Source organism: Mesoplodon densirostris, chromosome X (assembly GCF_025265405.1).
Source record: "Mesoplodon densirostris isolate mMesDen1 chromosome X, mMesDen1 primary haplotype, whole genome shotgun sequence".
NCBI lineage: Eukaryota > Metazoa > Chordata > Mammalia > Artiodactyla > Ziphiidae > Mesoplodon > Mesoplodon densirostris.
In genome coordinates this window covers 24,522,939-24,595,027 of record NC_082681.1, presented here as the reverse complement: position 1 = coordinate 24,595,027, position 72,089 = coordinate 24,522,939, and the positions used below count along the sequence as shown (strand labels likewise).

The 72,089-nt window shown below is 41.0% G+C and overlaps 1 protein-coding gene across 1 annotated transcript; it reads left to right on the top strand.

Moving 5' to 3' along the window:
* The first annotated feature begins 15,584 nt into the window (after positions 1-15,584).
* Positions 15,585-71,410, top strand: OCRL (OCRL inositol polyphosphate-5-phosphatase). The gene is made up of 23 exons (XM_060086373.1): positions 15,585-15,669; positions 20,857-20,936; positions 23,601-23,639; positions 37,124-37,234; positions 37,644-37,733; positions 38,428-38,548; positions 38,644-38,805; positions 40,008-40,109; positions 40,635-40,749; positions 41,860-41,976; positions 42,081-42,268; positions 44,986-45,097; positions 46,722-46,831; positions 48,354-48,489; positions 52,956-53,066; positions 53,689-53,854; positions 54,124-54,359; positions 62,910-62,933; positions 66,057-66,173; positions 67,102-67,186; positions 67,777-67,904; positions 68,665-68,776; positions 68,991-71,410. Exons 1-23 carry the CDS (start codon positions 15,602-15,604, stop codon positions 69,113-69,115), a joined length of 2,655 nt encoding a protein of 884 aa, XP_059942356.1. The 5' UTR covers positions 15,585-15,601; the 3' UTR covers positions 69,116-71,410.
* Positions 71,411-72,089: the final 679 nt, after the last annotated feature.

The window sequence follows — 72,089 nt, the reverse complement described above, 5'->3', positions numbered from 1 at the left end:
AGCCCAAAACACAATTTTTTAAAATTAAAATGTGTAGATGTATTAAGGAATGAACTGCAGAGTTTGAAGTATCTCCAAATAAAAGCTTGAGACTTCCAGTTGGATATCCTACCCCTTCCCCACTAACTGTTCAGTCTCTGCAGTCATTCAGAGTTGTCTGGTGGGAAAGTTCAAGAAGCGCTGAAAGAGAAGGATGCTGCAATGCATGCATCCACCTGACTTGAGAAGGACCCTTCCAGATGAGGGCAATGGAAGAGTTCTTTATTACCAAACTGCAGCTGTGGGAGGATAGAAGTCCCCTTTCATTGCCTGAGGCTTCAAAGGAGAAAGACTCAAGAAATATTCGTTGTGTATTGATGTGTTCCTGCTTGCAAGGGTACTTTGTCCTATTGTATTTCTCATTGCCAATGTATGGTATTTCAGATACATCGTGGGCTAAATGCACTTTTGTGAGGAAATCTGGAAAACTCACATCCTTTCATAACACCTTTTCTGTGGGAACATTTGTTCCAAGTTCCAAAAAAAGAATTTAGAAATTAATTTGGGGGATACATTGGCAATTTTTCTTGTATGTATAATGCATCTTCCTTTTCAAGATGATGTGGCTGAAAGTGCTACCAAGTATAAGTTTGGCTGGAAAGGTCAATGCTTGGTCCATAGACCTTGCCACTGGATTCATGTAAATATTGCCCTTTGGCTTGTGGCAACAACTGCTATTTACAGAGCATGTGCTATCCTTATTTGCAAATCTGCCTAAAATTCATGATCTGTAGACTTTGTTCTGCAAGAGTCACCTCATTTCTGATCCTACTCAACACCTTGCCCTGTCTGCTACTACTTTCCCGAATTATGTCTTTTCATTTGAAATGGTCTTGAATTGCTCTGCAACGTTGAGGTTGGAGAACAAAGCAAAATTTTTTTATAGAGAGCCATGGGGTCATATTTGGGAACCTCAAAACAAATCCTAGTCTATAGGACAGGACAATACGTCCATTTGGCAGATTGTGAATATTGTAGAAGTTATCCAGTAGTCATTTTCACATAGCCAAACTTGTTTAGTAGCTACCAGAATGCGTGTCCAGTGGTGGTATTAAATACTTTTATAAAGTTCATAAAGGCAAGGTCAAGGGCATTCATAAAAGCAAGGTCAAGGGCGTTCCTTCTCTATCCAGTATCTGAAATTTATCACTGAAACCACAGTACGACAAAAAACCACATTGTGATCCCACTGATCAATGTTCTTCAGAAGCTGGTACAAAGGATTCTGGTGACAGTATCTTGCTTACCACTCTAGTGACCATCTGTTCATATCAGTGAGCTTCTCCACCATTCTTGTCAAAGACATTTATGATAGTGGCATTTTTTTAAACAAATTTTGTGATGCATGCACACTTTGGTTTTAGAATTTTTTTAATAAATTTATTTTATTTATTTATTTTTGGCTGCACTGGGTCTCTGTTGCTGCACACGGGCTTTCTCTAGTTGTGGCGAGCGGAGGCTACTCTTTGTTGTGGTGCGCGTACTTCTCATTGTGGTGGCTTCTCTTGTTGCGGAGCACCGGCTCTAGGCGCATGGGCTTCAGTAGTTGTGGCTCACGGACTTAGTTGCTCTGTGACATGTGGGATCTTCCTGGACCAGGGCTCGAATCCATGTCCCCTGCATTGGCAGGTGGATTCTTAACTACTGCACCACCAGGGAAGTCCCGATAGTGATATTTTTGCAAATGTGTTGTTTCCTCGATGCTCCGTATGTTAAGGAAAAGGTGATGGTAATAGCTAGTATACGTCTACCGTTTCTTGAGTACCCACTATTGTATCAGGCACTGTGCTAGGTTCTTTACATATGATATTGCTAATCCTCCTGGTAATTTTATGAAATGAATATTATTATCCCTATTTTATAGATCAGAAAACAGAGGCTTAGAGAGTCTAAACAACTCATCTAAGGTCCCACAGCTGGTGAATGACAGAAGCCAGATTCAAATCCCAGACTGTCTGGCTCCAAACCTCACCTTTATTAAGTATTCTGTTCTTCACAAGGCTTCCTCCTTGACCGTAGAAGTTATGTTGAGAAAATGACTGAAAAATATTTCTACCGATTGTCTCCATGGCGTTCACTCTGGGTTTATTAGAAGAAACTGTCACTCTTAAGGCTCTGGTTTTATATACAGCCAGATAATTTCTTTATCTCCATGTAAAAGTTGTTGTAAAGTGGAAGTTGGAGAATAACTTGGGATTCTTGCATGTACCCAAAGTAAATTCTTGGAACAGGAATGGACTCAGGACAGTTAGAGGTCAGGGAGTGGGGAAAACCTAACAACTTAGATGTCCAAGAAGAAGTGTTTGGCAGAATATTGTATAGTACATTCATAAATGGAATACTAAGTGGTCATTATGAACAATTATGTAATATATATTTGATGACATGGAAATATGCTTCTAATATATTACTCAGTGAAAAAAAAAGGCAAGCAAGGAAACAGAGTGATCCCGTTTTTGCAAAAAGAAAGAAATTATTTACATAAGTAGATTTCCACAAAGGAAAAGTCTGGAAGGTTCCACTCTAAATGTTAACAGTAGTTACAGCAAGGTGGTGGGATTATGTGTGGCTTTTTTCTTATTTTTGCTTTTCTAATCCTAATTTTCCTCCATGAAGGTATTCATGCTTATATAATGAATAACACACACACACACACACACACATATATATATATATATATATATATATATATATATATATATATATATATAACTGAATCACTTTGCTGTACACCTGAAACTAACACAATATTGTAAATCAATTATACTTCAATTAAAAATACAGAGAAAAATAACATTTTCACAAGTGAATCAAAAAATATTGCTCAAAACTGGACAGGTTGAAATAATCCCTAACAGAAGGAGTAGGAGCTAGTGGACAGGGTAAGTCAAAAAGGGACTACTTCATACTGAAGAGGCAATGCAGTTATTTCATGTGTAATGTAACAGAAGAAATATAAATTACTGTGCTGTTTACAGTAATGTTACCTGGTTAAGGAACTGTTTTTTGGTGGGTTTTTTTTGACTTTATCATTTTAAGTTGCGTGTAAAAGAATTTTTTTTTACTTCTAAAAGTTATCACACAAAACCTAGCTCAGGAAAAAGTTATAGCCGGATTTTTAAAATACTTCCCACCCTGAAATTCTACACACACCATGCAAGCCCTAAAACATGAAACACATGCTAAGTAATCTGAGTTGGATTTGCTAAAACCAAATGGTGAATATTATTAGAGGCAGAATAGCCAATTATTACCAGCTTGGGCTCTAGAGTTGGAAAGACTTGGAGTTCGAATTCTACCAAATTATTTAACCTCTCTAAGCCTCAGATTTGCAGCTGTAAAATGGATATAATACCTAACCCAAAGTGGCTTTATGAGGGCTTAATGTAAAAGTATACGTAAAACATTTAGCATGGTCTTGGCACGTAATATGCATTCAATGGATGGTAGTTAACAAAAAGAAAAGCAGGGTGATGCTTTGAGCTTCAGACTGAGCCAAGGAAAAAGCCAGGATATGAGAAAGTCCAGAACTAAAGTCCTAAACTAAATTGGGGATAAGGCAGAATTGTTGTTTGTCAAGTGATTTTCTCTGTTCGTTATCATTTATTAGGGTCAGCAAATTGGTGCAATTATACTTCCTCAAAGGTAAGTTATGAAAAAGGCAGTAAGTGAGGGAGAAGAGGGTCAGGACACCTCCCTGCTTAGAATATGACCTCCTTGAGGACAGGGACCGTTTCTGATTCACCTTTGCTTAAAGGCCACATGAAATGAGGTGGAGGGAAGGGGGTCCAGGGGCTGGCTCCCCAGTGGCATTGTGTCTTCCACCCTCCACACATACCATTCAGGTGTTATGCTGCCCTCTGTGGTTTCTCCCACTTTTCCTCTTTTAATTTTGCCCTAGGTGTCCATTTTGGACAGATTTCATATTCATAATAATATATTTATAGAACACTTTTCAAGGCTCTTTTACAACTTACCCACTCTGTGTTAAACAGTATATCAAGGACTATGATGACTTGCAGAGAAAATGGATTAGGCTCATCTAGAGCCTAGACCAGTGGTCTCAAACATTAACACAACAGCATCACCTGGAGGGCTTGTTAAACACAGATGGCTGGACACACTCCCAGACTTTCAGAATCGATGGGTTTGGGGTGTGGCTAGGAATTTGCCTTTCTAACAAGTTCCCAGGTGATGCTGATGCTGCTGGTCCAGGGACCACACTTTAGAACCAGTGACTTAGAACAGAGCTCAGCAAACTTTTCTGTAAAGGACCAGATAGTGAATATTTCAGGCTTTGTGGGCCAAAAGGTCTTTGTTATAACCATTAAAGTCTGCTGCTATAGCATGAAAGCAGCCATAGACAATAAGTAAATCATGAGCATGGCCGGGGTCCAATAAAACTTTATTTATGGACACTGAAATTTGAATTTCATGTGATGACATATTATTCCTGTTTTGACTTTTTCAACAATTAAAAAATATAAAAACAATTCTTAGGTCGAGGTCATACAAAAATGGGCATCAAGCTGTGTTTGCTGAACCTACCTGAAAGAGAACTCATTATCTAAGGAAGATAAAGCAAACACAAGTGGAAAAAAGAGGCATAACAAAGCAATGAACATGTGAGTAGGTGTTTAACCTTGATAGTAATCAGGGAAATGCAAATTAAAACCACAATAAGATACCGCTACACATCCACTACAATGGCTAAAAGTTTTTTAAAGATTAACAATACCAAGAGTTGGGGTGAGAAGCAATGGGGACTCTCATGTAGTACGGGTGAGAGTGTAAATTGTATAACCATTTTGGAAACCAGTTTGGCATTATTTACCAGTGCTGAACACACATGTACCCTATCATGGTAGAGAAATGGAGATGTGCCACCCAGATTCTCCTTCAAGAAAGGACATTCTGTGCAGATATGGGGAATGCCATCAACAGATAGCTTCCAGCTGCCAGCTCCTTGAAGGTCTGCCTTAGCTGCAGAGAGTTGCTTTGCCCAGGGTCAGGCTCTTCCTAAGATGAATGAGCAAGGCAGGAGTGTCAACGAGCCAGGCCTGACACAGAGCACACTGATGGGTACTACTTGTTCTGAAGCTCCACACCAAGTTGGCTCAAGCTTTGTCAGACCTGTGTCACAGTTCACCTTCTCCCTCAGCCCAATCCTCCTTCTTCTGCCTTTCTTTCATGGGTGTTGGTCCTAATAAACAACTTGTACTCAATACCCCATCTCAGGTTTTGCTTCTGGAGAGCCCAACCTATGACACCTTTGACCCAGTAATTCCACTAGGATAATATACCCTAGAGAAAATCATTCTTATGTACACCAAAATCTATGTACAAGAATATTCATAGCAACTTTCGTTTATAATAGCCAAATGCTGGAAACCACCCAAATGTCCATCAGCAGGAGAATGAATGTGATGTATTCACATGATGAAATATTATACATCAATGAAAATGGCAGCATATATATCTACATGCATGACACAATATTGAGAGAAATAAGCAAGATATAAAAGAGTGCCTACTATATGATGCCATCCATTAAAAGTTCAAAAATAGGCGAAAGTATTTATGGCTGCACTCATAATTGACAAAACTATAAAGAAAATCAAATAAATGATTACCACAGAAGTCAAGATAGTAATGTCCAGGTATGATCTTCAAAAATTTTAACTGGTATGACTCAAATCCAATCGGATAGAAGCTTTTATACCTCATGAGAGTATGCTGGCTCAATACCAACACTGGTTTAATTCTGGGTGGTGGAAGAAGGGGTGGTCAGAGACAGAGGCACCTGGTTTGGAGGTGTCTTCCAAAATGCCAACAATGTTTGGGTTCTTGACCTGGCTAGAGGTTACATGGGCATTCACTTGGTAGTAATTTGTTAAACTGTACATATGTATTTTATGCACATTAAAAGCAGGAAAAAATAGACATACTATAGGAAAATATAAATGCTTTATAAACATTTACATTAAAAAGTATAACTGTTGGGCTTCCCTGGTGGCGCAGTGGTTGAGAGTCCGCCTGCCGATGCAGGGGACACGGGTTCGTGCCCCGCTCCAGGAAGATCCCACATGCCACGGAGTGGCTGGGCCCGTGAGCCATGGCCGCTGGGCCTGCGCATCTGGAGCCTGTGCTCCACAACGGGAGAGGCCACAACAGTGAGAGGCCCGCGTACCGCAAAAAAAAAAAAAAAGTATAACTGTAATGCACTGAGGAGATGGTGGGGGAGTGAAGGTAAGAATGATCAGAGCTCATCGTGTGCTAGCTCACTGTGTGCTTATTTGTTCTGTAACAATATGATATAAAACAGACCTTGAGAAATTCCAAGGCATTCTATAAAGAGGTACAGAGAGAGAACCACTGTTGTTCAGAAGGAGCATTCTTTTCCAGCTGAGAGGTAACGGGAGGAAAGCTTCAAAGAAGAAGGACTATTTGAGATGAGCATTGAAGAATCGTGACGATTCCAGCAGGTACAGCTGCAAAGGAGGTTTGGGGGAAAGACAGCTTTAATGAGATGTAAGGAAGAATGAATCGCTTGTGATCAAGAAATTAGACAAATTGATGAGAGCAGCATTTCCCAACTTGTTTTGCTGCTTAACATCCTTCGATGTTAGAAAATTTAGGAAATTCTGAATCATACATTATTTTCTGCAAGAGATACCTATATTGAATGACTACTGTGCTAGGTGCTAGGTATACAGCCATAGCAAGACAGACACCATCATGGAGTTTACACCGACTATATTGGGACTTAATTTCTTTCTACAGGCACCATTCTTCATGAGAGCAGAAAACAATCTAGACTAATCCATGTAAACTCAGTCAATTCGATGTTGTTTGTGTGTGTGTGTCATTTCACATTTAAACTCGGTCAGATTTAGGAGTACCCTCCCTCCATCCTTCATGACCCTCACGTTGATTTTGAACTCCAGAGTTTATGTAAGACTGAAATAGCAGTGGTAGGGAGGAGGTGTCCACTTCTTAGGCTCTTGATATATTCTGCACTGGCCTTCCCTGAGATGTACAGTCACTCTGTCATCCATTCCTGCTGCCATCTGTGAAGGTGGCCAACTCTGCTTCAGGGCTCTAATCACCCTGGTTCCTACTGCCACCCAGCGCTGCTTCCCCTTGTCATAACCACAAGACTCCAGCTTCTAAGTTTTCTTTTCCTATTTGCCTCCTTCTTCTCTGTTCTGAGGCTCTTAGGATGGAGTGATAGAGTGAGTAACATAACACGTCTTGCCCAGCGAGTATTCTTCCCAAATCTTTCTCTCTTACGCCCTGGACCGAGACATGAAACAATAACCTAAAAACCAAGAGTATGTTCTGCCCTTCTTTTGTGACATCTGCATTGGAATTGAGACCAGCCTCCTGTGTCACATCCTGCCTCAAAAGGTCACAGGGTTGAGGTTAGAAGAGAGCTTGGGTAATCTTTATAGATCACCCCTTGGATCCATCAGTGTATAGATTAAATGCCACAAATAGATAAAAACTGCATTCAAGACTTGGCTGGAATCCTTGAATTTTGTGCTTTAAAAAATATCAGCTTGCTTATTACTTTAATAATTTTTGTGTTTAACCTCCAAATGATGATATTAGAGAGATGGTTTTACTTTGCAGATGTGGTTAATTTTTATTCCTGATAAACGAAAAACTGAGTTGAATTCAGCCATAACTCTATTTTCTCTTTTAGGGTTTTCAAATTACTAGAGAAATCTTTATGTACTATGTAAGAATTTTGATCAGATAAATGCAGCTTATGGGCCTGATGAGTATCACCTTGAGAATTTGTAGAATTTTAATCATTTTTACGGTCTGTATTTCAACATCAGCATCCCTTTGATTCTTTGCGGATATATGTCAAACAGCTTATGACCAGTAAAAAATAATTTAACACTCTATAAAGGTCAAGACTGAGATGGCAAGTTAGAAGTATTCAGCTGGATGATCAAAAGAGTACCTGAGTCATGAGCACACCCATCTGACAGCCACTAGCCACTGCACTTGTTCAATTCCTAAGGGAAATGCTGGGTAGAGCATAACGTTGTGAAGAGTAGACTTGGGAGGTAAATCTGGGAAGATTTGTTCAGGACAGAACCCTTTTTAATAATTTTTTTCAACTCCAATTTCTGAGGGAAAGTAGGCCTGGGTGCTGCCAGACCTGGCTATGGGATTTGTGAAGCAGAAAGGAGATCCTGGTCAAGCAGAATGAACTAGGGGAGGGGGGTGAAGGGAATTAAGAAAGTAACCAGGGCATGGGAGTTCCCTGGTGGCCTAGTGGTTAGTATTCTGCACTTTCACTGCCGTGGCCCGGGTTCAGTCCCTGGTCAGGGAACTGAGATGCATGGCCAAAAGAAAAAAGAAAAAAATAGAAACTAACCAGGGCAGGAATAAGGTAGCTAAGGGAAGGTGAGATGTAGAGGGGAGGAGGAGGGTCTTCAGGGCCTCCTCTGTCTGCTGTGCCTGTCCCCTTCACATAAGTCTTTCTCACCCCAAATTCCATAAGGAATGAAAAGTATAAGTGGAAATATATAAATAAAAATGAGCTCTTTGTTATGCTGCTCTGCATGGAAAGCAATATCTACGTTGGATTTGTGTATATGAAAAGCAAGGCTTTTCAACTACTGGGGATTTAAAAATCAATGAATCATTTATGCTTCGGCTCGGCCTGCCTTCCAGCCTCTGGCTGCTGACTCACCTACTCGAATCTTCCTCCCCAGCCTCATCTGTGTTAGGCAGGCCAGTTTTTACCTTTGCAGGCCCTATGCTCTCTTGCTGGTGAAGGCTTCAGCCAACATCATATTAAAATGCATCCCCGTCCTGCATTAAAAATTGATATTTTTGCTATAAATTTTTGAAAGGGCTTTTGTAATTTTGCTCTTGAAATTATTTGTCCGTGCATAACTAATTTAATTTATAATGGCTGTGATTTCTCCATAATCATTATGCATACTTGGAAATTGGAAGTGAGAAGATCCAACCTAAAAATTATTTTCAAAGGCTATAGATTTTTAAAATAAATTTACAATTAATAAACTTGATAGAATGTTATATTTTGTGTCCATTTAATTGACTTATTATTTTTGTGTTTTTCATTTTTTTAGTATTTTATAGTCTGTTTTTAAGATCTCACTTTTGAATTTTGTCTCCAGAAAGCCTGTAAGTCCTAAACACTTAGTTATAGTTGTTTAACGGATAAAAGACAGGCACCGAACACCCATTTACTCGTTGGTGTGTTTTGAGGGGGTGGTTGTGGTGATGGTGAGTGGTGAGACTTGGGCTTTCTCGAAGGTAGAGTTTCATTTATTTGAATTTTGTTCAATGACCATTTAACTCTTTGCATTGGATGCCTCTTATATGTCAATACAAGTATAGGACATAAGATCTTTATTCAGTTAGGCAAAATGCCATCTGATGATGATAAGTGAGAATGATCAGAGCTATACCTTAAGGAATTTACTATAGAATTGACAAAACTTGAGTTATTGGATATTAGAGATGAAGGAGAAGCAGGGTTCTCAGATAAACCTGAAGTTTATACAACAATTTGCTGCAGGAGCAGGCCTAGGGAAATGATTAAATTAGTCAAGCTTGCCTTCATCACCCTCTGCTGGCCCTAGGCTGAGTAGATACAAATCTTGACTCAACTTTGACTCCAGGGTCAGCTATTTCAATATATCCTAAACACCACTTCAGACTCCCTCACCCCATGACCTTCTGCTCTGCCTGCTATACTAATTCCCAAACTTAATGTATCATCTTGGGATATTTTCCCTACTCCTGCTTTCCATCTGCCAAGCATTGCCAGAGACAGTTACAGACTCATGCTGATTTGGACCACTATGGAAATCCACACCATCTGTCTCCAACTGGGCTCTTTCTGTCGCTCTAAAACCTTTATTAACTTTTCTGGATTCGCTATCACTCCCCACCAGTAACTATTCCCTCCTCCTCTGCCTTGTTAAAGTTCCTAAACCCTCTACTCTCAACTTCAATTTCATTGGAAATTTCATCAGATTAAATGTGGTCATTCAGGTAGAGCAGTTACCATAGTGCCTGGCACATACAGGGTTCTAAATAAAACAACGTACTGTTATGATTGTTAATATTGAATGAATGCCATAATGTGTTGGATTAAAAGCTCGGGCTTTGGAGTCAGACAAACCTAAGTTTGAATCCTGATACTGCCATCTATTAGCTAATGAGCAAGTTGCTAAACCTCTCTGAGTCTCGGTTTTCTTATCTTGAAAATGGAAACAATAATATTACTACTTTAAAGGGATTTAGTGATAATTAAGTAAAAGTACTTATGTGAAACCATGAGAAGAATAGCTGTCACATGAGTACAGTGTTAAGCCACCAGGATTATTATTGCTGTTATTACTGTTAATACATCCACTTATTACTCTTTTTTTTCTTTTTTTTTTTTGAGAAAATCATCATCTCCCTTGTGAGAGACCACAGTTTTTAATGTCCACACCTCCTCGGTATATTTCCATTTCTTCACAACTTCTTATTCTTTTTTTTTTTTTAAGATTTTATTTATTTATTTATTTATTGGCTGCATTGGGTCTTCGTTGCTGCACATGGGCTTTCTCTAGTTGCGGCGAGCGGGGGCTACTCTTCATTGCATGTGCGGTCTTCTCATTGTAGTGGCTTCTCTTGTTGCAGAGCACCGGCTCTAGGCGTGCGGGCTCAGTAGTTGTGGCTCGCAGGCTCTAGAGCGCAAGCTCAGTAGTTGTGGCGCACGGGCTTAGTTGCTCCATGGCATGTGGGATCTTCCTGGCCCAGGGCTTGAACCCGTGTCACCTGCACTGGCAGGTGGATTCTTAACCACTGTGCCACCAGGGAAGTCTTATTTTTTTAATTTTTTTATTTTTTGCCGAGAGGCTTGTGGGATCCTATTTCCCCAACCAGGGATTGAACCCATGCCCTCGGCAGTGAAAGTGGGGAGTCCCAACCACGGACCACCAGGGAATTCCTGAAAACCTCTTATTCTTTACAATAAATATTTGAGTACACCACTGTCTGCTGGGCACTGTTTTAGGTGCTGGGATACTGGAGCCTTGGAGGAAGAAATCTCTCTTCTCTAAGGTCAATTCCTCTACCTGCACCTTGGATCCTTGTCCTTCCCAATCACCAAGGGATTTTTCTTGCAACCTTTCTGCCTCCCTCTTCTAGTATCTTAAATGTCCCCCTCTTCGTTGGCTCCTTCTCCTTTGCTTTAAAGAGGCTTCATGTTTTGTCAAGAATTTCTGTTCAACCCTTCTAACTAATTTAATTAAAATTATATATTTTTTCTTTTTATTTCCAAACTTCTTCAATACGTGGTCTCTCGTCTCCATTTCCTCAGAATATCATCTCTCCACAATTCCCTGTAACCTTGTTGCTACCCTCTTACTGACCACTTATCAAAACCACTTATTTTGTGGTCTCCAGTGAATTCCTTGACACATCCAAAGAAAGTCTCTCAATCTTCATTTTCCGTGTCCTGTTTTCAGCATTTGACACTGCTAACTCTCACCTCTATATTAATTCTTTATTTTTCATTTTCATTGATTGCGAACATTTTCAAATGTAGGAAAGTACATGGAATACATAACCAGTATATGTACACTCCACCCAGTTCTATCAGATCTGGCCAGATCCACTTTCAGATTGTGTTTAAAGAAATAAATATTTCAGGGCTTCCCTGGTGGCACAGTAGTTGAGAGTCCATCTGCCGATGCAGGGGACATGGGTTCGCACCCCGGTCTGGGAAGATCCCACGTGCCACAGAGCTGCTAGGCCCGTGAGCCATGGCCGCTGAGCCTGCGTCTCTGGAGCCTGTGCTCCGCAACGGGAGAGGCCACAACAGTGAGAGGCCTGCATACCACAAAAAAAAAAAAAGAAAGAAATATTTCAGATATAGTTGATGTTTCTTGTATGCCCCTCCCCAGTCTCAATCCTTTCCCTCTCTTGAATTTGGTGATGATCCTGCCCTTTCATGTTTTATATATTATTACTATTGTATGTATGTAGCCATAAGCAACAGGTAATATTTTCAGACTTTATATACTGTACATGTTTTATAATTTTCTCTTTATGCTCAACATTATATTTTTGAGATTTTACTCTGTTCATACATGTAGCTTGAGCTATTCATTTTAATTTCAAAATAGTATTCAACTTCATGAATACCATGATTTATTTATTCATTCACCTACTGATGGACATTTAATTTGCTTCCATTTTTTTTTGAGATTAACAATCATGCTGCAATGAGCATTCTTTTACATGTCTCCTTATGCACAAGGGTTAGAATTTTGCCCAGGTCTGTAGCTAGAAATGGAATTTCTGGGTTGAAGGTTATTACCTATACAACTTTATTATACAGTGTCAAATGGCTCTTCATAGCAGTTCTACCAACCTATACTCCTTATAGCAGTGATCAGAGTTCTATCTGTTCTACATTCTCAACAGCACTTGGTATTGTCTGAATTTTTGTCAAAGCAATGATTGTTTCATAGTATCTCATGGCTTGAATTTTTTAAAATTTTTACTGGGGTATAATTGATTTACAATGTTGTGTTAGTTTCAGGTGTACAGCAAAGTGAATCTATTATACAAATACATAAATCCACTCTTTTTTAGATTCTTTTCCCATATAGGCCATTACAGGGTATTTAGTAGAGTGCCCTGTGCTATACAGTAGGTCCTTTTTAGTTATCTCTTTCATATATAGTAGTGTCTATGTGTCAATCCCAATCTTCCAATTTATCCCTCCTCCCTTTACCCACTGGTAACCACAAGTTTATTTTCTACATCTGTAACTCTATTTCGGTTTTGTAGATAAGTTCATTTGTAGCCTTTTTTTAGATTCCACATATAAGCGATATCATATGATATTTGTCTTTCTCTGTGTGACTTACTTCACTCAGTATGAGAATCTCTAGGTCCATCCATGTTGCTGCAATAGCTTGAATTTTTAATTTCCCTGAGTAGTAATGAGGTGAAGCACCCTTTCATGTCCTTTTGGCCCATTTGGATTTCCTTGACTACGAATTGCTTATTCATATATCTTGTCAGTTTTCCTACTAGGTTTCTTTCCTTTTTTTCTCACTGATTTGTAAGGGTTCTTATACATTCTAGATACGAATTCATTCATTCATTTAATCATGGGACTTCCCTGGTGGTCCAGTGGTTAAGACTTCACCTTCCAATGCAGGGGGTGCGGGTTCGATCCCTGGTCAGGGAACTAGGATCCCACATGCCTTGCGGCCAAAAAACCAAAACATTTCATCAATATTTTTCTAGCATCTACTTTGTTCCAGGAATGGTTCTAGGCACTGGGAATGCAGGAATAATCCAAACAGATAAAAATCCCTGCCCTCATGGAACTTACATTCTAGTAGGGGAAGGTAAACAATAAACACAATTGATAAGTAAAATAGATAGAATAATGGATAATGATAAATCCTCTCGAGAAGAAATTAATAGGGAAGAGGGATAGGGAGCATGTATGTATGGGAGTGGGAAAGGAACTTGTTGAACTGCAATTTTAAGTAAAGTTCTCTAGGAAGACCTCACTGAGAAAGTGAGTTTTGAGCAAAGACCTGAAGAAGGTAAGAGTGCAGGCAGGGTGAACAGCAAGTGCAAAGGCCCTGAGGCAAGAGTGTGCCTGGCAAGTCCTAGGAATAGCATGGAGCAGTGTTTGATTAAGCAGAGTTGGAGAGAGTGGTAGGAGAGGAAGTCAGAGAGGTGATGACAGCTAGAGTGTAGAACCTCATAGATTATCCTTTGCTAGTCATATGTATTGAAAACATATTTTCCCAGTCTGTGGCTTGTCTTTTAAGTCCCTTATGTTATCTCGAAGTGCATACATTTTGAAATTTAATGTAGTTAAATGTGTCAATCAATTCCCTTCTTGTTTGTGCTTTTTAGTGTCTTAAGTAATCATTCTCATTCCCTATTCCAAGGTCATAATGATAGTCTATTTTCTTCTGAAAGTTGTAAAGATTTGCTTTTCACATTTAGATCTTTATTCCACCAGATATTGATTTTTTTTCTCTATGGTGTGAGATAGCGATCAAATTTTATAATTTTCCATGTCAATTATCAATAGTTCCAGCACCATTTAGTGGATAATCTATTTTCCCTCACTGATTTGAAATGTCAAATATGCTGCATAACAACTTTCCATATATGTGTAGATCTGTTTTGGGACTCTGTATTTGGTTCCATTGGTCTGTCTACCTCCATACCACACTGTCTTAATTACTATCAGTTTAAATCAGTCTTGAAATATAGGTCATGGTAGATTCTTGAGCAAATGAATAACACAATTGAAACATTACTCTAGGAAGAATATTCTTATGACTGTCAACAGAGTAGAATGGTCAAAGGTGATATCACAAGGGCTTACACTAAAGTGATGGCAGTTTGAATGGCGAGAAAACAAGGAACCTAAAAGTAATTCCAAAGAACCTATTAACAATATTTGTTGGCTGATTGGCTACAGAGCAATTAGGAGAGAGGAAGCAAGCATATGGCTTTGAAATTTCAAGCCTGGGTCACTGTGTGAAATAACGATGAGTTAGTTTTGTCATCCAATGCTTTGGTAACAATGGGTTATATTAGGCAAGGGATCTGGGCCAGAGATATATATTTGGTCTTTGCCTGCTTAGAGGTGACCTAGAGGGGGACCAAAGAAAGCAAAGGTCTGAGCTTTTGGGATTTTCCCTAGTTAGGTGGTGAAGGAAGAAGTAGCGGGGACATCTGAGAGGTATGGTAATCAGTATGGTGCATTCTATTAACCATAACAAGGATTTTTTGAATGGATGACGTAGGTCCTAGTAGCCCCAACACCTTTGAGTTCCCTCATTGGTATGACTGTGCTTTGGTTCTATGGCAATCTTCAAAGTCACCAGAACAAGTCTGTTGTCACAGGCAGCATTGAAAGCGTATCACTTGCTGGATGTTGGGGAGACGCCCCCGGTCCGACGGGTCTCTCCCTGCAGTTCCGCAGGTTGGCCGCAGGGGGCGGAATCTGCGGCGGCCTGGAAAACCGGCGGGGGCGGGAGGCGCCGCTCTCTCTCGGGTCAGGTTCCCGGCTCCCGGCTCCCGGCTCCCCGCGCCCGGCACCCCGTGCCCGGCACGGAGCCGTTTCTCCAAGGACGTGCAGCCGAGGCGAGGGGGTGTGAGGACGCGGGAGGCAGTGTCGTCGGATCCGCCCGCAGTCCGCAGCCCCGCCGAGCCTGGAAGCTGCCGGGATGGAGCCGCCGCTCCCGGTTGGAGTCCAGCCCCTCGCTGTATCCGCCTGAGAGAAGGGGGGAGGGGAGGCCGCGCAGGGCGGGGGCGGGGGTCCGCGGGACTGCGGATCGCAGCAGAGGGGCGGCTAGGGGCCGGTCAGGACCCGAGGCCGAGCCGAGCGGGGGAGGGGGACCAGCGCGGGAGGCGCTGTCTCCGGCCCTGGGGCCGGAGCCTCCCTCCACCCGACACCGCGGGTCCCCTTCCGGCAGCGCTTCTAGAAGAGACCCTTGACTAGCGCCTGCATACTATCGAGGGTATGGAGATGAAGGGTCCTGTCCGGGAGCCCTGCGCCCTGACCCTAGTCCAGAGGAACGGGCAGTATGAGTAAGTAACCACCTGCTACCCACAGAGGAGGGGAGCCTGCCATTACCTTCCAACCCCAAACCGCGACAAGCCACCCACCCTCCTCCCACTGAGGCCGCGCAGGCAACAGGTTCGGGCCCAGGTGTGACGTGCCAGTGCTCTAACCACCGAGCTTTGTCCCCAACTTCCAAGCCGGTGGATTGATTGCTCCTGTCCGTGTGGCTCAGTGGAAGGACTCAATGGGCGGGGAAGCAGGAAGCCTGGGTTCTTAGTTCCTGCCCCTGCAACTGACATGGATTGTGTAATCCTGGGCCAGTCAGTAAAGCTTTCTGGGCCTTAGTGTCCTCATCAGTTTAATAAAAACATTAGCTGCTTTAATTTATAGCCTTTGGAGTTTTAACTGGGAGAATAAAAATGCGAAAGCGGTTTACAGAAAGTATAAGTACTGTAGAAACGCTTCATTGTTAACCTTACAGAGGTGCCTTTTCTTAACCTCATTCAGCTGGTTCCTCCAGTCTCACCACCCCCTTATTCCATGTGCTTGGAGGCATATTCATTAATTCAGTAATGGTTTTGTGTAGGCCAGTAACTGCCTCACTTATTGACTTGACAGTTAGAAAAAGTAATGAAATGTGTAGAAATGTAAACGACATTTGACATTTCATCAGGGAGTGTTACCTTCCACTCTGCCTTGCACATAGGAGCTCAGTAAAGACTGTTGACTGATCAAAAGATTTTGATAAGCCATCAGTATACTGCTGATCTCCCTTGCCACTAATGCCTCATCTAAAGTATCCCTGATGACCATCATATATCATAGTAGGTCCCTATCACTCTGTGCCCAAGCCACCTCCCCTGGTTGTTCACTGGTTTCTTGACATCAGCGAAGAATTGTTGATCTCTGAAAGTTTTTAAATTGTTGATCATTTAAATCCTGCCATCCCCCAACATTGGATTCTACTTAAAAACAATTTTTCTCAGTCCCTGCTTTTAGATTGTCCAGACTCAATCTTTATCTATGCTGTCCACTTTACAGAGAAGAAATTCACACTGGCCTAGCCTGCCCTTTTCTGAGGCTCTTGGTGCCACTCTCAACTGGATGTCAACTGGTTCTATGGAGGTAGCTCTTCCCTAGATCCTGCTTGGTCCATTCTGTTGATGTGATAAATTCATTTTATTTTTCCCAGATTTCATCAAACCCTGGAAGACCAGTTTAATGAAAGTAAATTCAACAGAAAAGTGAATTGAAAAGTGGAACACCACTGCCACTTCCAAAGGCAAGAATAGGGTGGGAAGATGTAAGCCTTGGGCAAATCAGTAAATTTTTTGTGCCTCGGTTTCCTCTTCTTAAAAACAAAATTATAAGGATTAAATAAAATAGCTACATTGTTGAGATGACCACATCTCAGGATCTGGTCCCTTGGTTTGGTAGGTTTGGAACTCTGTTCAGCTGATAAGGGAGTGAGCAGCTGGCCTTGAGGTAAATGCCTCATTCTATCTGGTCTCTTGTACTGGAAGAACTTTTAAACTTGCAGTGGTAGCTCTTCTGATTATTTGTGTCCTCCCCATAGAGAAATCAAATTCTGTATTCCAGTTCTGTAAAACTTAAGGGTATAGCACAACTAACACTCAGTGGCTTGATGTGTATCAGGTACTCTTCTAAGCATTTCATGAATTAGTTCATTTAACCCTCATGTGAGGGTTACTGTGAAATTGTAATATCATCATCATCCCCCCTTTCTAGATATAGAAGTTGAGGTACAGAGAGGTTAAGTCATTTGTCTGAGTCATTACATTGTCTGATAAGTTTCTTTTGAAATCATTTATTGGAGACACCTGATACTGTCAAACCATATATAACCCTCAAATCCTTGTCTCTTGGGTGCCTTCTCTGACTTGAGTGTCCAGAACTTTTTTACTTTGGGCCTTTTTATCCTAGAACTTGAAGCCTATTGCATTCTTTAGTTCTGTACTTCCTGCTATCAACCATAGGAGAAATTTACTTGAGAGACTAAAATTACAATTAAAGGTAAGGCTTTTTTGCACACAAGGAATCAAACACTAACATTCATTTTTTCAAGGCAAATGGATTATGATGCCACCTGTTGTTTCATCTTTAACCTTCCTTGAACAAATCAAAGTATTTCCTAGGGATAATGCTGGGTCTGCATTCACAATTTTTTACTCTTTTCTGTTTCCAACTACCAAATTCTGATTTCCATTTTTTTGCCATATACCTATTATTTTTCACCTTTCTGTGTTGAAAGAAATGATGAGATTTAGGTAAAATTTTTATTCTTAGCCCTACTCTCTTGTTACAATTTACTTAGTGACTAACATGTAGTAGGTATTAAATAAATATTTGTGGAATTGACTTAAATTCCCAGTTTATGTTTTGTGATGGGTATTTTTGGGGGGGTTGCATTTCTTTTTTAAATTGAGAAATAATTTATGTATAACATTGTATTAGTTTCAGGTGTACAAAATAATTACTTGATATTTGTATATATTGTGAAATGATCATCACAATAATTCTTGTTAACATTCATCCCCACACATAGTTAACAATTTTTTTCTTGTGATGAGAACTTTTTTTTAATAAATTTATTTATTTATTTTTACTTTTGACTGCATTGGGTCTGTGTTGCTGCGCATGGCCTTTCTCTAGTTGCTGTGAGCAGGGGCTACTCTTCATTGTGGTGCGCAGGCTTCTCGTTGCAGTGGCTTCTCTTGTTGCAGAGCATGGGCTCTAGGCATGCAGGCTTTAGTAGTTGTGGCACATGGGCTCAGTAGTTGTGGCACACGGGCTTAGTTGCTCCGCGGCATGTGGGATCTTCCTGGCCCAGGGCTCGAACCTGTGTTCCCTGCATTGGAAGGCGGATTCTTAACCACTGTGCCACCAGGGAAGCCCTGTTGTGATGAGAACTTTTAAGATTTACTCTCTCTTTTTTTATTAATAGATCTTTATTGGAGTATAATTGCTTCACAATACCCTGTTAGTTTCTGTTGCACAACAAAGCGAATCAGCCATATGCATACATATGTCCCCATAGCCCCTCCCTGTTGAGCCTCCCTCCCCATCCCACCCCTCTAGGTCATCGCAAAGCACCAGAGCTGATCTCCCTGTGCTATGCTGCTGGTTCCCACCAGCCAACTATTTTATGTTCGGTAGTGTATGTATGTCGATGCTACTCTCACTTTGCCCCAGCTTCACCCTCCCACCCGGTGTCCTCAAGTCCATTTTCTATGCCTACCTCTTTATTCCTGCCCTGCAACTAGGTCCATAAGATTTATTCTCTTAAAAACTTTTAAATATACAGTACACTGTTATTAAGTATAGTCATCACGTTGTACATTACATCCCCATGACTTATCTATTTTATAACTGGAAATTTGTACCTTTTGACCCCCTTCACCCATTTCATCCCCCCCACCACCTGCCTCTGACAACCACCAATCTGTTCTCTGTGTCTATGAGTTCAGTATTTTTGGTTTTTGTTTTTTGATTTCACACATAAGTGAGATCATACGGTATTTGTCTTTCTCTGTCTGACTTATTTCACTTAGCATAATGCCCTCAAGGTCCATCCATGTCATTTTCTGTTTTGTGATGGTTTTTAACAATACAATCCAGTTGAATCTTTACTGCTGATGTTCAACACCACTTCTATACTATGTTACTTGGGAATTATATTGGTTTGTGTTCATTTTCCTCAGAGTAAGCTCTTCCTCCTTGACCCTTGCTTTGTCAGGCTTATCTACTTTCTGGTCTCCATCTGGGTTTATAGGATTCTCTGCTTGACTCATGAACTTTGCAGTTTGGAAAGGGCCTGCCCCATATTCTTGTAGTCACCTTAAAATATTAAACCTCTGCAAATTAGGCAAGCAGGATCAGAGCAGAAAGACAGCATTAGTACTTTTATTTCCCTTAGTCCTGTCTAAGCAGTTCCTTTCCCCAAGTTAACTCCTTCAAAGTTAACACACTTGAAAAAAATTTCAAAAAGCTAAAACGATAAGCCTCCCCCAAAGACAACAAAATGGAAATCAAACCTTTCAGAACAATGACTTCTAATATCACATGTTGAACAGGTGTATTTAGAAATTCATCTCTGTTTATAGCTTAATTAAATGTTTGTTTATTCAACCAATATTTATTGAGCATCTATTAGGTAGGTGACGAAACTGAATATGATAGGGTCTTTGCTTTCAAGGATCTCAAATCTGAGGGAAATAAATGTAACTATAACAGAGTGCGTTAAGTGCTCTATTTGAGGGGCAGGCAAAGGACATGAGGCCAAGTTTCACAGAGGAGGTGATAGTTGAGCTAGGTCTCAGGAAGAAGACTGTTCGTGGCAAAAAGAACCACCTGAAGAGTGATTTGGGGGGAAGGTAGGAGATGTTCAGAATGGCCATTTACCAGTAGGTTATACCTTGACTGTGGGCCACTAAGAATAAGTAGTAAATGAAAATTAGTATTTCAGGAGTACATAGGAATTTAGAAATCTTGCATTCCACACTGGGGGGCCAAGTTCAGTCATGCTTACCAGAAGTATTAGCATGAAATTAGAAACCATGGTAAGAACACAAGGGATGTATAGGCAATCTGGTTGTGATATCTGCTATCTTATTGGTCACTGGGATTATTTTGACTGATTCAGCTGGCTGGGCACCTCCTCTTCTCCATGAACCTGTATATTTGTTTGAAGAGATAGAATCATTCTTTGATAAAAGCCATGGGAATATAACCAGAAAGCTAATTGATGAAATTTATAATACATTTATTCAACAAACTTGAGTGACTGCTATGTGCCAGGTACTGTACTAGGTGCTAGAAATACTATGGTGAAAAGACAGCCATAGTCCCTGCCCTCATGGACTTCACACCTAGCTATTAGTTCTTCTCTCTGGTATGCGTAATCTGAAGGTGTGTGCACTGTAATTCATGCTCTTAAGTTTGTAAACTGTTTTTAGGACATAGACTATTTTATGTTCTCTATGGCATAGAACTGTGGGTATTCAGATACTGATCACCACTAATATGCTTTTAGACCTAAAGCAATATCATCATGATGCTCAGATCCAGGGAACAAGATACAGCAAGTCTAATAAATACAGACTAGATTTGTATAAGAACACAGCAATGTATTTTGTTGTTAAATGTTTGAGTTTTTCAGTAGCTATTCGTTGATGCATTCTTCTGTTTCCTAGGCTAATAATCCGGTTGCACAAGAAGGAACAGCATGTTCAAGATATCATTCCTATAAATAGCCACTTTAGATGTGTTCAAGGTACTAGCTTTAATTGCTTAGCTAGTTTTATAATGTTTTTCCTTGGTCATCATTGCTTTGTATAATACCATACATACTTAAATTTGTCACTGCACATAAAATGAAATGTATTACACTCTGTGAAAAAAGATAACATTACTCATCTACCATTGAGAAGATGATAAATGCTTTGTTTAAGAACCCTGAAGGATTATATTGAAATATATATATTCTTACCTGCTACCCTGACTGGGGTTAGAGATGTATGTAGTCTGTTACCTATGTAGGTAGTCTTTTATGCTGATGAACCCATATGTGGATTTAAATCACATTCTTGGGTTTAACTGATACACTGCTCATTGTAAAGTATAAAGGTCACTTGAATTCACATGCGTTCAGCACTTTCTCCCCACACTATTTGAAATTAAAACATTTGGCAACAAGCCTTGCCAGATTGTAATACCTTACACTCAATTGTGCTGATTCTCAAACCTTTGCATTGGTGAATCATAAGAAAATCGACTCTGGGGAGGAAATATTTGGCTTCCTGCCTTCAAATTTGGGGAAAGAGAACAGAAAATCTGTTGTTTCATCTGCCACAATGAGACTCAAAAATTGGGAGGTTTGTGTAGGAGGTGTTGCTTCTGTCATTTCACATTGCTCTAGAAAGGAAATAGATTATTAGAGAACAAATGCATTGTGTTTCCAGTGGGTTCATTGGCTTCATCAGACAGGCACTCTGTGTCAGCTGTAGCTTCTTGGAAAACTTGAATCCTACCTTGCATGGCTTCTTTCTTAGACTACATTCAACTTTTTTTTAATCACAAAACTAATATATATATACTGTAAAAAGTTTGGAAAGAACAGAAAATTATAAAGGAAATAAGTAAATTCACATCCTTCAGAGATGAACACCTAACATTTTCCTTTTTTCTACACCTGTAACTTTTAGGGTGGCTGGGACTCATACTGTATGTAGTTTTTTGTCTGTTCCACATGCCATCATATTATAAGTGCTTTTACATGCTATTAATAGCTGTATACTATTCCATTTTATGAATGGCCTATACTGTAGTTATTCCCGGTGTTTGACATTCAGGTTATTTTTTGTTAGTATAAATAAGTAATGAATCTTCCTGCATGTCTCTTATTTCCTTAGGATTTATCTCTGTAAGTAGAAATACTAAGTGGGCATGACTTTTTAAGAGAGCATGTATTAAGAATTAAAAATACCCACAGTGAATAGAATCCACATTGTATAGAAGAATGAAGTCTTTTATTTAGCCATTTACCCTGCCCTGTTTGAGAGAGACATATTGAACCAGCCACCTGCATGCTATAGTAAGTTACTGTGCTCACCTCACTTTTCATAGTGTAGTACCCTTTGTTACATGCTCAGCCCTTTAAGGACGAGAAAAGCCAAAGAACATGACGTTAGTATCCTATTAACTCTATACCTTTTTGTGCTATCAGTACTTCTAGTGTCTTGTTTACCCTGTTTCTCTTAGTCTTATTTTTAATAAGAAATAGATGGCAGGTTGCTAGATTGGAATCTAGGAAAATATGTATGCACACACACAGTAGTTCCCCATGACAAAAGGAACAGTTACCTCCTTGAGTTTTCACATCCTTTGTTTCCCAACCTCTACGCCTATTTCGAAAAGTCTCTAAGTACTTCAGTTTTAAAGAATTAAAGTTATCAAAGAGCAGTTGTGAACATGTAATACCTATGCCCTGATGCACTGTTGTCCCTTGCTTCATTCATCATGCTAGTAAAAGTATCGAGACTATTCTCTAATATTAGACAACTTAGGTAATTATCAGTTGCTTCTGTTGCACCTGAGTAATGGAGCCAAATATACAATCCAGGCTAGTGAGGGAACTATAAACGGCTGGGCCTACTACATTTGGCCAAGGTAGATCCAAACGAATCCCAAGGAATCAGTACCCAGAGTTTAACTAGCCAGGAGGGTCTGGCAGGTGCCGTTGGCCAAATCCAGGGAAGTCAGGGAGGAAGAGATGGGTTGGGTCTAGACACTAGAGGTAAGGAAGGAAGTCCAGGTGAGCCATAGAGAGAAAAGAGAACTCTGACCTTGGAGACTGTGCTTTGGCCCATTTTATACTTCCTTGTTGGGTGTGGTAAGCCTTGGATCCACAAGTGTTAATGGTAGACTGAAGATAAAGAACTTCAAGTATTCTCTGCTCCTATATGGGACAGGGGTGGAGGTAATGAGGTCCCTGGGAAATTTTCAGAGACTAGATTTGAGTTAAGAAGGTAATTCACTTTTAGGCCTTATCTCGGCTTTTTATAAGAATTATCTAAGTGATACAGTTAGATTATATTAAGTTAGTGTGTTATAGTTGAGGGGAATTAAACACCTTCACTTGGATTAACATGTTATATTCCCTACTATTGTCATTGCTTGATTTGCTTTGAGACATTCCATGTGGTTACTTGTTCAGTTAATTTTTCTTTTAGTTGAATTGCTCATAGTCTTTAGAACGTAGTGCTGTTAAAATCCCCTTTAAAAAGTGCTAAACAAAAAAGCAAAGGATTTTTTACTGTGTTCTAAAACCTAGGAGTGGTGATTGAGAGAAGTAGTTATTTAGTTAGGTGTATACTTCTTTTGGTTGTAATGAATGGTTTTCTCTTCCCTGATTCTGTTCTTTCTTCTTTTCCTTCAGAAGCGGAAGAAACTCTTTTGATTGACATAGCTTCAAACAGTGAGTATCTTTCTGAATGGAGTTGATTTTCATTCAACAAATATTTACTTGAATACCCACGGTATTTAAGACACCTTTTTTGCACAACTTTTATCTTACCATTTTATCCTGTATTCTCCATTTTCTTAAGGCAGCCATACAAATTAGAATTACCTCCCAAAAACTTTTAGCCTAAGCTTAAGAAAAAGCAGGTGGCTGGCAAGAATCTTTAAAAAGTTGAAAATATGATCCGCTTTTCTAATGCTGAACTTCTTTGAACTACCAGTATTGTCGCTATCAGTTAAGTCATTGCTGTGGAATTGAAAATTGTAGGAGGGGCCAGAAAGTGTTTAAAGCACATAAGGTTTATGAGTGTTTTTTTTTAACTGCTGTTATGTTTTAAGCTTTTCTCCCCCCATCCATTTTTTATTTTTGCATGTTAAATCATAATGTTGTCCTTTGTTTGTTATATAATTTGGGGAGATTACAGAGTCCCTCTTGTACCAGGGATACCTTTTTTTGTCTTAAAATAATTTTGGTCTTTTATTTCAGCCCATCCTCTCAAGGCATTTCTTTATCAGCGAGAACATGGCCTTCCTTCTCAGTTTCTGTTCTCTCATTTTTATCTGTTTGAAGCAAATCATCACTGACTTTCTGTGCAAGCTGTTCTCCATTTATCATCTAAAACTGTACTCTTTTAACATGGGGAGGAGAAAATGGGCACTTGAAGGCTACTGTATCTACTCTGTGTTTGCTGTGGGAAAGAGTATATGACCACATGAATCTAAATCAAATGGGTTACCTTATCTCTTGGCTGAGTCCTTGGATGAGTGGGGCTTGGCCCTTAGCTTGGGACTATCAGTTTATACATAATCTTGCTTAGACACAGTCCCTGTCCTTGGCACTATTATGTTGTATTGCAAAGTTTAGATAGACTTTTTCTGGTTTGGGTTTTATTAATTCTTTCTTTTGGTCATAGATTTTGGAAGTCTTAAGGGTTGATCCTGAAAGGCTGAGCACTTCCAGCTTCTAGCTTCTACTGCAGATATGCAAGAGAGCAAATAACTTAATAGCTATGTCTTATTGTACAGAAAAAGCAGAAGGCAAGAACAACACTAATAAAGCAAAATTTGAGCAAAGTTTGTTCCGCAGTGACTGACATGGCTGCTGAAATCTGCTGAAATTAGATACCTAAATGTCCTGTTCTTAGTGTGGAAATAGGTATTTGATCCAAAGCTGAAAAGTTAAACTGAGCTGTGCCTTTTCTCTTACAAACACCTAATTTATAGCATTCATTTTGTTGTTCTCTCCTACATAGAAATTAACCATGTGTTGCTCTGTCCAGAGTTCAAGTCACTGGATCATATGGGAAGTAGTTAAGTAACCACTTGAATAAAATCCTTTGTTATTTCTGCCCATTTATTAATATTTGCACTGAAACTAGATTTTTATCTTGATCCTTAGGCTTCATACATAAATGTTGAGAGTACACAGTATGTTGCTGGAGAGAGACCTTGGGTTTGTTAAGCAGGCCTGATTTTACTGTAACTGTGTATTTTCCCACTGTCTGGATGTCAGTATTAAACATTTAAAAAATGTTTTTCTGATTATACAGGTAATACATCCTCATTATGTACAATTTGGAAAATTCAGAAAAGTTGAAGTATCAAATTAAAATTATGCTCCTGCAACTTCAAGATCACCACTGTAATTAACATTTTTATGTATCTCCTTCCAGTCTTTTATTTATATTTTTACATAAATGGAATCCTCATATATAGTTTTTATCCTGCATTTTCATTTAACATTATATTGTGACCTTTTCCCATGTCATTTAAAATTATTTAAAAATATGATTTTTTTTTCTTTTTTTTTAGTATTAGTTATTTTATTTGTTTGTTTGGTTTTTTATACTCCAGGTTCTTATTAGTCATCAATTTTATACACATCAGTGTATACATGTCAATCCCAATCGCCCAATTCAGCACACCACCATCCCAACCCCACCGTGGTTTTCCCCCCTTGGTGTCCATACGTCCATTCCCTACATCTGTGTCTCAACTTCTGCCTTGCAAACCGATTCATCTGTACCGTTTTTCTAGGTTCCACATACATGCATTAATATACGATATTTGTTTTTCGCTTTCTGACTTAATTCACTCTGTAGGACAGTCTCTAGATCCGTCCACATCTCAACAAATGACTCAATTTCGTTCCTTTTTATGGCTGAGTAATATTCCATTGTATATATGTACCACAACTTCTTTATCCATTCGTCTGTCGATGGGCATTTAGGTTGTTTCCATGACCTGGCTGTTGTAAATAGTGCTGCAATGAACATTGGGGTGCATGTGTCTTTTTGAATTACAGTTTTCTCTGGGTACATGCCCAGTAGTGGGATTGCTGGATCATGTGGTAATTCTATTTTTAGTTTTTTAAGGAACCTCCATACTGTTCTCCATAGTGGCTGTATCAATTTACATTCCCACCAACAGTGCAAGAGGGTTCCCTTTTCTCTGCACCCTCTCCAGCATTTGTTGTTTGTAGATTTTCTGATGATGCCCATTCTAACTGGTGTGAGGTGATACCTCATTGTAGTTTTGATTTGCATTTCTCTAATAATTAGTGATGTTGAGCAGCTTTTCATGTGCTTCTTGGCCATCTGTATGTCTCCTTTGGAGAAATGTCTATTTAGGTCTTCTGCCCATGTTGGATTGGGTTGTTTGTTTCTTTACTATTGAACTGCATTAGCTGTTTATATATTTTGGAGATTAATCCTTTGTCCATTGATTCGTTTGCAAATATTTTCTCCCATTCCGAGGGTTGTCTTTTCGTCTTGTTTATGGTTTCCTTTGCTCTTCCAAAGCTTTGAAGTTACATTAGGTCCCATTTATTTATTTTTGTTTTTATTTCCATTACTCTAGGAGGTGGATCAAAAAAGATGTTGCTGTGATTTATGTCAAAGAGTGTTCTTCCTCTGTTTTCCTCTAAGAGTTTTATAAAGTGTCTGGTCTTACATTTAGGTCTCTAACCCATTTTGAGTTTATTTTTGTGTATGGTGTTAGGGAGTGTTCTAATTTCATTCTTTTACATGTAGCTGTCCTGTTTTCCCAGCACCACTTAGTGAAGAGACTGTCTTTTCTCCATTGTATATCCTTGCCTCCTTTGTCATAGATTAGTTGACCATAGGTGTGTGGATTTATCTCTGGGCTTTCTATTCTGTTCCATTGATCTATATTTCTGTTCTTGTGCCAGTACCATATTGTCTTGATTACTGTTGCTTTGTAGTGTAGTCCGAAGTCAGGGAGTCTGATTCCTCGAGCTCCATTTTTTTCCCTCAAGACTGCTTTTGCTATTCAGGGTCTTTTGTGTCTCCATACAAATTTTAAGATGATTTGTTCTAGTTCTGTAAAAAATGCCATTGGTAAGTTGATAGGGATTGCATTGAATCTGTAGATTGCTTTGGGTAGTATAGTCATTTTCACAATATTGATTCTTCCAATCCAAGAACATGGTATATCTCTCCATCTGTTGGTATCATCTTTAATTTCTTTCATCAGTGTCTTATAGTTTCCTGCATACAGGTCTTTTGTCTCCCTACGTAGGTTTATTCCTAGGTATTTTATTCTTTTTGTTGCAATAGTAAATGGGAGTGTTTCCATAATTTCCCTTTTAGATTTTTCATCATTAGTGTATAGGAATGCAAGAGATTTCTGTGCATTAATTTTGTATCCTTCAACTTTACCAAATTCATTTATTAGCTCTAGTAGTTTTCTGGTGGCATTTTTAGGATTCTCTATGTATAGTATCATGTCATCTGTAAACAGTGACAGTTTTACTTCTTCTTTTCCAATTTGTATTCCTTTTATTCCTTTTTCTTCTCTCATTGCCCTGGCTAGGACTTCCAAAACTATGTTGAATAATAGTGGTGAGAGTGGACATCCTTGTCTCGTTCCTGATCTTAGAGGAAATGCTTTCAGTCTTTCAGCATTGAGAATGATGTTTGCTGTGGGTTTGTCGTATATGGCCTTTATTATGTTGAGGTAGGTTCCCTCTATGCCCACTTTCTGGAGAGTTTTTATCATAAATGGGTGTTGAATTTTGTCAAAAGCTTTTTCTGCATCTATTGAGATGATCATATGGTTTTTATTCTTCAATTTGTTAATATGGTGTATCACATTGATTGATTTGCGTATATTGAAGAATCCTTGCATCCCTGGGATAAATCCCACTTGATCGTGGTGTATGATCCTTTTAATGTGTTGTTGGATTCTGTTTGCTAGTATTTTGTTGAGGATTTTTTTTTTTTTTTTTTTGCTGTACGCGGGCCTCTCACTGCTGTGGCCTCTCCCGTTGCGGAGCACAGGCTCCGGACACACAGGCTCCGCGGCCATGGCTCGCGGGCCCAGCCGCTCCGCGGCATGTGGGATCTTCCGGGATCGGGGCACGAACCCGTGTCCCCTGCATCGGCAGGCGGACTCTCAACCACTGCGCCACCAGGGAAGCCCTTGTTGAGGATTTTTGCATCTATATTCATCAGTGATATTGGTCTGTCATTTTCTTTTTTTGTAGTATCTTTGTCTGGTTTTGGTATCAGGGTGATGGTGGCCTCATAGAATGAGTTTGGGAGTATTCCTTCCTCTGCAATTTTGTGGAAGAGCTTGAGAAGGATGGGTGTTAGCTCTTCTCTAAATGTTTGATAGAATTCAGCTGTGAAGCCATCTGGTCCTGGACTTTTGTTTGTTGGAAGATTCTTAATCACAGTTTCAATTTCATTACTTGTGATTGGTCTGTTCATATTTTCTGTTTCTTCCTGGTTCAGTCTTGGAAGGTAATACCTTTCTAAGCATTTGTCCATTTCTTCCAGGTTGTCCATTTTATTGGCATAGAGTTGCTTGTAGTAGTCTCTTCGGATGCTTTGTATCTCTGCGGTGTCTGTTGTAACTTCTCCTTTTTCATTTCTAATTTTATTGATTTCAGTCCTCTCCCTCTTGATGAGTCTGGCTAATGGTTTATCAATTTTGTTTATCTTCTCAAAGAACCAGCTTTTAGTTTTGTTGATTTTTGCTATTGTTTTCTTTGTTTCTATTTCATTTATTTCTGCTCTGATCTTTATGATTTCTTTCCTTCTGCTAACTTTGGGTTGTTTGTTCTTCTTTCTCTAGTTCCTTTAGGTGTAAGGTTAGATTGTTTACTTGAGGTTTTTCTTGTTTCTTGAGGTAGGCTTGTATACCTATAAAATTCCCTCTTAGAACTGCTTTTGCTGCATCCCATAGGCTTTGGATTGCCGTGTTTTCATTGTCATTTGTCTCTAGGTAGTTTTTAATTTCCTCTTTGATTTCTTCAGTGATCTCTTGGTTATTTAGTAACATATTGTTTAGCCTCCATGTGTTTGTGTTTTTGACGGTTTTTTCCCTGTAATTCATTTCTAATCTCATAGCGTTGTGGTCAGAAAAGATGCTTGATATGATTTCAATTTTCTTAAATTTACTGAGGCTTGATTTTTGACCCAAGATGTGATCTATCCTGGAGAATGTTCCTTGCGCACTTGAGAAGAAAGTGTAATCTGCTGTTTTTGGATGGAATGTCCTATAAATATCAATGAAATCTATCTGGTTTATTGTGTCATTTAAAGCTTCTGTTTCCTTATTAATTTTCTGTTTGGATGATCTGTCCATTGGTGTAAGTGAGGTGTTAAAGTCCCCCACTATTATTGTGTTACTGTCGATTTCCTCTTTTATAGCTGTTAGCAGTTGCCTTATGTATTGAGGTGCTCCTATGTTGGGTTCATATATATTTATAATTGTTATATCTTCTTCTTGGATTGATCCCTTGACCATTATGTAGTGTCCTTCCTTGTCTCTTGTAACATTCTTTATTTTAAAGTCTATTTTTTCTGATATGAGTATTGCTACTCCAGATTTCTTTTGATTTCCATTTGTATGGAATATCTTTTTCCATCCCCTCACTTTCAGTCTGTATGTGTCCCTAGGTCTGAAGTGGGTCTCTTGTAGACAGCATATATATGTGTCTTATTTTTGTATCCATTCAGCAAGCCTGTGTCTTTTGGTTGGAGCATTTAATCCATTCACGTTTAAGGTAATTATCAATATGTATGTTCCTATGACCATTTTCTTAATTGTTTTGGGTTTGTTTTTGTAGGTCCTTTTCTTCTCTTGTGTTTCCCACTTAGAGAAGTTCCTTTAGCATTTGTTGTAGAGCTGGTTTGGTGGTGCTGAATTCTCTTAGCTTTTGCTTGTCTGTAGAGCTTTTGATTTCTCCATCGAATCTGAGTGAGATCCTTGCAGGGTAGAGTAATCTTGGTTGTAGTTTCTTCCCTTTCATTGCTTTAAGTATATCATGCCCCTTCCTTCTGGCTCGTAGAGTTTCTGCTGAGAAATCAGCTGTTCACCTCATGGGAGTTCCCTTGTATGTTATTCATCATTTTTCCCTTGCTGCTTTGAATAATTTTTCTTTGTCTTTAATTTTTGCCAATTTGATTACTATGTGTTTTGGCGTGTTTCTCCTTGGGTTTATCCTATATTGTACTCTCTGCACTTCCTGGACTTGGGTGGCTATTTCCTTTCCCATGTTAGGGAAGTTTTCGGCTATAATCTCTTCAAATATTTTCTTGGGTCCTTTCTCTCTCTCTTCTCCTTTTGGGACCCCTGTACTGCGAATGTTGTTGCGTCTAATGTTGTCCCAGAGGTCTCTTAGGCTGTCTTCATTTCTTTTCATTCTTTTTTCTTTATTATGCTCTGCAGTAGTTATTTCCACTATTTCATCTTCCAGGTCACTTATCCGTTCTTCTGCCTCAGTTATTCTGCTATTGATTCCTTCTAGTGTAGTTTTCATTTCAGGTATTGTATTGTTCATCTCTGTTTGTTCTTTAATTCTTCTAGGTCTTTGTTAAACATTTCTTGCATCTTCCCCATCTTTGCCTCCATTCTTTTTCTGAGGCCCTGGATCATCTTCACTATCATTATTCTGAATTCTTTTTCTGGAAGGTTGCTTATCTCCACTTCATTTAGTTGTTTTTCTGGGCTTTTATATTATTCCTTCATGTGGTATATAGCCCTCTGCCTTTTCATCTTGTCTATCTTTCTGTGAATGTGTTTTTTGTTCCACAGGCTGCAGGATTGTAGTTCTTCTTGCTTCTGCTCTCTGCCCTCTGGTGGATGAGGCTATCTAAGAGGCTTGATGGGATGGACTGGTGGTGGGTAGAGCTGACTGTTGCTCTGGTGGGCAGAGCTCAGTAAAACTTTAATCCACTTGACTGTTGATTGGTGGGGCTGGGTTCCCTCCTTGTTGGTTGTTTGGCCTGAGGCAACCCAACACTGGAGCCTACCTGGGCTCTTTGGTGGGGCTAATGACAGACTCTCGGAGGGCTCATGCCAAGGAGTACTTCCTAGTACTTCTGCTGCCAGTGTCCTTGTCCCCACGGTGAAACAGAGCCACCTCCCACCTCTGCAGGAGACCCTCCAACACTAGCAGGTAGGTCTGGTTCAGTCTCCCCCGGGGTCACTGCTCCTTGCCTTGGGTCCAGATGCGCACACTGCTTTGTGCGTGCCCTCCAAGAGTGGAGTCTCTGTTTCCCCCAGTCCTGTCGAAGTCCTGCAATCAATTCCCACTAGCCTTCAAAGTCTGATTTTCTAGGAATTCCTCCTCCCATTGCTGGACCCCCAGGTTGGGAAGCCTGACGTGGGGCTCAGAACCTTCACTCCAGTGGGTGGACTTCTGTGGTATAATTGTTTGCCAGTCTGTGAGTCACCCACCCACCAGTTATGGGATTTGATTTTACTGTGATTGCACCCCTCCTACCGTCTCATTGTGGCTTTTCCTTTGTCTTTGGATGTGGGGTATCCTTTTTGGTGAGTTCCAGTGTCTTCCTGTCGATGATTGTCCAGCAGCTAGTTGTGATTCTCGTGTTCTCGCAAGAGGGAGTGAGAGCACGTCTTCTACTCCACCATCTTGTTTCCTCCAAAAACATGATTTTTAATGGCTAATATTTCACCATAGATATGCACCAAATTTTATTAAATTAACTCCTTTATAAAATTAAGTCACTGTCAAGGAACATGGTATATCTATCTCTACTTACTCAGTTTCTATTTATATCTCTCAGTAACATTTTGCGGTTTCTTCATAGCTATCATACATTTGTAGGTTAACTATTTTTTGATGGATTTTATTTGTTTGCTGCTATTGTCAGTGGAACCTTTTTTCTCTTCTAATTGCTTATTACTAGTGTACAGAGAAGCTGTTGAATTTTAGATATTTATCTTTTATCCAGCTACTTTACAGGAATTTATTTTTATTTTGGGGGGCTGTTTATTTTCTTTTTTGGTTTTGATAGACAGCCCTAGTCATCTGCAAATAGTAGTTTTGTCTCTTTCTAGTAGCTATAACTATTAGTTTTGCTTCATGTCTTATTATACTAACAAGAATTTGGAGATCAATGTTAAATAATGATGATGATTTATGTTTAGGCCCTGGTTTCAGTGAGAATGTCTCAAGTGGTGCTTCATTGTTGAGGTTGTTATTGCCTGTTGATTTGATAGGGTTTTTTAAAACCGTATTAAGAAACTGCATTTATTTCAAGTTTGTGTGGTTTTTAAAATGGTGAAAGTATATTGAATTTTATCAAATGTCTTTTGTATTTATAGAGATGGTTATATTGTTCTTCCTTATTTGACCTGTTGATTGACTGTATTACACTAATTCCCTAATATTAAACCCTCTTTTATTCATTATTCAACAAATATTTGTCAAGTGCCTTCTATTTGCCAGGCACTATTCTAAGGGCTGCACAATCAGTAGAGAACAACATAGATAAGGTTGTTCCTCCAGCTTTGGTTCTTGCTTCTGTGCTATTTGATACTAGCGTCACATAGATGCCTATAATCCATTAATTCATTCCATAAACATGTGAATACCTTTCATGTGCCAGGCAGTGTGTTCTGGGGATATAGCAGAAAGCAATATAGTCATGGTACTTCATGAAGCTTAGTGAAGGAAACAGAATTTAAACTGATAAGGTATAGTCGTATAATTGCGGGGGGGGGTTGGTTTGTTTTTTTTTTTTTTTTTTTTTGGCCACACCACGTGGTTTGTGGGATTTCAGTTCCCTGACCAGGGATCAAACCCAGGCCCTCTGCAGTGGAAGTTCAGGATCCTAACCACTGGACTGCCAGGGAATTCCCCATAATTGCAGTTTTGATAAATGCTATCAAGGAGAAATACAGAGAGTTTATAAGAGTGCTAACTAAATTAGGCAGGGTACTCAGGGAAGGCCTCTTTGAAGAAGTGACATTTAAATTGAGACCAGAGGGGATAAGTAAGAGACAGGTGAAAATGGGGAAGAGTATTCCAGGTAAAAGGAACTGCATGTGTAAAGGCCCCAAATTGGGAAGTAGCTTGACACTTTCTTTGAAATGAAAGAAGGCCAGGATGCCTGAAATAAGGCTCAGGCACCAAAGTAGGACAGGCTAGGACCAGATCCAGTAGGGCCTTGTAAGCCATGATAAGGAATCTGGATTTCCAGATTTTTAAAAGTTGAAAGAATATGAAGGATTTTATGCCTATGTTGGGGTGCCAGTTAGGAGGCTCCTTCAGTAGTTTAAGCTAGAGAGTGTGGTGGCAGTAAGAATGGAGAGAAGTGGACAGATCTGATAAATGTTTTTGGAGGTTAAATCAACAGAGGCTGGTGTGGGTGTAGGGGGTGAGCTGAAGTGTCAAGGATGAATCCCAGATTTCTGGCATGAATGTGGATGGTGGTACCATTTGCAGAAATAAGAACATTGCAGGAGGAATGAGTTTTCCTGGGGTAGGGGTCATGAATTCAGTTTTAGCTATGTTTACTTTGAGATTTCTTTGAGACATCTGAGTGTAGGTGATAAATTGGCAGTTGAATGTATGCATCTGAAGCTCAGAAGTAAAGTCTGGGTCTCTAGCACATAGAGGGTATTTGAAACCATGAGAGCTGATGTGACTGTATATAGAGCTGTGCTCTCAGATACCATAGCCACTAGTTGTATGTGCCTATTTAAATTAGTTAGAACGAAATTAGAAAATCAGTTCCTCAGTTCCTCAGCACTAGTCACATTTCAGGTACTCCTTAGCCACATGGGGTCATTGGTTACCATATTGGACAGTGCAGTTAAAGAACATGTCCATCATCACAGAAAGTCCTGTTGGACAGTGCTGGTACACAGTGAGAAAAAGGTTTAAGATCGAACTCACTCTACTTTTTAAAGTTCAGATAGAGGAGGAGGTGCTTCAAAGGGCACTAAAAATTAGTGACCAAAGAGAGAGATAAACTAGATGAGCATGGTGTCATAGAAGCCTTTGGAAGAGACTATTTCAAGGAGGGGTCAAGTGTTGATTTCTGCTGCTAGGTCTGATAAGATGACTGAAGAGTATCCATTGGATTTAGCAATATGGAGATTATTGGTGACCTTAACAAAGCAATTTCAGAGGGGTGGTAGGAGCCAAAGTCATATTGGAGTGGATTAAAGAGAGAAATGGCAGGTGAGCAAGTAGCAACTGTGTGTCTTTTAAAGCTTGACTGCAAAGGGGGAATGTAGAGGTGGACCGGAGTTGGAGGGAGATATGGGGTCCAGGAAGGTTTTTTGTTTTTGAAATGAGGAGGATTTAGAACATGATTTATTTTAATGCTGATGAGAAGGAGCCTGTGTGAGGAAGAGGTTAAAGATACTTGGGGGAGGTGTCTAGAGAATGATTGTGAGATTCCTGAGAGAACCTGAGGGGTTGCAATTCAAAAAGAAGATGGCCTTTGATAGGAGGACTCTTCCTTCGTGCATCAGAAGAGAAAGGAGAAGATGAGTACAGATACAGGTAGGTTTCCATGTGATGGCTTCCGTTTCCTGTGAAGTATGAGGGGAAGCTCATAAAGGATGAAGAGAGCTTGAGGAGAGGGGGATCCAAAGATTGAGGATAAATGGGAAGGTGTGAATAGTGGTTCCAAATAGTAGTGGGAGACAAGCTGACTATGGAAACTTAGGTTGCCTCCTATCATATAGGGCCCCGTTGAGGTTAGCAGTCAGTTTATTGTGTGTGTGTGTGTGTGTGTGTGTGTGTGTGTGTGTGTGTGTGTGTGTGTGTGTGTGTGTGTGTGTGTGTGTGTGTGTGTGTGTGTGTGTGTGTGTGTGTGTGTGTGTGTGTGTGTGTGTGTGTGTGTGTGTGTGTGTGTGTGTGTGTGGTTTTACTCCCTCAGACGTAAGCACAGAGAAGGCAGTTAGTTGGATTTCTGAGGGTTGGGAGTTAGCCAGGTAGGTGTTAGCCAGAACAGAGTGGTAAGGCAGTTCTGGGTTTTTGCGACAGAGTGAAACGATGGCATCTGTTTGATAAAAAGGGAAGTGAAAGCAGGAGGAAGTGAGTGGATACTGAGAAAGTGGAGGGGTCAGTGCGCTGGAGGTTCCCATAAGGGCAGGTAAGCTGGAAGGAGGAACAGTTCAGAGTGGGATATTTGAATTCGAGATTTATGAGGTGATGGTGTTTCTGTGATGAAAGGTCCAGGGTATAACTGAGGCAGCCCCAGTCGGGACTGAGGGAGTAGGTGGCTGAGGTGGAGGGGCAAGGTCGTTGGATGAGGAAGTTGAAGGTGTTGACTGAGCTTTCTGTGCTAATTTTTCAGGGACGCAAAATTAAAGCAGGGCTGTGAGTGGAGAGGAAGTCTTTTAATCAGGCCCGGATTTGGAAGTTTCTGGGAAGTTGGTACATGGTTTCATGGAGGAGGGAAGGGAAGAAACTGGCATAGCCCAGTGGGTGAGCCTCAACGGAGAAGGGATTTTTCATGAGGGAGGAGGAGAGGGAATGGTCTGGAGATGGCATTAGGACAAATAAGGACATCAGTCTTAAATTACATAGGGTGTGAAAGACTATAAATAGCCTCTAGTTCAGAGGGCCGCAGCGGGAGCTAGTCTCAGGGGCCAGCCAGTTTGCAGGTGACTCTGATTTTCAGTCTGGATGCACTAGATCACCTGGAGGAGTGTTTTAGAAACTCCCAGTGTCTGGGCTTCACCCCCAGAGATTCTGTTTTCTTGGCCTGGGATGGGGCCCCAAGTGTCAGTATTTCCTAAAAGCGCCTCTGGTAATTCTAATGCACGCTTAGTTGAGAACTACTGAGAGATGCAGGGAGTATTCAGAGGAGAAGTGGAAGATAGAGGAGTGTTTGCTGATCACAGAGGCCAGAGGGGCTGGGAGGGAGGAGAGTACAAGGTTGGGTGGTGGGGGTAATTTGTCCTCTTTCCCATGCAGCATGGTGAGAGAGCATCCAGTGTTATTTTGTAAGCAAATTCTGGAGTCTTTTGTCCATTAAAGAGAGAGTCAAAGGTTCAGAAGTGGATTTCTACCATAAGAAACTAGGATTTTCATTTTATTTTCTCATGTCTTTGTTATTTACAAGTGTGAAACAGTCCAGTTTGGTAGTCATTAAATGCCTTCTGTCTGTGAAGTCTGATGTCATTGTTATCAGTAAAGTGACCGATGAGCCCAGTTTGCCTGGGACTTTCCCAGTCTTAGCTTTGGAAGTCTTGAGTCCTGAGAAACCCCTCCGTCCCAAACAACCCCGGGAGACCATTTAGAGTGTTGTGTTGGATAACCGGTATGTGCAGCCTGCCTCTTGCCCTTAAGGAGCTTATAGTTTCCAGGGCCATGAGAAAGCAATAAATGTAATAACTCAGTTAAAACAAGAATGTAAACAAGGACATGGGTTTCCTGGGTCACCATATCCAGACAGTCGATGGTAAATAGAGGGCATTAGAAAAGGGGAGACAGTATGTTATATACATAAGAAACTAAAGTCCCAGATAACTTTGCTTCTAATTATACTGTTTTCCAATTGACTGTACTTGAACCAGACCACTCCTGGACATGGGTCATTATATTGTTTTTGTGAGTTTATTCAAGACATACATTTTTCACTTGAGGTAAATGAGGTATAGATGCTTCTTTTCAGAATAATTCAAACCAATCCCATTATGCTTTTCTTTTTTAATTAGCTTATAAATTCAGTTGCCTGGGTACAATCTGTACCTAGGAAGAAGCCATCATATTTCCTTTTTTCCCTTCACACTTCAGAGACTCTTACTATATGATTTGGATTTGAAATGGTAGGAATTTCCAGCTAGGAGATGGGAGAAGGGTGGTTGAGGAATTGATCTTCTGCTAGATTTTGGAGGTTCCTACAGTGACATTTGAGCAATATATCAGAAAGTAGGAAACTGTGATTTCAGTACGTATCATATCGCTTTATTGGGCTGCTCATTTACACAGTTTATCAGCCTTCATTAGATTTTCCTCTGTGCATCACCCCGAGCACCACCACCACACCGAATCCCTTGATCTTATAGGCATGCTTCACACGTTAGAGGTCTGGAATATTTGCAATCTGGACCTTCTCCTATTAAATTGGTAAGTTGAAAATATATCAAGGAAACATTATTTTCCGTAGCTATATGTACATGGATTTCCATTCTTTTTAGGTGGCTGCAAAATTCGGATTCAGGGGGACTGGACCAGAGAGCGCCGCTTTGAAATCCCTGATGAGGAACACTGTCTGAAGTTCCTCTCAGAGGTCCTTGCTGCTCAGGAAGGTAACTCAAGCCTCAGCAATTTTCTTTCTACTATTTGCATGGGACATGCTGTACAGAGGCAAGTGGCCATTAGCAAAGTACCTCGCCCGTAGAGCCTTGATAGGCGATTTTTTTTTTCTTCAGGAATGGTCCCAGGGATAGGTTAGGGAATACGTCTATTCAGCTTTAAGGACACTGAGTCAATTTCCAGAATCTTCAGTTTCATTCCTTGTACAGCTTACTGCAGACTGTAATCCTCCTCTGGTCCCAGATGATCCCAGAGCTGCCCTCATTTTCTTAGTCTCTTCCTTTGTATTCAGGAATGGCACTGGCCCCTGCACTTGAGTGCTGAGTGAATGGCCTTTGGTTATGGTATATTCCATTCAATGGAATAGTCATTCCATTCTGACTATGACCCTTATCTCTCCAGCACAGTCACAACTTCTTGTTCCAGAGCAAAAGGACTCATCCAGCTGGTACCAGAAATTAGACACTAAGGACAACTCTTCTGTTTTTTCAGGTACTAAAAAGATTCTTTTTTTCCCTGGTTGCTATGATTATTGCAGAGTCAATAGATTTTATCTGGGCAGATAAGATCATGTGGATTAATGTCAGTGTCAGATACCTTCTCCTATGGAGTGGTTTTATCAAGTCCGTACCCACTGACTCATGTTCACTCCTGATCCTTTCTGTGGCACATTAGCTATTTCAGTGCCAGCTTAGCAGAGGGGTAAAAACTGCAGGCTCTGGGGCCAGACTACCTGGGTTTGAATCCCAGTTCTCTGACTTACTAGTTATATGACCTTGGTCCAATTACTTTGACAACTCTGAGCTTCTTTTTCTGTAACATAGGAAGATTTTTAATAGAACCTACCACATGAGGTCTTTGTGACAGTTAAGTGAGATAATGATATAGTTCCTTACTATCAACCAAGCATTGTGCTAAAAGTCTTCTATAAATACTAGCTCTTATTATTCACGTTCCAAGTTAACGTAACTTACTGTCATTCTAGTTAATATGTCAGTGCTTCAGGGACAGATGTGCTTCTTCCCCCAGTCTACGTTATCACTACTCTTATACCTTTCTGTTTGGTAACACCACTGAGCAAATAGTGATCAAACCAAAACCGCTGATCAAAGCAAAGTCCTATCAGTCCTGGATAAGTTGGATGTTATCTTTTCCCCCCTTCCACTCTGGGTTCTGTGTCCTTCAGGGCTTCTTGGATTTGAGGATAATTTTTCATCTTTGAATTTGGACAAGAAAATAAATTTGCAGAATCAGCCTACAGGGGTTCATCGGGAACCGCCACCCCCACCGTCTTCAGTGAATAGAATGTAAGTTCTATGTTGAAACAGATTTCCCATGTGTGAGACACACATGGGAATCGTTTAAGGCAATTTCACTTTTGAATTCCTCCTTTATTTGCTAGGCTTCCACGTGAAAAAGAAGCTCCTAACAAGGAACAGCCCAAAGTGACCAATACCATGCGGAAGCTCTTTGTACCAAACACCCAGTCTGGGCAGCGGGAGGGTCTCATCAAACACATCCTGGCAAAGCGAGAGAAAGAATATGTCAACATTCAGACTTTCAGGTTAGTCTCTCTTCTACTTACTGAGGCTAAACGTTAGTACGTATAGGAAAAAATGGTCTTTTGGTATTTAAGGTATTAGTTTAATTAGCTTAATTCAGAATAAAAGCATAAAGAAAAGAATGGTGAGCTGATTCAAGCCCCTGTCTTTATGCTGGTCAATAACATACATATCCAAAATAATGCAAATGCTACAATTTCCCTTGGATTTTCTAATTACTAATGAGACCACATCTACTAATCTCTCTATCCACTCTTAGAGAACCAAGTCAAGCTCACAAGTACTAGAGAATTGTCTCCTAGTACATTCCATAAGCAAGTGTGTTTATCTATCTGACCTGCTGAATTTCTTCTTGCCAATATTGGAAAATTAAGTCCGCCATTACCACTAGACTTTAATTTACCTACTTTGGGAAGTTAACTGAAGGAAGTTTCACCCAAGCATCTTGATTGGGAGGTCTGTCTTGAATTCTTTCCTCTATCATATTTTTCATTTCATCTTGGTGACATCCTCTTTTCTGGACTCACTATGTGTGGCGTGTGGCGTGTATCCCGATGTTCAAAGCAGCAACACTTTTCTTTGTTATTTTCGAACAGCATGTACCCTTTTAGTCCAAGATTCCAGTCCCATCTGCTATCCCATTATGCCTCATTTATTCTAATTCAGTCATGACTATATCCCTATGCTGAAACCTCCAGATCTTCAGATTTCCCGTGATGCTTATATTTGTATGTAAACAGTTAAGACAGTCATGAGTTTTCCCTTCTGCTTTCCCCCTTAATACTATATCTGTCTCAACAGAATTTCCTACACAGATGTCCTTGTAATCCTTTGGGAAGTGAGTTTTTGGATTTAACTACAACTCCTTATCGAATAGTTATCCATATTAGACATCCTTATAGCATGAAGATACCTCTTTCCCATCCACAAGCTCTCCCTTCAAATATGAGTTTGGATGGAATGTAATAGAAAGGAAATGTGGTAGAGCAATTAAATTTGTGTTTTTTAAATAGAGACTTGGTTCCTTTCTGTAGGTTTACCTGATGTAAAATTTGGAGAGAATAAGCCCACTGCCTTTGTCTTCTACATGCCAAGAGGGTTTTGTGTATGTGTGTGGCAAAACAGTTTGAGACATTATGTTGCTTATTGTGAACATTCACACTTGACCTTTGTTTGTAAATTATTTTTTGGTATCATGTATTAGATTCTTTGTTGGAACATGGAACGTGAATGGCCAGTCTCCAGATAGTGGGTTAGAACCTTGGCTGAACTGTGATCCGAATCCTCCTGATATCTACTGCATTGGGTAAAATACACGTCTGGAATTTCATTTTGGCTGTATGTTTGGTGTTAGTTTATGTGACATTTTGCTTTTTTTCCCCCCCACCATTTGTAGAAACCTACTGTAGACTATATGTGAGAGTTAACCTGTGGGTCAAATTTGTGAGATCATAAAGGAACAGATACCTAAATTGGTGTAAGGAAGCATCTAATCCTCTCAAACCCATAGAAAACTATATACTTCATAGAAACTGAGATTTGAGGTTAATTCTAACAGTGACTATTTCTAGGATATATAAGCAAAGCTCTACTGTTATCCCTTATGGAGGTTTTTTTGTTTGTGTTTTGCATAGCCTGTGCATATACTTGTGGCGGGGAGTCTTTTGAAAAGAAAACTACTTGTCTTTACTGATCACCTGAGTCAATAGAGCAGTTCTCTAAAATATATCTTTTCCCCATTTCTTCATCTAATGTCTCAGAAAATGGGACAGGAGGTAGTCAGAGATAATTACAGGATGTGTGTAGATCCCACATCCTATTGTTTTCTCAGATTCCAAGAGCTGGACTTGAGCACAGAAGCCTTTTTCTACTTTGAATCTGTGAAGGAACAAGAGTGGTCCTTGGCTGTGGAGAGGGGTTTGCATTCCAAAGCCAAGTATAAGAAAGTAAGCCGCATTTAATTATCTTTTTTAGTATACAACTAAATAGAACTCACTAGAAGTTACTCTGTTATCTATAGCTTGTTCCAAAAGAGTGGTTTAATTGAATTCTTCCCCATGTGTAATACTGGAATAGGGCAGACTAATCCTTTTTATTCCTATTTCCTAGAAAAAAATTCCCTAAGTTTCCTGATCTTATAGTTTCATTGCTTAGATAGTTTTTAGGAGAAAAGAAGAATTTTATTGTTCTCATAGCAATAATTAACTCAAATGATGACACATAAGGTAAGTGATTTTTGCAATGAGAGTTTAAGATTGAAATTGTTCGCTGACATGGTCAGAACTGGATGCTTTACAGAAAAGCAGTTTGAAGCATGTGGGTGCATAGGGCAAGCTTTGGAATTGCAGCAAGAACAGAAGTGTTGTGGAATTTAAATGAGCTCGAAACTTGGTTGTAAGTCAAGAATAGAGTTGACTTTAGCAAGGTCGCCCAATTTGTTGTTCTCTAGAAGGCACATGGTAGAGGCTACCAGAAGAGTTATTTTAATTATGGGGCTACCATACCAAGCCCTTTAAAAGGAATCATTTGTCTAAGTAATTTTCATCTGCATCTTTTAACAGCTGATATAGGTAATCAGACTCCTGAAGATATTATTCCTCTCATATAGACCAATACACATTTCAGACATATTTCTAGTTCACAGACTTAAAAGTAAAAAGGATTGTTATTTTATACATTTTAATTTCTTAGAAAATTGTAAATCAGAAACTAGGAAGAAGAGGCAAAAGGAACAAGCTGGGATAGAGGCTTTGTCATTATTCGAATTTTTAATGCTACCTACTCATGGTAGACTAAAAAGTGATTAAAATAATGAATCTAGAGCTGAGTGTACTCGTTGTCTCCAAAGACTTTTAACTCCTACTGGTCAGAGCCAGATTAAAGCCTTCCCAGAGAAATTTTCTTTTCTCTTTATGAGGTCCACTGGGAAATTAGAGGATTTGGATTCAGATTAGGGCATGGTTATATCTTCTTGGTAGAAAATTACTTGTGGGAATTCGATATGTGGCAAAGAGTGGTATTAACATGAACCTCTTCTAATTCCCTGCAACTCATAGGTTCAACTTGTCCGCCTTGTTGGGATGATGCTCCTGATATTTGCCAGAAAGGATCAGTGGCGATATATCCGTGATGTTGCTACAGAAACAGTTGGGACTGGAATCATGGGGAAGATGGTGAGTTACTTTGGAAATGAGCTCAATTATGACTTATGTCCATGTGAAGTTCAGGTGCTAGTTGCATCCTTGTACTAACTGTGAATAATTACTCTTGCTAACAGGGAAACAAAGGTGGGGTAGCTGTGAGATTTGTATTTCACAACACTACCTTTTGTGTTGTCAATTCCCACCTGGCTGCCCACGTGGAAGACTTTGAGAGAAGGAATCAAGATTATAAGGACATCTGCGCACGAATGAGTTTTGTGGTCCCAAATCAGACCCTCCCACAGCTGAACATCATGAAACATGAGTGAGTGGTTAAGTCTTCCTTAGCCTTTGAATAGTGGAGGTGAGAAGAGACTAAACGTGGTGAGAAGCTATAAAAATGTGAAGAGTGAAGAGATTATTGTTTAGGGATTGGGGTCACAAAGAAGGGGGTGGGTTTGAGGAATAGCAGATGCATTGAGTCAGAGGAATTAGATTTGCTATCAGAGGCAAGGTTCTGTTAGTGGGCATCTAGAGTAATGGTAGAGGGGGTCTGTCAATTGACATCAGTTTTTATTATTTTTTATTATAAGATAGAAATGTTCATTGTGAATGTAATAAAAGCTAAAAGTAAAAAATCCCTCATTTCTTACCTCTGCTCTCCCCAGCCAGTCCCTCCTTCTGAAGAAAAACACTGTGGACAATTCAGTGTGTATCCTTCCAGATCTGTACTGTCCATTATGACAGCCAGTAGCCATAGGTGGCTGTGGGGCACTTGAAAGTAGCTAGTCCAAATTGAGATGTGCTGTGAGCATATACACTGAATTTAGTAGGGAAAAAATGTAAAATATCTCAACTTTTTAAGTATTGATTACATGTTGAAATGACAAAAGTTTGCATATATTGAGTTAAATGGAATTTGTTTTTTTTTTAAAGAAGTCATTGGGGTTTTTTTTGTTTTGTTTTAATTTATTTTTGGCTGAGTTGGGTCTTCGTTGTTGTGCACGGGCTTCCTCTAGTTGCGGCGAGCGGGGGCTACTCTTTGTTGCAGCGCATGGGCTTCTCATTGTGGTGGCTTCTTGTGGTGGAGCACGGGCTCTAGGCGTTCGAGCCTCAGTAGTTGTGGCACACCGGCTCAGTAGTTGTGGCTCACAGGCTCTAGAGCGCAGGCTCAGTAGTTGTGGCACACGGGCTTAGTTACTCTGCAGCATGTGGGATCTTCCTGGACCAGGGCTTGAACCCGTGTCCCCTTCATTGGCAGGTGGATTCTAAACCACTGCGCCACCAGGGAAGCCCTGGAATTTGTTGTTAAAGTTATTTTCACTTGTTTCTTTTACTTTTTATATTCAGCTACTAGACAATTGAAAATTACATTTGTGATGTGCATCCTATGTCTTCTGTTTGTTTTTTAAATTAATTATTTAATTTAGTTTTATTTTTGGCTGTGTTGGGTCTTTGTTGCTGCGTGCAGGCTTTCTCTAGTTGCAGCGAGCAGGGGCTACTCTTCGTTGTGGTGCATGGGCTTCTCATTGCGGTCGCTTCTCTTGTTGCAGAGCACGGGCTTTAGGCACACAGGTTTCAGTAGTTGTGGCATGTGGGCTCAGTAGTTGCGGCTTGCAGGCTCTAGAGCACAGGCTCAGTAGTTGTGGCACACAGGCTTAGTTGCTCTGCGTTATGTGGGATCTTCCCAGACAGGGATCGAACCTGAGTCCCCTCCATTGGCAGGTGGATTCTTAACCACTACGCCACCAGGGAAGTCCCTATCTCTTCTGAATAATGCTGTTGTAGACTTTTCTCTATGCACATACAAACACACACATACTCATTATATAGGACTGTATTGTCCTATTTACTGTGAATCTCTTTCCAAGCCAGTAAATACAGATCTACATTATTCTTTTTACTGGCTGTGAATCATTAAGAAAAGGGGCTGTGGAGATTTAAAGACACCGATGGATAATGTGAAAGGTTAGTGAAGAATGGGACTTAATAAGGATAGGAACAAAAATCAGTTGCGGAATGGATTGTTAGTAGAAAATGGTTAGTTGTAAGGAAATTAATACTAGTAATTGAAATTCTGAGAGGGTGATGAGATTTGGAATAGTGGTTTGAGATGTGAATTAGTAGGAAAACAAAAGATAATTTGGGGGTATTAGGATCAGTAGAGAGTGGGGTAATTGAGAAAAGAGTAGGGAAAGGTAGTGATGTTGGCCTCTTTCCATATTGTCTCAACAATTAGGATCATATAGAATTCTGTTTCACAGTGGTAAAACAAGGCCTTGACATCAGTAATCATAAATTTGCCCTGAAATTCCATAAATTTATTTACCCAGGACCTTAAAGATTGGCAAAGAGACCCATTTGTAACTTGAGATAGCTCACAAGAGAACCCATTTTGGTGTGGGAATTTCAGGGTCTCCCCAGGGCGGCTCTCAGCACACCTGGGGGTCTGTTGCTGTGATTGGGAGCCTGAGGCTCCCGTGGCCTGCCATCCTCTTTCCTGCCTGGGACTTGGACTGCGGTTCTGGGGCAGGGGTAGACAGACTGGCTACAGCAGAAAGCCCTGGACCTACGTTTGCTAGTGGGCCCTGCCCGAGAGAGCTGTCATTCAGACCACGCAGACCCTAGTGGAGAGCCTGCAGAACATCAGGGCTCAGAGAGGCAGAAAACGTTCAGATTCTCTTCCCCTAGAGACCTGGCAAGTAGCCAGGTGAAATTTTGAAGCTAGTCCAGCAAATAAACGACATGCTTCTCTCAGGGAGTTAACTCCTTGGTTTCTGAGTCCCACACATACACAGTATTTCCCTGTCTTTGTTCCTTATGTGTGCAGTGCCCGTCCTCCCGCCTATTTTGTAATCCCTCGTCCCTCTCAGGTGTTGATAGTACTCGCCCCCAAAGGATAGTGATAGCTTAAGCCCCTAGTCAGACAGTGATAAATGAATGATTATCAGTAATCTCCCCATTTTCTTTCTCTCCATTCTCCTCTGATTGATTTTTATGCTCGTTACTGTGATTTCTGTTCATGTATTTCTTTATCCTCAGTGTTGTCATCTGGTTGGGAGATTTGAACTACAGACTTTGCATGCCTGATGCCAATGAAGTGAAGAACCTTATTAATAAGAATGACCTTCAGAGACTCTTGAAATTGGACCAGGTAATAACATTTTATTTTATAGGTACTTTCCTAGACAGCAGATAAAATGGTTAGGTTTATGAGTTAGACCCATGGGAATTGTGTCTTACTCTAGAAGTAGATGGAAAGGTCTCACTGTCTGGGGAAAACATTGTGACTAGTGATGCAGTGAATACACACAAGGTTTGTAGTGCTTTTATTAAGTGCTTGGATGGGAGGAGAGGAGATAACGTTAGTGATAAAAAGTCAATATAACATTTATTCATTAAGTCTTTATCAAGAAGGGATTTCAGATATTTGTATAAATGAGTTGGAGAATGGGTGGGGTTAATTGGAGAACACTTCCTGGAGGAAGTGGGCCTTCAGCTATGTTGATGTGGTTTGGCAGATGGAACAGGGAAAGCTGCTCTATGATTACTTGGCAGGCTCAGCAACAGCTTGGAGGTAAAAGAGGGAGGCCCTGTGAGGGAATTGGGAGGCACAGAAGAGAAGTTTGTCTGGGAAAAATAGCACAGACTGTGGTCTAATGGGAACTGATTGAGAAGTTGGGGCTTGCTAGTTTATAGATGTTAAAACCTGTGTGAGAAGCATTGATATGGTAACATTTATATAAAATGATATTGAGGAACCTAGTTTTCTGTAAATTTGCCTTGGAGCCTGGCACAGGACTTGAATTTTTACTTTAGCATATGGATACTGGCTGCTAAAAGTGAATGCTTCTTATTGAGGGAAGAAAATGTTTCAACTTGATTTGAATGTCTTTAAATCCTAACGTGAGACTTTTGACCTTCAGACATAGTCAAAATTCTGGTGTTTTGCAGCAAAATGGTTTTTACAGTGAGCCTTTCTTGGTTGTGTCTACCTTCACATTGAGGTTGGCTGGCTAACTTTGCATTTCTTCCTCTGTCCTGCCTCCAAAGGGGATACAATTGGAATAAGTTCTGAATCTTATGTAATTCTGGTAAAATATTTGCGTGAAGGTAACTTTCAAAACGATCTATTGGCTTGGCCGAAAAGTTCGTTCGGGTTTTCCACAGATGTTACAGAAAAACCTGAATCAACTTTCTGGCCAACCCAATATAACTATTCACTGAATTTGGCTTTTGGAATTATCCAATCAAAATTTGTGTGCTTTTTAAAAAAACTAGAACTGTGCCCAAACTATTATATATAGGATGAATAAACAACAAGGTCCTACTGTATAGCACAGAGAACTATACTCAGTATCCTGTGATAAGCCATAATGGAAAACAATAGGGAAAAGAATATATATATGTATAATTGAGTCACTTTGCTGTACAGCAGAAATTAACACAACATTGTAAATCAACTGTACTTCAGTAAATTTTAAAAAACTGTGCTAACATCAGGGAACTTATGATTATTCAGGTTTCATTTTTTCCATTTTACCCTGACCACCATTAGCAATAAAAAATTGGTGACATGCTCATATGAGCATCTTGTCTGTGGGTGAGCTTAGATGCTGTTGGAATGTCAAAATTTAATTCATAAGGCACAGAAATTTTATGTATGTGCTCCGATAGTTGCAAAAAACTTAGATACTTAGAAATGGCTGATCAACCCAATTGTCACTTCTGTTAAGATGGTGTTACCCTGCTTATATGATACGTTTTTCTATCTCTAGCTAAATATTCAGCGCACACAGAAAAAAGCTTTTGCTGACTTCATGGAAGGGGAAATCAAGTTTATCCCCACGTATAAGTATGATTCTAAAACAGACCGATGGGATTCCAGGTAAAATAACAAGAACCTCCTCATGGAATAGGTTAAGCCCTGATCTTATTTCTGTCTCTCTGAATTGATGAAGGGCTGGGAAATTTTTAGTTCTTGCCAGAAACAGATAGAAAAACCTAATGGCTCAGTGCTGTTACAGAAGAGGTTTCAGTTTGTGTGTGCTCACAGGTGAGCTCACCTTAGGAGAGTGTGAACTGCTCTGTCAGGCTGTCGAAGTTTTACGAGCTGCCTGCGATGCCTTATTTCTCTCACCTCAGCAGACTTGCTTATTAGATTTTTGCCCTTTTGATCTTACCCCTATTTCCTTACCTGTTGCCCTGTTCTGGCTCTTTTCCCAAACTCTTTTTCAGCTCTTTAACTCAGGATACCAGAGGTGAAAACAAAGAGCCATGAAAGGTTCTTCCAGCACAGTGGCTCTCGATCCTGAGTTCACATTAGACTCTCTTGCCGGACTTTTAAAAATACCAGTGCCTGGGCCCGACCTCCACGACTGCTGGAGAAAGCTGAGAATCACTGTCTAGGGGGCCTGTTGATTTCCCGATCACCCCTAGTAAAAGTGCCCCTGTCAGTATGTGCCTGGTGACTGTTTGTCTTCTACCTACTATTTCTTCGTTTCCTATGGTTTCCTACCTGGCTGAGCCCAGAAGTTTGAAAGAAGAAAAGAATGCCTGGGCATAGCCAGCTTCTTTAGACTCAGAGAGCGCCAGGGTGGGGTGGGGAGGAGCCTGTCCCATCCTCCGAGGGAGCTGCTCAGCAAGTGAAAAGTGACTCTGACAGATCTTGTGCACATTGCCTTGTTTATTCCACTCACCTGACTTGAGAGTCAACTGAAGAGCTACTGATAAGAACTTTATTTGTGTCACCCTCTGGATCAGGTGTACAGGTGTTGCTTATTTTAATAGAATGATGAATAGGCTTTTCCCCTCCCCTTGGTATTCTTATGGGCTGTTATTTGTTCAGACGTGCATGCTTAGGTGTTAGTTCATCTTTATTAGAAGAAGCTCGACTTATCCATAAAAGTCCAGGTTTAAAGAAATCTCTATTACCCATCTCCAGTGAATAAGCCCAGTCTGGAAATATAGGATTGGATTTTTAGATTTTATTAGTTGTCTATCTGTTGTGAAGCATCATTGCTGTTGATAGAGCAAACAAAGAGGAAGTGTTCTGAATATAATCCTGTCCTTCTGAGGGTATTTTAAGAAGGTGCTATTCTGTTTTCCCCTGGTGCAACATTATTGAAGATATAATCCTAATCTTAGGAGCACCGTTTATTCATTCATTAGATAACTATTCATTGAGCACCTACTTTACATCAGATACTGTGCTAGGGGCTGAGAATGCAGTGACAAACAAGCAGACACAGTCCCTTCACAGAGCTTGCAATATAGTAGGGAAGATAATAGTTGGAGTCGTTAGGGAAGGAGAAGCAGATAACAAGAGGGCCTAACTCAGGTCTGAACCAGTGTGGTAGATATTCCGTTCTTGTGTGGTATGTTATTCTAACTCCTTACTTTTTTTGCAGTGGGAAATGTCGGGTTCCAGCCTGGTGTGACCGAATTCTCTGGAGAGGAATTAATGTTAATCAGCTTCATTACCGGAGTCACATGGAACTGAAAACCAGTGACCACAAGCCTGTTAGCGCCCTCTTCCACATTGGGGTAAACACTTGTTTGTTCACACAGTCGTTTGTGTGTTAAGTATCTATTCTTAGAGTGTTACTTAGACTCAGAACGGATCAGTAATTCAGTGAGCCATAAATGTTTTCATAACCAAATAATCATTTGCAGCATTGAGAAGTTAGTGCCCTTGACCCTCCTAAATGCTGTCCATATGGCCTTTTAGTGACCCAGATGTTTCTCATGCTGCATAATGGCTGGGTAGCACCCTTCATCTCCTAAAGTCGTTATACATAAAGAAGAGTTCAAAGCTAGGTTTTAAAGGATGAGTAGGTCCTCATCAGATAAATAGTAAGGAGTAGAAGCACTGGGAGGGAGGTTCCAGGTAGAGGGCTGGGGACACAGCAGGAACAAAGGCACAGACCAGTCAGAATACAACATAATGTGTATATAATGTTAAGAGGCATATTGTTAGTTCTACTAACTAAGATAGTGAAGCCTTCCCATCCAGGAGTACAGGTTTTAAATTTCTCTTTAACTCTATTGCATCCTGGGCTGGATTAATGTCCAGTTGTTTAATTTTTTGTCTCTGTTGTGAGTAAAGTTTTTGTTTTCTAGCTGTGTGTTATGAGTATGCAAGTTATATCTTGGGATCTTATTGACTTACTTTATTACAGCTAGTACATTTAGATTATTTCTTGCAGTTTTTCCAGACCTGCAGTCATGTAATCTGGCAGAATCTATATTGGGCAGTGCTTGATAGAATGGACGTTATAGCTAGACTGCTTAAATTTGCCTCCCAGCTCAACCACTTTCTAACTGTAACAATGGAAAATTTATGTAACATCCCTCTGCCTCAGTTTCCTCCTCTATAAAATGGGAATAACAATGGTACCTACTTAAGAGGATTAATGAGGTAAGACATGCGAAGAGCACAGTAGGGTGCTCTTTCCTCTGTGTGTATGTTGATTTTTTTGGCTTCTGAGATAGGTTCTCACCAATATGTCTTATCCTGCTCCTGTCTTAGAGGGGAATGACTTTGGGGCATTTCCTTTATGTACAAAATTTGCTCTTCATCTTAGAATAGATTCTAAATTTTATTGAGGCAATCATGACTTGACTTTTATCCATTTTGAAATTTTAAAATAATAATGAATAATAATAGTATGTGTTCCTCAAAAAGTAGCTAGTATGTGCCAGAGACTGTACTAGGCAATTTATACCCATCTCATTTACTCCTCACAACAATGCTTTGAGTTAAATATTTCTCATTTAACAGATGAGCAAGTGGAGAACCAGTGAGTTTAAATAAACTTCTTTAAGAGCATGCAGTTAGAAGGAGAGCTGAGATTCAAATCTTAAGCCTGTTTAATTCCCAAACTTATAGATGTTCTTTCTCCTACCCCCACAATGCCTGCAGAGTTCCAGAGAACTTACTGACTAGATATACCTTCAGATACTACTTTTAACCCACCTAATTTCTAGCTTGGGCTTGTGGACTGCCCTGTTTTCTTCATTTGAGTTCTCTTAATCCATTTTTAAAAGGATGTCTTTCCCCCAGACACTAACCTTTTTGGTTTCATCAGCTATGCTTAACTTTTCTGTTTGTATTTCTTTTCAGAACCTCAGAATATTTGTAATACTCCATACATATTAATTCAGAGCTCCCAGCAGGATATTTACAGTTTTTTTGATGCTTTCTGTGTATTTTTGTGTGTCTTTAATAAAAGTCTACCTTTCTAGTTTTTAATACTTTTTAAATCACACAGGAATTAAAATGTGTTGGGGCTTCCCTGGTGGCGCAGTGGTTGAGGAGTCTGCCTGCCGATGCAGGGGATGCAGGTTCATGCCCCGGTCTGGGAAGGTCCCACGTGCTACGGAGTGGCTGGGCCCGTGAGCTGTGGCCGCTGGGCCTGCGTGTTCTGAGCCTGTGCTCCGCAACGGGAGAGGCCACAACAGTGAGAGGCCCACGTACCACAAAAAAAAAAAAGTATTTTCTCTTTAAAATAAAAATAAAAGTAAGCAAAATTCACAGATAAGGCTGAAGGTCTTCAGTGCCTCTTCTATCCCCTACTCCCACTTTTGCGCTAAACCCCACTCCCTAGCCAGGCCAACTACCCTTATGAATTTCTTTCTTTCTAGACCAGCACTGTCCAATAGATTTTCTGTGATGATGGAAATGTTCTAGATCTATCCTGTCCCATCCAGTAGCTATTACATGCAGGCAGCTATTGATCACTTGAAGTGTGACTGAGAGAACTGAACTTTCAATTTTATTTAATTTGAAGTAATTTAAATTTAAATGTCCTTATGTGGCTACTGGCTATAATATTGGACAGCACAGTTCTAGACCTTTTCTGTTTACCCATACACAATATGGTGGTGTTTTGTGTGTTGGTGTTTATATATCATAAATGGTCTCATACTATATGTGTTGGTCTGCAACTTTTTTTTTAATTCAGTGGTGTATCTTGGAGAGCTATCTGTGTTATTACATAAAGATCTAGCTCATTATACATATTTCTTAATTCCTAATTTTATTGGTAATTTCCTTTTCTAAAGTGGATGTATCAAGTGGTGACATTCTGTGGTAACCTTTTCCCCTTCATTATCCTTACTGTGCATTAAGGGTTATGATCATGATAACCCATTGAGAAGAGCTTTGATTTTATTGGGTAACCACCCCATACTTTGGACTCTTGGGCACACTATGATTAGAGGCTTTAAGAACCACATTGTATTTCTTACCACCATTCATATCAGTGACTGTTAACAAAGGGCCCAAGTGCTCAGGGGCCAATTAATTTCAGAAGACTTGCTGTGGGCTGGCTGAGATTAAGCTGAGATGGGGTTCCCACCCCTGCACTTGGGATCTGTTGCATTGGTTCTTAGACTTTGGTGGACATCGGAATTGCCTAAAGAGCTTCAAAATGCATGGACCCCACCCCTTGGAGATTGCAATCAGTGAGCTGAGGCATCTGTGTTTTTAAGACCTACCCCCCCAAAAAAAAAGACATACCCAAGTTGGTCCTGTCACATATCCAGTATTTTGGAAAGGGTCTTATGCTAGAGGTCCAGATATCACCTCTGCTATTAACTGTGGCAGTGAGCAACTTAGCTGATCTTTTTGTACCTTGATATTCTCAACTGTGAGAAGAATAATCCTTGCTTTGGTAGCCTCACAGATTGTTGTGAAAATAAGATGACATATGTAAAATACTTTTTGAAATAAAAAGTTGCAAAGGGACTTACCTGGTGGTCCAGTGCTTAATATGCCATGCCTCCAATGCAGGGGTGCGGGTTCGATCCCTGGTCGGGGAACTAAGATCCCACATGCTGTGCAGTACAGCCAAAATAAATAAATAATTTTTTTTAAGTTGCAAAATGTTGAAAAAGAATTTAAAAAGTATAAAATTCCTCTTAATATAACACTGTAGTAGGCACCCTGGTGACACTAGTGATTGTTTACTCCTAAGTTCTCTAATCATTATGGTTCAGATATGTAAAAACCTCCACAGTCTGAGACTCAGCTTTGATGTCCTTATTTTCCACACTTTCTTTACAACCTCTACTGCATACATCAATCTTTTTTTTTAATTGAGTTTGTGAAGTTTTCTATTCTAAAAAGAAACTGGGGCCTTAATAAGTGAAAATGCTATGTTAATTATGTTTGTTTTGGGCATCGATTTGTATAAAGTTTTAATAGTAAAAAGAAAAAGCACAGCTGTGTCAGGAAGCCGAAAGTGCTGTGTCAGATGGGAGTTTTTTTGATCTGTTAGGCAAGATGATTTGTTTATCGTCATGCTTTTACTCTGATCTGGGACATTTTGTATCGGCCGTTTTCTAAAATGGCCATAGGGTCTATTTACTAACATACTTTTATCATCATATAATCTGAGCATTGATATTATATTGGTATTATGATTCTTGGCATTGTGCATAACAGTTAATAGAGTTAAATGCTTTAGTCATTTTTTCTGCTGTTTCAGCACTTTATGATCATTGTTAGAAATAATGATAGGTATGTTTTGATAGGTATGTCAGTTTGTATAGTGCAGGAAATAAGTTTTAGCACAACCGTCACATTTTCTCCACCACCACATTACTTAACAATGGAGCAAGAAAATATTCTTCCCAAATATTTATTATTGCCAAGCTTCGTAGCACAGAGGTTTAACTTTTCCAAGGAGTTAACCAATTAACCTTACCTTTACCTTACAGTGTGTGATCCCATAATTTATGTTTGTTTTAGTGGCCTTTTTAAAGATGGTTAGACTCTTAGAGATATATAAGTTGAGAGCACATAAGACTAAAATAAGGATCTGTCTGTTTTTCTCAGGTAAAAGTTGTGGATGGAGCGAGATTTCAGAAAGTGTTTGAGGATGTTGTTTGCACCACAGTTTATTTGAAATGGTTGCTATAATGACCGGTTTTAAACTGTTAGGTAATCTTAAAGGAAGGTGAGCTACGCGTATGTAAGACTGAAAAGAGGGTTCATTTTCTTTCAGGTGAAGGTTGTGGATGAACGGAGGTACCGGAAAGTGTTTGAAGATATTGTACGCATCATGGACAGAATGGAAAATGACTTCCTTCCTTCCTTAGAACTCAGCCGGAGGGAGGTGAGCAAACACACACGGCTGCCCATCTGCTGCCCATCGTGGTCGCACAGGGGAAACCATGTTACTAGGAGAAGGCAACACTGCAAAGTCATGAAGACTGTGTGAGCTGAAGGCAGACTGCCTCCACTTCGGTCCCAGCACTGCCATCTAGTAGACGTGTGGCTGTGGGCGAGTGTCTTACCCTCTCAGGGCCACAGTTTCCCTTTTTGGATAAAGGGGAGGTTGTGAGGATTACCCGAGTTAATACATGCAAAGCCCTTAAAACAGCGCTGGGCACAAAGTAAGCCCTCAGATGTTAGCTGCTCTTATTTAATATTTCAGAGTTGCTGGCCAATTCATATCTCAGGAACCAGGACTCGGTCAGGGATGCATGCCCTGACCCGAGGTGAGGTTATACTCTTAGGATCCCAGGAACAATCAGAGTAGCCTAGAGAAGTAGCAAGAGCTGCCTGGCTCCTTCTTTGCTGTTGTGAGAGGGGACAGTGGGTAGCTGGCTCGCTTGGCGAGTGCATCCGGCAGTTAATAATGACCTCATTCTTTATTCATATTCTCTATGGAATAATCCAACTGACTTTCTTCCCCTACTAGTGATGCATGTTTGTGTCTGTCTGTTATTCCCCAGTTTGTGTTTGAGAATGTGAAGTTTCGGCAACTACAAAAGGAGAAGTTCCAGATCAGCAACAATGGACAGGTTCCCTGCCATTTTTCTTTCATCCCTAAGCTTAATGACAGCCAGTACTGCAAGCCATGGCTTCGGGCTGAACCTTGTGAGGGCTACTTGGAGCCAAGTGAGTTTTCCCTTTACCATTGTCTCTGCTCGCAATGTACCATCCCCTCATGACTGCCATCCCCTCCCTTTGATTAACTTCTTGTTTTCTAACCATACGTCTCTCACCTTCACTGTCATTGTATTGGGGCTCCTCCCTCTTCCGTGTGTCCCATCTCTCCTTCATCACTTAATGATTTTTTTAGAGGACACTTCTTCTCTTGGTTCTCATCCCCTTTTTGCTTTTCCACTGGAGGTTTCTATTATCATGTACCATCTCTTACATTTCAGATGAGACCGTGGACATTTCCCTTGATGTGTATGTCAGCAAAGACTCTGTGACCATCCTGAACTCAGGGGAAGATAAGATTGAAGATATTCTTGTCCTTCACCTGGATCGAGGCAAAGATTACTTCTTGACCATCAGTGGAAATTACTTCCCAAGTTGTTTTGGTACATCCTTAGAGGCTTTGTGCCGAATGAAAAGACCAATCCGAGAAGTTCCTGTTACCAAACTCATAGACTTGGTAAGAGGCATCCTAAGACATGCATATCCTTTAGATAGAATTTTCGCAGTGCTTAACTGATGTCCTCCTTCTCTCTGTGCTTCCTCTTTTGTCAGGGCTGGCAGGGGAAGTGGGGGGTGGATGGCAAGTGATAAATAAGAATAAGAATGTCACTTTAACACGCCTTTCATTGGATTAAGCCTAAAAAGAAAGAGGAGAAGGTAATATGTAATTGGCTCTTGTCAGGAATATGAGATAATACGAAGTTCACTGAATTAGATTAAAGCCTCCCTTCTCAAAGATTTGTATCTTTGAGATATAAAGATATGCTTACTTGTTTTGCTCTCCATACTTTCAAGTCATTTTTGTATAAATTAGCATGTATGTGAGGTCCAGTAACGGGGCAGGGGGGTGGTATTATCCTCATTAAATATGTGAGAAAACTGAGGCACAGAGACAATAACTGGCCCAAAGTGGAATAAATTAGTGACAAATCTGTCGCCCAGATTTTCTGACTCCCAGTCCAGAGCCCCTCACTATATCATCATATCTAATCCAAGTCAGACTCAGCTGCTTGTTGGAGCCCAGGCCATAAGTGAACCTCAGAGTACCTGCCTCAGAACCCCCAGGGGTCCTTACACAAGTGCAGGCCCCTCCCCCCAGTCACCTCTGGCAACGGAATCAGAATCTTAGGGTGCGAGGCCTGGGGATCTGCATTTTATCAGCATCCTGGATGATTATAATATGCACTGAAGTTTGATACAAGTTTAATGTGACTCACTCAAGAAAAGAAAGGAGGAGGATTTCTCTTTCCCGACACCAAGCTATAATATCAATATCCTTATGGAGGAAATGCTTATTATCTTCAGGAACGAAAATTAATTTAGTAACAAGTTCACTCTGTTAAGAACCTTTCTTGTAAGTGAAAATATTGTTGGATTTGTGTGCAGACCTCTTTGGGCTATGAAAGTATACTCTTGGTCTTTTACCAAAGAAAATTAGATGGCGTGACAGCCCTGTGTTATCATTACCATTAGTATTCACATTGATCCTTTTGGCCTAGCCGGAGCAGTGATTGTATCATCTAGCGGGGAGGGCTAGGCCAGCGGGCAGGCTGCTGGCTTGTCGGAGTGTGATCTGTTCTGTTGCCATGGAATTGTTTTAGCGATGACTCAGATGGCAGATTAAAACCCTTGAGTTCAGTCCCAGCATTCTTTCTTGGAATTATGCTTGTTTCCCTAGAGCCCTCATGACTGAGTGTATTAGCCCTGGTTGAGAGACAACCATTTTTTTTTCAGAAATTCATATCCTGACATTCTGTTATTTTTCATGATACTTATTTTTTCTTCTACCACCATATTGCTATCTTTTGAATGTATTATTTCACCTTTTAGAATATGTTCTAAATGAAGTTGTCTCCCTTTCTTTTCCCTACCCCTTGCCTCCATCCCAGACACCATTTCCCAGCTTTCTCTTTCCCAACTTTTATTATGAAAATGGCAAATGTGCAGAAGAATTGAAAGAACAGTACAGACACCCACATGCCTTATACACATATACTGACATATACTTATTTTTGCTATACCATTTGAAATTAAGTGGTGATGTGTCACTTCACCAGTGAACACTTTGGCCTGCCTCTCTTAAGAAAAAGAATAACTTCTATGTCAGCACAGTGCCATTATGACACCTAAGAAAACTAGCTACTCGGTATTCAGATTTCTCCAGTTGTCCCAATAATTTCTTTCATAGCTTTTGTAAAGCCACGATCCAACCTGGGTTCATGCAGTACATTTGGTGAGGTCTCTGCAGTCTCTTTTAGAGTAGAACAGTTCTTTCCTTTTTTTCTTTAATGATTTTGCCTTTTAAGAGTCCAGGACAATTGTCCAGTCAGGGGTCTGCCATTTCCTAAATTTGTCTGCTTGTTTCCTCTTGGTAATTTTTAAACCTGTCTTTTTGTACTCCCTCCTCCCACCTTATTTCCTATAAACTGGAACTATTTGGTCAGAGTTGGCGGACACATTATACTGCCCTTTACTGCAATTGTCCCATATTAATTAAAGTGACAAGAAGGAGACTCAACCAGCATTAAAAATGTTAATTTTATTTAAAATATTATCAAGTAATTCAACCACATTTGACCATGAATGGGAAGTAATCAAAATCTTTAGTGGAGTTAATGGCTCTGTAGGAAGCCTTTTTTCTTCTTGTGCACACATGATTCAAAGTTTTAAAAAATAGAACCTGGATCATTTTTCATTACAGAATTGCTGAGTTCTTCTTAAATTGTATGTGTGTGGTCACCATTTATTCTGTTAAAGCTTTTATTTTGTAGGATTTAGGGTTCTGATTCTTTTCACAGCCTGTTGCATTTAATAAATCCCTGGATCTCATTGATGAGGAAATTATCCATATTAGTGTGGGGCAGTAAACAAGAAATCTAAGATTATCTGTACCCCATTTGTAATACCTTCCCAGTCTGTTTTGGCTTGATTTTGACCTTCTGAAATGTTTTCTTAGGTTTGTTTATTCATGCTTGTTCCAAGACCCAAGATGATATTTCAAATCCCATGAGACAAGGCTATTAATAATGATACCTGTTGTCCTTTTTTGTATTATTTACTCTAAAATTTGAGTGAAACCAAAAATGAGTTCAGTGCCTGTGTTGACTCTCCCTGTACTGTTTTCACGAAGATTCTTGTGCCACATGCTCTTTCCCCCAAATGCAGAATAAAGTAACTGGCGTAAGTCCTTTTCATTCTTCCTGATAGTGACTTTGCCACTACTAGAACTGTTGGGATTAGCACAGGTGGCAAACAGGGGAGAATCTGTTTGTAAATATCTTTATTCTTTTCCAGAATTAAGATAGATGTTTCTGGTTTATTAATTAGCATATTAAGTAGCATATGATCGTCAATATTTATTCATTATACATTGGATGCAAACTACTATGGAGTTTATATGGGTTCTTATAGTTTAAGAAAGTTTACTTGTATGTACAATATGGCTAAATTCTAAATCGAGGTTAGTAGGGAGTTTGGTTACAGATAATCTAAACATTAACTACCTTTATTGGCTCATGTCCAGTGTGTTTAGTAAGTCAATATTTTGGAAAGTCACTTAGAATGAGAATTGTGGAGCTTGTAATTTGTATCAACAATAGATTCCTTTCCTGTGCTGTTTACTCAAGCCCTTATATGCTATAAAAGCTTATTGATTGACCAGCTAATCTGTGTGAAAATCAGTCTCAGATTCAGCCTGTTTTGGTGTGTGAAGCTGGTTAAGTAGGGTGGGAGCAGTGGATAGAGAGTCTTTTTTTAATCTTTACATATGTTATTACTCTGCTTTATGTTATTTTTTAAACTTATTATATTTTATTTTTGGCTGCATTGGGTCTTCGTTGCTGCACATGGGCTTTCTCTAGTTATGGTGAGCAGGGGCTACTCTTCTTTGCTGTGCACGGGCTTCTCACTGCAGTGGCTTCTCTTGTGGAGCACGGGCTCTAGGCGTGTGGGCTTCAGTAGTTACGGTGCACGGACTCAGTTGAGGCGCGCGGGCTGTAGGGTGCGCAGGCTTCAGTAGTTGTGGCACGCAGGTTCAGTAGTTGTGGCTCGCGAGCTTTAGAGCACAGGCTCTGTAGTTGTGGCACATGGGCTTAGTTGCTCCGTGGCATATGGTATCTTCCTGGACCAGGGATCGAACCCGTGTCCCCTGTGTTGGCAGGTGGATTCTTAACCACTGCACCACCAGGGAAGTCCCTTTTTTCTTTTTTTTTTTTAAGAAGATGTTGGGGGTAGGAGTTTATTAATTAATTTATTTATTTTTGCTGTGTTGCGTCTTCGTTTCTGTGCGAGGGCTTTCTCTAGTTGTGGCAAGCGGGGGCCACTCTTCATTGCAGTGCGCGGGCCTCTCACTATGGCGGCCTCTCTTGTTGCAGAGCACAGGCTCCAGACGCGCGGGCTCAGTAGTTGTGGCTCACGGGCCTAGTTGCTCTGCGGCATGTGGGATCCTCCCAGACCAGGGCTCGAACCCGTGTCCCCTGCATTAGCAGGCAGATTCTCAACCACTGCGCCACCAGGGAAGCCCCCCCCTTTTTCTTTATAAATTAACACTTTTGCTCTTTTTTTTTAGTATTTGTTTATTTTTCATTTATTTATTTATTTTGGCTGCACCGGGTCTTAGTTGTAGCATGTGGGATCTTCACTTGCAGCATGTGGGCTTCTTAGTTGTGGCATGCAGGCGGGATCTAATTCCCTGTCCAGGGATCGAACACAGGCCCCCTGCATTGGGAGTGTGGAGTCTTACCCACTGGACTTCCAGGGAAGTCCCAGGGGATAGAGAGTCTTGAAGTCAACAGATGAGTTTATACTGGAGCCAGAGGGCATCTAGATCCACCGGAAGTCTTTAATGAGTTGTATGTGGCTGTAAATGGACACATTTGGAGGAACATTCTGGTTTGCATGTAGACTGGACTAGTAGAGAGGAAGCCAGGCTTGAACCCACCAGTTAAAGGTTTGGCTTGTAAATACAGAGGTGAATAAAGTTGAGGTGTGGGGGAACCAGCTGTATTTGCTTGGGGACATGTCTATTAGGAGAACAGTATGAAAAATTTGAAATAACACGAATAACAACTTGGTGATGAATTTGTCCCCAGTGATCTCTCCAAGTAGGTGTTTACTTTGTCTTACTGATCTGACGACCCATTTCTTATCCTGTTAAGTGTATGGTTTGTGTTTCTTTTTATATTTCACATGAACGAATCCTTTCTAGAACTTCAGTATCCATTCAGTTTTCTGCTTTTTATTTTTAAATTTGAATCTGCCTCTAACTGACTCTTTTTACATGATTTTAGCTGCATTTACTACCGGGAAAATTCCTCTAAGGGTGAATGCTGGGATGAAGAATGATTTGCAGTGCATTTGTAGTATGCCAGTGTTGCCCCGCTGGGGACTCCTGAACGTTTTTCCCTTTTTTAATGTGATCAACACGTAGCCTTTTGCAGAAAGTGGGCAAGTCAGCTGAACTAAGTGATTAGCAGCACCCTTAGGACTGCCTTAAGAGAATTCTCTTTACTAGTGGGAGCTAATGGTGTTTCTATTTTCAGAGTTGAACCTAGACTTGAAATAAATATAATTTACACCTACTTTATGCCTGAAGCCAGAGAAGTAAACTCTCAGCGTAAATCTGCTGCCCCTCCACCAGTATAAAAGTCCTTTTGATTTCAGAGTTTTCTCTTGAATCCATTCATTTTTTAAAATATTTTTTATTATATTATTTTTAATTGTATTTCTTTTATTTTTGGCTGCGTTGGGTCTTCGTTGCTGCACGAGGGCTTTCTCTAGTTGCGGCGAGCAGGGGGCTACTCTTCATGGCAGTGCACGAGCTTCTCATTGCGGTGGCTTCTCTTGCTGTGGAGCATAGGCCCTAGGCATGCAGGCTTCAGTAGTTGTGGCACACAGGCTCAGTAGTTGTGGCTTGCAGGCTCTAGAGTGCAGGCTCAGTAGTTGTGGTACACAACTTAGTTGAGGGCTTAGTTGCTCCGCGGCATGTGGGATCTTCCCGGACCAGGGCTCGAACCCATGTCTCTCCTGCATCGGCAGGCAGATTCTTAACCACTGCGCCACCAGGGAAGCCCCATTCTTTTTTTTTTTTTTTTGCGGTACGCGGGTCTCTCACTGTTGTGGTCTCTCCCATTGCGGAGCACAGGCTCCAGACGCACAGGCTCAGCGGCCACGGCTCACGGGCCCAGCCGCTCTGCAGCATGTGGGATCTTCCCGGACGGGGGCACGAACCCGCGTCCCCTATATTGGCAGGCAGACTCTCAACCACTGCGCCACCAGGGAAATCCCCCATTCATTTTTTTAAAAATATTATGTTCCCATTATTAGTTGAGGTGCTTGCTCTCTCCTGCTTGACCTACGTCAATAGCGTTTTAACAATTCCCTTCGCCTCTATTTCTCTAGCCTTCTATTTTCCCTCTTCAGGGCTGTCAGACTGATCTTTCTGTAATACAGCTTTGGAGCCTATCACTTCCTTGCTTAAAGTTAGGCATGTGGCTCCCCCATGCCTGCTGAATACAATCCAAATTGCTTTACCTGTCATTGAAGGTCCAGCAAAGTCTGACTTCAACACACCTTTTTAGATGTATTTCCTACTACTTTTCTCATTATCCCCTCCTGCTCCCCACAAACCAGATGACTAACTCTTCCCTAATCTCACCTTATGATTTACCTTCTCTGCAACTTTGTTTATTTCTGTCTCCTCCCACTTGTAATGTCCCCACCCCATTTCTGCCCTTTAAAATCCTGTGCATCTTTCAAGGGCTAGTTAGGTTGCATCACCATTGTGAAAAAGTCCCCTGACAGCCCCAGTTGAAAGCCATCTCTCTTTCCTTTGAACCCCTGGTTTTTTGTTTGTTTGTTTGTTTTAACCATTTATTGAGAACTCATATTGGTGAATTACAGTAATGCCAGGCCATAAATTCTGGGAATCCTTACCCCAATTCAGTTGTAAGCCCGAGTCAGGGACCGTGTCTTTCCCCTCGCTGTAGCCTCACTTTTCATACCCCCCCACCCCTCAAAGACATTTAGTTCAATGCCTTGCACTGGTAGATAGTCAATGCCCGAAGAAAACCTTTTGGAGGGCTTGGTTTGACAGGTTAGTATATAAAAACTCTGCCTGGCTTTACTCATCATATCATGTGGCACATATTCATAGGAGGGAAAATAGAGAAGTCTGTCAGACAAGCAGATTCTCTATTTGTTAATAAGTAGTTCTAAATTTTAAAAAAGGTTGTGCTCCAAAATTGAGTTAAGTTAGATGTTTGGCACTCAGAATTAACTTCCACATTAAAAAGTGTTATAATTACAATACTGTGAATACTGTATACTTTTTAAAGCACTGTTACTCTGATTATTTTTATTTCATTCTATATATGGTATTTAAAAGTCTAGGTAAACCTACAAGAGCATGTTTAATTCATAATGTACCTAATAATACTGAAAACCCTACCCAGCCTATATAACAGTCATTTGGGACAAATGCATTCAGCGTTACTACTTGGAGTATCAGGGAACACATATTTCCCCACCTCCAACCTCCTGCACATCTGTGAAGGTAAGATCAGGATTTTTCCTTTTACTCTCAGACCGAGACGTGGGATTTATATCCATGTTCTTGGTGGCCCATGGCGGGGTTGCGAGTTGCTGGGGAGGTGCAGGGAGCTTTGAGAGAGCAGGCCAGCTGCTGGCATACTGCGCCACCACTGCCCCACACCCCCCGTGTTTTAGACTGCTTCCGTGTCCCTGTGAGGTAAATGTTATTATCCCTGTTTTAGAGATGAAGAAACTGGGGCTCTGTGAGGTTTACTAACTTGCCTGCAGTCTGTACAAAATAATAAGAGGTAGCGTGAAGATTTGTACCCAGGACTGTCTGACACCCATGCCTGTACTCTCTCCACTAACCCTGCTGCCTTATAACTGTCTTTAGCCTGCTGGGAGTAGAATACATTCTCCAAGCTTTCCCCTGCCTCTCTGTCTAAGAAGCAGTCAGTTTATCCTTTTTGAGTTATCTAAGGGAGCATAGTGGTAATGACTGTGGAGTCAGTCAGACCTGAGTTCTAATCCTGATTCTGCCACTTAATACCTAATAGTGTGACTGTGGGCAAATGATTTAATCTCCCAGAGCCTCAGTTTCCTCATCTGTAAAACGGGAATAATATCTACTTTGTGCATATGTGCAGACTAAATGACATTGTATAAGAGCCCATTGCAGTTACTGCTACATGGCAGATGCCTCCTAAGTGGTGGCAGTAGTTACTGTCACTGTTGTCATTGTTACATTGTAATAATAGCACAAAAGACAGAGGCGATTAAAAAGGTACCTTCTTCCCTCTCCCCGGCTTCTCTTTTTTCTCTATACTCTATAGGAAAACACAGTAGGGGATAATGATGAATCTTGTGGTCCACAAAGGTCTGAAATGAAATGAATTTGCATTGCAGAGGGACTTCCATATTTGAGGACTCTAGGGGCCCTTGAGGAGGGGAGACGGTACCAGGTGATGGAAAGGAGTGTGAGATACTGCTTGGGAGGCCAGCTAGGGTGAGAGGCATGGCAGTGGAGAGGAGAGAAGCTTACCATCTCCTGAATGGCCACTGTCGGGCTCACAGCCAAATTCTTCCACTGAAGTGGCGTCAGGGTGAGCGAGGTGCCACACAGCGCAGCGGCAGGGCCTGCCTCCAGGCAGCACGGGAAAAGGAAATATCAGTGGGTGTCTGGCTGGCTCAGCTGGCAGCTGCCAAAGGACACAAAAGTCTAGGACTGGACATGTATGTTTCTTGAGCGATAGACTCAGTATACTGCACAAAATTTGAATATGCATGATAGAGAACTTTGCATATGAGAATGTGTTCCATTTTCAATCATGATTTTTTGAAGAATTTAAAGCTGTTTAAAGTGTATGTATCTAGTGAGGTAGTGCATTCTAATAATACTGATCTGTTTCTAATTCTGTAAATTAATTCTAATCATTTTCTATCTGTCAATGACTTTCTTTTCCTGCTCCGCTCTCAGGAAGAAGACAGCTTCCTAGAAAAGGTAATGCAATCCATTGGCGGTTATGTGTTTCCCTGTGCTTGATTAACATTTAGCCATGGTCCCTGGAATTTATCCCGAGGCTTTCCCATATCAGACACCTCTGACTCCATGAGAATCCCCCAAAGTCCTGCTAGCTGTCTTTAAGTGTGTCTGAAGTACATGAAAGCTTTATTTTACTGCACCAGTCAAGTCATTGAGACCCAGTACATAAAAGCAACAGGACTCAAGGTTCCAGATTTGTATTTTTGAAATAAGAAGTAACTAAAGAGCTGTCTTGATGTATGTGAAAGCTTGTGAGATGGAGGAGGGTACCGTTTGCCATTTTCCGTTTCTGATGATAGTAAAAGCAGAAGTGAATTTCTGTTGCATTAAGAGTGATTTGGGGGAAGTGATAATAGTGATTAATTACTGAAAGAATACACAGGTACAATCAAGAAATAGGTCATAGACTAGAATCCTACAGCTGAATGAGATCATAAAGGATCATCTGGTAGAGCTCCCTGCCTTCAGACAGGGTAAGGTGTCTTCTCCCTTCTAATGGACAACCAAGGCCCAAGAAGGTTAAAAACCTCGCTGAAGTTATACTGCTCCTGACATCAGGGGTATGGGGCAAAGGGAACTAGAACCTGGGTCTTCTGGATACCCAGTGAAGGAACCGAGCGAACGCTCCTTCTGCGGTGCTTTGCCACCTCTCCATCTTCAAGCTGGAGTGTGCCTGGCTCCACACAGGGCCATCCGGTAGAGAAACATGGGCTTGAAAAACATTCTTTTTTTTTTAAATGTTGAACCTTCTTTTAATTTATTTATTTTTATTTTTGGCTGTGTTGGGTCTTCGTTTCTGTGCAAGGGCTTTCTCTAGTTGTGGCAAGCGGGGGCCACCCTTCATAGCGATGCACAGGCCTCTCCTGTTGCGGAGCACAGGCTCCAGATGTGCAGGCTCAGTAGTTGTGGCTCACGGGACCAGTTGCTCCACGGCATGTGGGATCTTCCCAGACCAGGGCTCGAACCCGTGTCCCCTGCACTAGCAGGCAGATTCTCAACCACTGTGCCACCAGGGAAGCCCTTGAAAAACATTCTTAAAGTACTTTCACACAGTATCTAACGTGACCTCCCCATTTGGTGGAGTTTAATGCAGTTTGTTGGTGGAGATGGTGTACTGTTTTTGTGCTTCAGTTAATAGCACTAACGTTACAGAGTGTGAGCTTATCAGGCACTAAATGTGTCCCATTGAAAGAAGAAGACAAAGCATGCCTGGTTTCCCTTTGAAAATTAGAGTTCAGGATAATTTGTGGACTTTTTAAAAAGTATTGTTTCTTGTGCATAATCTTTCTCTAGACTTCAGAGATACAAGTATGACATTTCATATTATCACACATGAATTTGAAAATGGATAGTGGATGGTGTATATAACCTACTGGCATGTTATTAACCTTTTGAAACCACTAAGGATTGAGACGGCTCTGCTTCCCAGCCCTTCCCTGTTAATAGCAGGCCATGTGTCTTTTCATCTTGAACAGTGCCTTGTGTTGCCTTAATGCCTTAGTACAGGAAGAGTGCTAATTGGATGTCAGATTTTTTAAAAAGTACATGAATCAGTGCTGAATAATTTATATGTGGTAAGTTTGAAGGTGTCTGCTAAGGAATCTGTACCTGTGTTGCACTTGGTCCAGAAAGTGAGCAGAGTGCATTATGGACAGTGTTTTGGCTCATATATCATCTGGATGCCTGGATTTAATACTTGCAACTGGAAAGAAGTTAGTGGGTGAGCCACTGATAGAAGGTCTGGCAAGTATAGGAAATGTGAATATCAAGTGATAGATTCCCAGGGAAAGAAAGAAAGGAAGCAAAACAAATGTGAAGAAGATAGATTTTAAATGATAACCAACTGTCATGCTGCCTTCTCTTCCTTATTCCCTTAGAAAGGTGCACAGTGGCTTTAAAAGGTCACCAGTGCTTATTGAAGAATAGAACGTCAAGAAGAACCCTCTGCTCTGTTCTAGTGTACACACTATCTGGAAGTAATGAAATGCTTCTCTTCTTTCCCTTAAAGTGACACGGCTAAATAAGGGTTGTGGATCAAATTTACAGCATTTCCTAAATTTGAACATATATATGACCTTAAGCCGGAGGTGTAGGAGGGGGAAGATGCCAAAAATTGGTCACTATTTTCTCCACTAGATTTTTTATGAAGGCTGCCTTCAGATGCCTTTTAAGCTATTTCAGATATCTTTTTGGTATAATTTATATTTGACTATATAAACATAAGATAATTGAATTTATTCCCCATTTTCAAGTTCAGATTTAGTTACTGATCTAATTTATGTCACTTCTGGGTTTTCCTCTGAGATTCTTTCAGGAGACTCTAACATAGAGTAGAAAGTTAGGTGAAAGGAGTCAAAGCCCCAAGAATTCTTTGCTGAGCTATTACTGTAAAGAATAACTTCTGGACTCAGAGCCTAGACTTTTCGTGGTATTTCTGGCTCTTGGTATGCTGTATTCAGTTTACTATTTTTGGATCTTAAGACTTTGAGTTTTAGTGCCTTAAGATTAGACCTTCTATCAAGCCTGAAATATTCATGTAGGTAGGTCTAATGTGAATTGTCTTTCATTCCTGAGGACCAGAGAATATCATTTAAATCAGCAATGCAAGCTCTGATATTTGTGGTAAGACCTGAAAGAAGAATAAGTTAAAAGTCACCACCACCAACAAAAAAAGTCAACAAAAACCCAAGTAGATGCCGCTCTCTCAAAGTGCTCTATTGACAATTGTACTTTAATGGTCCATGAGTCTCCGGTGGTGTGTGGGCTCTACCGTGACTGTATTGCTGGTTCTCAGTGTCACCCTTGAAAGGATTTACAGCACACAATGCACCCACGTGATAAACATAATAAACCCAAGTGGAATGCTTAACGGTTAAGTGAAGCATCTAGAAAAGGAGATCATTTAACTGTGGGAATCCGGATCAAGTGCCTTCTGACCAGGAGTGTCCCAGTGAGAAAAAATGAAAAGTCTTAAGAGGTGAAGATCAGATTATACCCACATAAGCAGAATTTGAGGGAGATTGTTACACATAGACGTTTTCATTGAGACCCTTTTGATTCTCACCCCTTTTTATCTATTAGGAGAAATCCCTGCTGCAGATGGTTCCGTTGGATGAAGGTGCCAGTGAGAAACCTCTTAAGGTCCCCAAGGAGATCTGGCTCCTGGTAGATCACTTATTCAGACACGCCTGTCACCAGGTGAGTGAGAGTGGGCCTGCCCTGCAACTTTGGAAGGTGTGTGAGTCCAGTGGGAAATGATAATACCTCACGTCAGTATATACAGTGCTTTTAACTTTGCCAAGCCATCTCCGCAGAGCAGCACTGTCATATCAGATTGCCTGGGCAGATGGAAGTATCCCCGTTTACAGATGTGAGAGCTGAAGCATGCAAGCAAGGTGATTTACCTAAGACCACGGCATAAGAGTGATGGCGGAGCAGGGCCGAACTCCTCCCCTGTCTCCTGGCTACACATGCTTTCCCCTGGACTGCTGAGCACCTGAATCTGTAACACCTGCTTTAGCTGTCATGGAAGCATTGCAGATTTCAAAGTCCAAAGCAAACTTCAAGCCCATTTCTTTAATTTGGTCCTCACTTTTCAATCCTATCTAAAATACCTGCCACCCCTAACACATTCTTCCAAAAAAGAAAACTTTCTTGGGACTAAATTGAAAGATAATGTTGTCTTACCTATGGAAAAGTGAAGAACTTGAAGGCAAGGTTTGGTATGGACATGCCCTTTTACTCCTGCCCTAGCATTCTGTGTATCAGTATTTGAATGTGGTTCCATGTTTGGACTCTGCCTTCTACTTGTCAGGAGGCTAGAAGTGGGAACACCTGGTCTCCCCATGGAGTCCTCTAGTCCCCTGCCATATCAGGTGCAGGCTGAAACCTTTGAAGATAATTTTCTAGTTTGAAATAAAATTTCAGACGGATTAGAGAGATGATAAAGGGAAAAGGGGCCATTGTCACACCTTTTATATATTAGGAACATATTCGTGTTCCTAAGCACGAATATGCACCTCACCCTGCCCTTTGCTTCCTGCTGCTCTCCTGATGCCTGGGTGATCATCAGAACCTTAGTGCTGATCATTTTGCCGTGTTCCATTCATTGTGACCTCTTTGGTAGGAGGACCTGTTCCAAACCCCTGGAATGCAGGAGGAGTTACAGCAGATCATTGATTGTCTGGATACCAGCATTCCCAAGACAATCCGTATCCTTTTCGACAAAGGCTTAGGAAGCTGGATGTGTACTTGCCCAAATTCTCCTTCCCACCTACATTTGATTTTTTTTCCATCTTTATTTTCTTTGTAGCTGTCTTTTATTATAAGGTAATCATTGACTATACAGTTAATTCCTCTCAGGAACTTTCGACCTCTCTCCTTATCAGACTCTTACAAAAAGGAATCAAGGGTTAGATAATGACGACTTTTAATTGGCATGGGACATAGGACCCACAGCCATGGTGCTTTTCTGCTTTAAGCCAATGATCACTCCTGTCACCAGGACAGGGAGGAGGATAGGAAACATTGGTGACTAGCTTCCAGTGTGAACTGTCATTCTGCAGGCCACATTCCCTTGACTTTCAAGTGGGGCCAAACCTCCCAAGAGTCTTTGATCAATTCTGTAACAACTCAGCTGCAGCATACGTGGACCAATAAAATATCAAACCCCAATTAGGATCAGGGTGCTCTGAATATGAGGAAGGAAACCATCCCTGAGGGAGCTTGAGGAAGGGAGAAAATCGGGTCTAAGTGTGGCCTTTTGCTTGGGGCCTCTTTCCCTTGACGGGAGTCAATCCAGCTGGCAGTAATCACTCAGTGGCTGAGGCGCTGCTCATTTTCCTGGAAGCCCTGCCAGAGCCTGTCATCTGTTATGAGCTCTATCAGCGATGCCTCGACTCTGCTCAGGATCCCCGGATCTGCCGACAGGTGAATTTTATTGCTCTGAGAATGTGTTTGAAGCATGTTCCCCCACAGAGAAATCATTGATTTTTACCAAACCAGCTGGGCAGCCAGCTGTGTGATAGGATGGGTCTGGTTCTGTTGTTCATGGCAGGGCACCAGCATTGAGAGTTGGGACCCTTAAATTTTAGGTTGTGTTATTTCCTATTATATTTGCCACCCTTTTCCAGTTGACCTATTGAGTAGGGTGGATACCTCTACTCTGGGGTAAGATTAGTGAAACAGATCGTACATGGGATTCTGGATGACATGACCAGGAAGGGTGGGTGACACTTGTGAGCCTTTCTTTTTGTCTTCTTGGTGTTTGTTTTTAATCTTGAAATGATTCTGATGCACAATAGCTGAGAACACCTCTGAATCAGACTAGTGAGTATCGGGAAGTGCTGCCACCCATGCTAAATGGCATTGCAGAGAAAACCACAGCCACCTGCCTAGGGAGATGGCAAAAGACCAGGCTAACACCCGTCTGCTCCTGAGGCAGGGCGTGCATGCGAATGTGTGATAACTGCGTGACCTGCTCATTGAGTGGACAGGGGCCAAACAGGATGAGCATTCTGCCTCAGGAGTTATCATTTGACAGGTACTATATTGGTCATGAGTAAATAAAGGAGGAGTCCTGTAAGGGTTGGATTATAAACTACTTTTATGGCAGCTGTGAGCTCTTCTTACTCCCTTCCTCCACCTGTTATCCTCACTGCCCATCCCCTTTTTTTTAAAAAAAAAACAGGTGATTTCCCAGCTTCCAGGATGCCATAGAAATGTTTTTCGTTACTTGATGGCATTCCTTCGAGAACTGTTAAAATTCACTGAGTACAACAACGTCAGCGCCAACATGATCGGTAAGAGCACTTCCTGAGAACGGCCACACGGGGGCGTTGGTCAGGACGGCCCGTGTACGGTGCACACGTGTATTCCCTCCCTAGTGTCCAGGCCCGCAGCAGTCACTTCCTCCCACTGCCCTCATCCCCTGGCCCCCCAGCCCCCCATCCCTGAGGCTTCGCTTAGGTTGTGTCTGACCGAGGGTTTTCCCCTTTTCTTTCTCTCGCCCTCTAGCTACTCTCTTCACTAGTCTCCTCCTAAGGCCTCCACCCAACCTTATGGCAAGACAGACTCCAAGTGACCGCCAGCGTGCTACCCAGTTCCTTCTGAGTTTTCTGCTTGGGAGTGATGAAGACTAATAATAAGCCTTTTCCTCTTACAACTCTCCAAGATTCTAGAGGCGGAAGATCTTGGGCACCAAGTATTTCAGAATGATTTGAAAAGATATGCCACAGGAAGGGTCTGTTGCAGAATTTTGAGGCTGTTGGCATGAAAAAGTTCTGTTTCTAGTGTGAAAGGAAGCGAGTTTCCTAATCCCTCCCTTACCATATCCTACGCAGCAAGATACTTTTAGACTTATATTGCCAAGCCAAAGTTACCATATTTTGGTGTTTTTCTGTTCTCTCTTTGTAAGGCAAAGAAATCTGTATTTACACTCCTTTACCTGGGGATGTGTTTGTTGTCCTCCTGCCCAGCTGTCATGATTGTCCTTAGCACCCGAGGCCTAAACTCTGAGATGTTCCCCTTCTAGGCCTACAAGCACTACTTTCTGTAGCTCAGACTTGTCTGTAGTCCTTCGTCTAAAGCACTTTGGCCCCACCCCCTCCCCGTATCACCCCTTTGCTCTCTACTCTGCTAATACCATCATGTCAAAAGAAGTCTGGGTGAAGCTAGTGACTCCTTGGGTGTCTCCAAAAGTGAGTTAACCATCTCCATGTGGTTGTTACATGCATTTGTGCATCTCTACTACAATGGCATCTGTACATTTCTCTAACATTGGCCTATTATGGATCTGCAATGGGTGGAACCATATTCTCTTGTCTCAGACCACACTTAGTAGCAGAATGTTAGGGACTGTTAGAGATGACATCTCATTGATGTGAGAGAATCACAGTCAGAGTGAAAGCACTTTGAGTGTTTCAAGAGTGAGAATATTCATGCTCAACAGGTCCTGCTTCCCACCATCCATTTTGGTTCTTATTCAAATTTTACATGAGAACCAATCCTGAGTGTGGGGCCCATCCCCCACTTAGAAATCCACCTCCAGAGCAACACTTGTACCACATTCAAAAAGGGAGGCTGCAAATCAAGTGGGCCTCTCTGTGGAATCTGCTCCTTCCCCCAGCAGGGGCATTGAGGATAACCCTTAGAACCCCCCTCTCCGGTCTTCTGAAGTACCAGGGGCAGATGTCACCCACTCCCTCATCAGGACTGACTCTGGGCTCTACAGTCAGCTGCCCTTAGCTCCCAGTCACCTTCTCCAGTGCTGTGTAAAAGAGACTGCAGTAGGATGAACCAGGCACCTTCTCTCCTGCCCAAGACAACCCTCTGAGCTTGTCATTTACTCAAGCTCCTGCGGGGCAGCCCTTTTTTAAAAAAAAAATTAATCTATGTTGGTTGGCAAACCAGCCACCAGCCACCGACTGCAAAACTGCCTGATGCAGTTAGCTTCCTCCTGGTTTTCTTTCATTAAAACCACCCTGAGTTGACTCATTGTCACATGTTCACATGAAATCCCAGGAGCCTCATGTATAGGCTCTGTGTGTGGTCTTGGGCATTGACTCTTCTAGAGCATCAAAGGAGAGAGCTGTGGAAGCACCGCCATGAGTGGTTCTCCAATTCCCCCATCTCTTATGCGTTGAGTCCTTTGGGGGAAGACAAGGTATGTATCCTGTGATATTCTGGCTAAAGCCTCTCCTGATTGGGAATTACAGAAGTAGTAGTCAAGTTATTGGTTGCCAAATAGCTGCAGATCTGTTAGGCCAGGGGCTGGGCGTTGAACTGAGTTAATGGCAGGCTGAGCAGAACAGTTGTCATCTCCACTAGTCCAGAAAGGGATCGCTGGAGAGGCAGATGATAGAAGCTGGGGCGAGGCCGTAACACAAAGGGAAATGCCTGTCCTAGACACATTTCCCAGTCTACTGCCACCTGGGGCCTTCAGGTGGTCAGGGATGTGGTTAGTGGGGCTGTGTGCAGCATCCGGCTCACCCTCCAGAAGGCGGATGCACTCAGTTGCTTTACTGCCTCAACCTTCCTTCCAGCTCTGGTCCTGGGATGTACACAGGGTTGAGGGTTTTAGACAATCTCTAGGGAGGGGGGACAAGAAATGGAGCAGACATAAGAAATCTGCTTCCCTCTAATTCCTGAGTACCTCTCATGTACTATTCCCTAGTGCCTCTGAAGTAAGGAGTTTAGATCCAGCTGGTAGGGAAGGACTCTGCATCTATCGTTTTAGGGAAGAAGCAGTTTCAACCCCACGTGGTGATGTTGCTATTAGTCTCCCTTTCACTGTTACCTGATTCTTATTCTGTAATTGTTTGTTGTATTTCCCCCAAATGTCTTAGTCACTAGGCAAAGCTGCTAGCGGGATTCTGTATTTCATGTCATCTTTTTTATTATAATTTATTGCAAATTTTTTTCTGAATAAATATATGTTGTGTGAAAAACCAAAGTGTGATCTTAGGAAGAACTGAGGAGGGAGGCTTATGTCACTGGGTCCCGCTTGACTGCTGCAGTCCCCACCACTACGCCTGGACTGTCATTTCCTGTCTTACAGGGAAATATCGTAAGAATTCTCAGTATATTTGCCCTTGGAGAGGAGAAGAAGCCACATATTTTCAGAGGTTAATAAAGCAGTCACAGTGCTTTCAGAGGCCAGCCAAGGATTCTTGTTTTGACCCTGGGGATTCAGGCAACAAAATAACACTGTTAGGAGAAAAGATGTTGATTCTTAATGCCCATAAATGTCACACTGGGTCAGATCCATGATCGCGCCAGCCCCAGAAATCTGACAAACTTCACTGTCCACATTTTGGGAGAACCCAGTTGGCCTTGGCAACATAGCCTCAGTAGTGTAGACATGCCTCCCAAAGAGCCTGTTTTCATGTAATTCACTTTGCAACTTTTGAAAAATCAGTTTTGAACTTATATTACCTCTTGGGGTGACAAAGTCCATAAATTTAATTGTGCTTTTTCTTTTTTGGCTCTAATCTGAACTCTGAGACTTTAAGAGGAGATCCCTAATTGGAGCATGGTGCTTATTCCCCTGCCCCCGCCGATCTCTAGTATTGATTTAGACGTTCTGATTCCTTTCCCTTCGAGACTGAAGAGGCC

Excerpts from the sequence above, each read along its gene's own strand:
- OCRL (XM_060086373.1), top strand. The coding sequence starts at position 15,602 with ATGGAGATGAAGGGTCCTGTCCGGGAGCCCTGCGCCCTGACCCTAGTC. Across the intron at positions 41,977-42,080 it reads CTGGAATCATGGGGAAGATG|GGAAACAAAGGTGGGGTAGC; the intron begins GTGAGTTACTTT and ends TCTTGCTAACAG. Across the intron at positions 48,490-52,955 it reads GCGCCCTCTTCCACATTGGG|GTGAAGGTTGTGGATGAACG; the intron begins GTAAACACTTGT and ends ATTTTCTTTCAG.